At 34.9% G+C, this 54,817-nt stretch overlaps 4 protein-coding genes across 4 annotated transcripts; 3 read left to right on the top strand and 1 right to left on the bottom strand.

Annotated features, from left to right (window-relative positions):
- The first annotated feature begins 6,158 nt into the window (after nt 1-6,158).
- Nucleotides 6,159-10,207, top strand: LOC128995706 (uncharacterized). The gene is made up of 3 exons (XM_054420724.1): nt 6,159-6,259; nt 9,102-9,390; nt 9,854-10,207. Exons 2-3 carry the CDS (start codon nt 9,121-9,123, stop codon nt 10,205-10,207), a joined length of 624 nt encoding a protein of 207 aa, XP_054276699.1. The 5' UTR covers nt 6,159-6,259; nt 9,102-9,120.
- Nucleotides 10,208-10,903: 696 nt separating this feature from the next.
- LOC128995903 (uncharacterized) lies at nt 10,904-12,433 on the top strand. Its single transcript, XM_054420949.1, has 2 exons — nt 10,904-11,235; nt 11,659-12,433. Exons 1-2 carry the CDS (start codon nt 10,966-10,968, stop codon nt 12,010-12,012), a joined length of 624 nt encoding a protein of 207 aa, XP_054276924.1. The 5' UTR covers nt 10,904-10,965; the 3' UTR covers nt 12,013-12,433.
- A 466-nt stretch (nt 12,434-12,899) lies between these two features.
- Nucleotides 12,900-17,395, top strand: LOC128994680 (uncharacterized). Its single transcript, XM_054419395.1, has 4 exons — nt 12,900-13,391; nt 14,427-14,711; nt 15,332-15,409; nt 16,123-17,395. Exons 2-4 carry the CDS (start codon nt 14,427-14,429, stop codon nt 16,498-16,500), a joined length of 741 nt encoding a protein of 246 aa, XP_054275370.1. The 5' UTR covers nt 12,900-13,391; the 3' UTR covers nt 16,501-17,395.
- Nucleotides 17,396-30,784: 13,389 nt separating this feature from the next.
- On the bottom strand, nt 30,785-48,047 carry LOC128994835 (tRNA (guanine(6)-N2)-methyltransferase THUMP3-like). Its single transcript, XM_054419641.1, has 8 exons — nt 47,741-48,047; nt 46,295-46,378; nt 41,961-42,339; nt 40,566-40,744; nt 37,149-37,334; nt 35,511-35,648; nt 34,490-34,602; nt 30,785-31,069 (listed from the first exon to the last, which is right to left on the bottom strand). Exons 1-7 carry the CDS (start codon nt 47,942-47,944, stop codon nt 34,492-34,494), a joined length of 1,281 nt encoding a protein of 426 aa, XP_054275616.1. The 5' UTR covers nt 47,945-48,047; the 3' UTR covers nt 30,785-31,069; nt 34,490-34,491.
- Between the last annotated feature and the right edge of the window lie 6,770 nt (nt 48,048-54,817).

The raw sequence follows: 54,817 nt of genomic DNA, 5'->3' as shown, positions 1-54,817 counted from the left end.
GATCTTAAGCTAAACCGCAATGTTAGGCTCAAGATGTACAGTTTGATATACTTTGAGGGAAACGGGTATTACTATCATGGAGAGACTGAGCATAAAAAAATCATTTGGCCGATAATCCTAAATCATTTTAATTACTTACAGCAACGTTCTCTAAGAAATTTTCCTATATCAACAGAGTTATTCCTGCTCAATTTGTACAAGGGTAGGAAAAATAAAACTTAAACACTTCATACGCTAGTGGCATTTTATACCAATGGGACATCATCAATTTCAAACAAAAACTGTAAGCCCTTCAAATTTTACAAATCGTACAATTTGTCTTCAATTTTAAGTTTAAAAGGTACTGTATATAATACACCAGCCCAGCTATCTATGACAAATTATTAACGGTTATATCACCACTCGATTAAGTTCAAGTTAAACTCAATACGGTAAAGAGCCTCTTACCACAATAGTTTTTACACGATATAAGCTTAAACATTGATTTTTCAAGAAGACGTTTTTACATGTGTTGCAGCGGCTAGGTTAGGTTAGTTTGGTTCATCTTGACTTGGTTTAGATCATAATAATAACAAACGAGGTAAAGTTTATACAAACAAGAGTATTTTGTGTAATTTGTTGAATTTACAAGGACGTCAATTTTTTATTTGTATCCTTTTTTTCTTAAGTTTCATAAACTAAACCAACCTGATCTAAACGCTACAGCGCACTGTAAAAAAGCACTGGGTGATACTTTTATTGAAAAGCCCCTGATACAAGATGAATATTAAAATTCAATATTTATATCGATTGATATATTTTAATCGATAGTTATATCGAATCAACATTTCATCCGATAATATATCGTAGGTTCTCTGTGAAACCACCCACGTTAGCCTAGTTAACATTTCTTACACAATGATTACTCTGTTTCGATACCGAGTACTCACCAACATCTCCTCCAGTATATCCTGGACGCAGCCCTCCATGAAGGCTTACAGGCTCAAAGGGAGTCAATCACGCTAAGCGGGATGATCCTGGGTTAGGGCTTAAGTTGTGTATAAGGAGATGAAACTCAATGCTTTGAATCTCTGATAAAACCTCCTTTAAGAAGTTTCATCAGAGGAGAATCCACAAATCTCCACAAGTCGCCTGGGTTTCTACAGTAAAGATACTTCGTGGTAAACCTTTTCAGCACATATAATTTATATTTTTTTCCGTGTTACATTTCTATTTTTGATTGATGCACTTTTCGTTAAACACCCTAAAGGTTTGACAACAATGTAATTAATTTCTTTACTTCACATTTACTGAGGTAATATAAATTGCATTGTGATTCAATTGCTAGACTTGATGGCAGTAAAACTAAATTTTATGAATTATAAATTATCAATTACTTTTAACCAAAAAGTCAAAATTAATTTTAAAAATACTGGCAAGGTATTTCCATTCCAATATATAAATATTTTTTTTTAGAGGTTGGCGGCCTCTTTTAACCTTGCATTTGCCCGTCCACATAGACTAAGCACCCGTACGTGGATCGTTTACAGCAAAGCAAGGAGTGAGCCACTGTGGCTTGATAAATTTTAGTGGCAGTGACCAGGATCCGAACCCACGACATCGCTGCCTTTGTCCCGAAGTCCGCGACGCTACCGACTGAGCCACCGACTCACTAACCTTATACATTATAATTTATAACTTATATTCTTAGTAAGTTGATTTTATGTTACCTACTAACATATGTAGGCCTACCCTTCTTCGTATAATAAGAAAATGAGCAGTAAAATTGTAACAGTCAAAAATTTTTTTTAAATTAAAACGAGATTGTGGTAACAATTAAAACATGTGTTTTTAATATGATAACCTAAATAACATTTGGAACGCAGATAGGTAAATATTTTCTTATTTAGGGTACTATGACATACAGATTTTTAATAACCCGTAACCCATAGTAAAATCGTACCCAAGTCTATTTTATTTCACAGTTGATAAGATGAGAGCTACAATAATCGTAATCCTGCAGAGGGAAGAAACAATTGAAGGTGGCCGTCCAGGGACATTTGCATTGCTAATTCGCAACCCCTCGAGGCATCATCTTTGTTATCCCTTGTGAATTGCTTCCTCAGTTCTCTAATATCCGGAATAAAAATATTGCAACCCCTTTTCCCAGCGATTGCATGTAAATTAAAATAATCCAAAAAAGGGTCTCTTGCGTAGCTCTACTTGACTCATGAGCTAAAATTAATAATCGAAGAGGATTTTCAATGCTGAAGACACCTTACTTTTAAAATTATATGTTCAAAATCCATCGGAATTGAAAATGGATTTCATTTTATGAGGTTTTCCCCCCTCCGATTAATACTTTTACATAAAAGTATTAGAATTAGTTCGATTGTTATATATTTCTTTATTTTCTAATAAGTTGTTGTTCGTAGTAGCCTATGTTCTAATTTCTAATTAAAGGTTATCAGGCCAAGTGTTCTATTGGGGTTTCTCCATTGACTATATAACCACAACGTTTCTCTTATTAATTTGATAGATAGATACCATGGCTGAAAATTTAAAAATACTCCATTCGAAAAATACTCAGACTTCAAATTCTGTACAAACATTTCAAAGAAAATTCTGTAGAGATTTTTAGGTCTAATTGGCGGTATTATATGGTTGAAAATAAAATTCCAAAAAGTATTTACTTTAAGTAAGTGGAGAATCAAGCCGATCCCGAAATTATTAGAATCTCGTATTTTAACTTTTGTCATTAACAGTTTTCCTTTAACTCTTAAAACAACTTTTTAATCCTGTTTATATTTACTTGAGTATAATTACATTGCCTTCTACTAATGAAAAAGTTTTAAAAATTATAAATTATCTTGTTTTAAATCTATTGAGAAAATTTGTACTTTAGTTCCAAACTGATTTTACTTCAATGACCTTTTTCGTGTTTATTTAAAAAAAATTCCAATCGTCAACAGCTTCCCAATTACTTTTGCCAATCTGTTGAGTGAAATTCTCAAAATCCTTATAACAATAAAAACCAACGATATAAATATACCACACATTTTACCAAATCGTCCCCATAATATGGTGTATGACAGCAAGTTAGAAGGTTAACATTACGACAAGGGCACGATGTAGGGAGGGTCTGTCACAAAAGCACGTTTAAGGGTATTACAACTGAGAATGGGACCAAGCGGCCATCCGGCAAATTGAGTTGTGGACCCGGGTTAAACTCTCCCGTTCAAATGGTGAAATCCCCGCTGAATAAACTACACATCTCTCTTGGTTAAGAAATACGTCCTTTCTAAACAAACGCCACATATTTAATTGCATTGTGTAATACACCGGTGTTATACATCACTCATATGAAAATGTTTGATTTTAACAATTTTGTTCAAAGTTGGTAAAACTTGATTAAGTTTCCACAAATTTGATCAAGATATTTTTTTAATGAATTTTAAGCTAGTTGAAGATGGTTGAAACTGCCAGAATTTGACCTGTGACCTGTGACCTGTGTGTGTGTGTTGATCAATTATAGGCTACTATTTCTATCAATCAGTATTGATCAAGTGTCAAGTGTCACCCGCACCCCTGGGAATTTTAAATTATGGCGGGACGAACTTTGCTTCCAAATACAGTACGAGTACGATAAAATGTTACTACATATTTTCAATCTTGGCTGAAATCAATTTTAAAACATTCATATACTTTATCAATTGAAGAATAATAAAATTATACCTCATGGAAAACCCTAGTAGATGAATTATATTTAGCCTACTAGATGTATTATATCCTATTAACTTAGTGGATACAGATAAAGTCCTTCCAATGAAAAAAAAGGATTAGACTAGACGTATATTTCAAATAAAGAGGCTAAATTTTGCTTTTACAAGCAATGAAAATTTACTGAATGCTTTATATTTTAGCCCCCCTTCCTAGTGCTCCGAATGTGAAAAATACGTTTATTGAACACGTAAAAAAACACTCGGATAACCTTAATCGGAAAATCCTGCTAAATCAGTTAGTATAGTGACTTAGTTATACCTTTAAGTATTCGATTTTAGAGACAATAGGTTGAAATTAACCCAAAACTATAAACATTCAACTGGATGAGGTTTCAATACCACAACATGCATGAAACAAAAATAGTCTTATTGTTAATTTTATCTTGATATAGTTCACCAGGTATATGACATATTAAAGGGATAAGTGGTCTGTAAGCGGTTGTTGTTTACTGGATACAGAACATTATTAAGTCAGCCCAATCATCCCTCTCTCAAGCCACCCTAAGTGGAGGTATCAGGTAAGCCCAGTTAACTGACAACCACACCAGCCCCTCTATCACCCCCTAACAGCTTACAATACATCTAGCTTGGTGTGCATAACTAAATACAGTAATATACTAGATCAAACGTAAACTATTGTGTTTGTTAGTCTATGATAGTATGGTTTTAGTTTGATTTAAACATTTACATTTGTTATGTTGGCGTTCAAAGCATTAAAATTTTACTCCTTCACTCCTTGAACTCAATGGTCTGTTACTTTACTTTACCTCACTAGTGCTGTAAATTAAGTAAACAATCGGGTAAAGTTAATCTTTAAGATTCTAAAAATTAAGTTGGAAATGCTAGTTTAAAAAACAGTCGTAGGTAAAACAGATTAAGCACGATAGGAGTATCCCCACACTATATACAAGATATTCACATATTGTATAGAAAGAAACACTGATTTGTCAGTTGCTACCAGTTACATAATATAATAGATCAATAATGTAGTAATATGAATGGACAACTGGATATACTGTTGATGATTAGCATTAAGCTTAGCATTACTACAGAAAATATAAGCATTTGAATATTTTTTTAGAAATATTTTTAGAAAACACCTCTGAAAACACGTAGATAACGAAATTTGTACAATGTTTTAATCGTTCAATCAATGTCAGGTACAAAAGATTCCCTGCATCCCATACAACCCACCATATCTCCCCCCCCCCCCCCCCCCCAATTGATATACAGTCTGAGCCTTGCTAGAGGATCATCCTGCTTAGACAGGATTACTGAGATAGAGACGGTTTAAGTCTCAACATCTCGAGGTGACGTCGACAATCGTTTAATTAATAAACATTTTAATCTCTGTGATTAAGATGTCTAGTGTCTCTTATCATTTGGATCATGTAAATTCCACGTTTTCATTGTTCTTGGACCTAGTATTTACCTTAACTCTAACAATATTTGTGGTATTTGCCTTGAAATAAGCTTGCATTTACCTTGAATATTTATGCGTAGTAAGAGAAGCTGGTGTAGTGTAATATACATTGAATGATTGTTTCTGTAAATATGCTTAAATACAAACGAAAGCATGTGAGGTAAAATGTTAGACTTAACGAGTACTTGAGTTTGCTGATACAGAGAAGGGAAAAGAAAGATTTTTTGTTAAATATTTAATAATGTACCGTAGTATGGAATAAATAGGTATGTCAAACTTGGTCAAAATATATGAATAAACAATTAAACTACAACAGTTTACTTTTCCTCCACGACAATAATGTGGGAATTATTTTTATAACCTGATTTTTCTGGTTCAGCAACTCATTAAGGGCTAATTATTAATAATAGCTACTTTGATGAATCTCCGATTATGTTAAACAGGTACATGAATGGAACTTTCTACTGTACCGGCACAATCCAAAGTATTCATTATTTTCACATCGATATTTTCCTTCTTTTTGGTAGACCCTATTCATCATAATGTGTATCCATTCTGCGTGTGCGAGCATTAAAATGTTTTTTGTGCACTTTTCAACCGAACTTCTCGAATGTAAAGGTTGGAAGCCAAAATTGTGGGTTCTTAAAAGGAATTACGTCAAATGATAATGAAGAACTCATAATTTATTTTTCAGTTAGTGTTTCTTTGTGTGTGTGTCTATTGTTAGTGTCATTAGTGTTTACCTCCGTGTGTTTGTGCGTGTGTTTGTGAGTGTGTTTGTTTGTTTGTGCGAGTCACCGCTACCGGCCGTCCAAGGATAACCTGTACCACATCAACTATCGCCAGTCACCTGTTACCGTAGTGACATGCGTTACCTGTTCTGCTCTCTCACTAACACACTGGTTCTTGCATAACACACACACACTCGCACACTTTCTATCTTTCTCTCTGTCTCTCCCACTCTCATCGATGAGGATTAAACTTAATTACCTTGAAGTGGCTGTTGACATTTTGTGAATTATCTCTATAGCCTCATAGAATCAGCTGACTTGGATACTGCTAGTCTATTTCCAAGGTAAGTGAAACCACAAGATACCCAAGTCGTTTCAATGTTAGTTTTTTTTTTTTTTTCATAACTCTTACTTTTAGTTTGGTGTTCACGTTAAAATATCTTGTTTTTATTTCTAACCATAATTAACCATAACAATCATAATTAAATTTCAATAAAAGTTCTTGTCCTGATAAACAGTAGTGGAAAAGGGAAACAGTTTTGTCAGAAAACTAAACTAAACTACTATTCATCAAAGCGTATAATCTTTTACACCACTCTTAGACTCTGTCCAGTAAAGTGTAACTGAAGATTGCCAGTTCAAATTTGGAACTCCTTAGGAAAGTCATTTCAACATACAGTTTACTTGAACCTTGTTTAATAGTATCTAGCCGCCCGTAAAAAGTACATAACTGCAGTATATTGTACTTAAATTTTATCAATTTTAAAAGAGAACTTAATAACATGGCTCATTTAACCATTTCATTACACGTCATGTAGCAGTTAGAGGAAATGTAAACCATCCATAAATAATTAAATTATCTATGGTCCTACGACAGTTATAATTATATCCTCGTCGTAAATTCTGAGTCAGAAAGATTCTCACCAACAATACTCTAGAAACGAGGACAGTAGTTTGCTTTTGGACACTAATTTCCAGTGGTGCCGTTTATAAAAACAGCTTAAAAGTACTTACAAGTTCATCATAAAATAGTTGTGATCTATGATTGGCTGCCGCTCAAATTTGAGACAAACCTATGAACATCAGGCGTATTTGGGAGTACAAGTCAGACATGTTTATTTATTTTGCGAGACAAACAAACACGTTCACACAACTGCGAGTAAGTTCAAAGGGCAAGTGTTGCAATTTACAAACTAGTAAAACTTTTTCTCCTGCCGATATGTGCTACAAACAAGATGCTTTATTACCGGTACTGTGCTGTAATGGTTTATGCTTTGATATTGTGCTGGTATATGTTACAAACAAAAGGTTTTGATATTGTGCTGGTATGTTTGACAAACAAAATGCTTTATTATTGTGCTATAATGTTTTACAAACAAGAAGCTTTGATATCGTGCTGGTATGTGCTACAAACAAGAAGTTTTGATATTGTGCTGGTATGAGTTACAAACAAAATGCTTCATTATTGTGCTGTAATGTTTTAAAAACAAGATGCTTTGATATTGTGCTGGTATATGTTACAAACAAGAAGTTTTGATATTGTGCTGTTATGTGTTACAAACAAAATGCCTTATTATTGTGCTGTAATGTTTTAAAAACAAGATGCTTTGATATTGTGCTGGTATACATATGTTACAAACAGGAAGCTTTCATAGTCTGCTGGTATGTGTTACAAACAAGATGATTTAATATTGTGCTAGTATGAGTTACAAACAAAATGCTTCATTATTGTGCTGTAATGTTTTAAAAACAAGATGCTTTGACATTGTGCTGGTATATGTTACAAACAAGAAGTTTTGATATTGTGCTGGTATGTTTTACAAACAAAATGCCTTATTATTGTGCTGTAATGTTTTAAAAACAAGATGCTTTGATATTGTGCTGGTATATGCTACAAACAAGAAGTTTTGATATTGTGCTGTTATGTGTTACAAACAAAATGCCTTATTATTGTACTGTAATGTTTTAAAAACAAGATGCTTTGATATTGTGCTGGTATACATATGTTACAAACAGGAAGCTTTCATAGTCTGCTGGTATGTGTTACAAACAAGATGATTTAATATTGTGCTAGTATGAGTTACAAACTAGAAGCTTTGCTATTGTGTTGGTATGTGTTACAAACAAAATGCTTTATTATTGTGCTAGTATGTGTTACAATCAAGAACTTTTGATATTGTGCTGGTATGTGTCACAAACAAAATGCCTTATTATTGTACTGAATTTTTGTTAACAAGAAGTTTTGATATTGTGCTGGTATGTGTTACAAACAAAATGCTTTTTATTGTGCTGATATTTGTTAAAAATAAGAAGCTATGATATTGTGATGGTGTATGTTACCAATCAGACGTACGCGTAGCTTTCTAGAAGTGTTACATACACGGAGCGGTTACATTTGGCTTAAAGTGACTTGTATCCTCATAACAGCTGTTATGTTATGTGTTAGTTCTGTTACAAACAACCACGAAGCCCAAACAGCTGGAAGGTGTTACAGCTGATCTGTTGACGATGTGTATGTAAACAACGTCAGAATGTTTGGATTAAGACGGTAACCAGTGTTGTGGGACCGAGTGCATGTAGAACAGCGTAAGTCTTATCACTAAGTTAACTCTTTCTCCCATTTTTTTCGTTTTAAAATCTATTGCTTATATTTAGTGTTGTTCATTTCATTTCGTATTGATGAGTCGGTGGCTCAGTCGGTAGCGCCACGGATATCGAGCCCAAGGCGATGTCGTGGGTTCGGTACGGTACCTACTACAGTACTTCTTATCAGTAAGTTACAGTTTACCGGATTTTATCAGTCACCCTGGTACTGTACCGGCTCATCCCCTTGCTTTGCTGGATACGTTCCCTGCAAATGCCTCTGTAGCCCATGCGGGTGGTCAAATGTATAGTAAAAGAGACCAAATTCTTTAAAAATGTAAGACTCGACGATCGCTTATAAAATATTGTGATGGCTTCGTCAAACCTTCCACCTATAGTTAAGAATTATCACACCAGCCAAACGTGTTCAGCTTAGTATAATAAATCATTGGTACTATGTATTTGGTTCTATGTTTATACAAATTTGTACAGTATCAATATTTAAAAAAAATAACGCGACCTAATTCTCTTAAATAACTAACGATTTCCATCTTATCCTCAAAACTTGGTGGGAATTTGATAAACTGAGGTACTTGATTGCAGCTCCAGATTCCGACACAGGATGGAGTTCACCGTTCGCAGGATAGGACCTGAGAGTATAGCAGAGATTGACGACTGGGTCCAGCACAAGTTTCTTCCATCCATGCCGCTGATGTGTGCCTTCGGTGTAGATGTGTACGGAAAGACGGCCTCCCCGCACGGACCGACCCCTGGCAGTACCGTCGTCTACCTCCAGGCGGTGGACTCCCAGGGGACAGTCCTAGGCATTGCCATCCTGAAGGATTCCGTCAAGTTCGGTTCGAACGACAACAATTCTCCTGAGTGGAATAAGGTAATTGAGAACAGCTTTTCATGTGATTATTGCATTGTTTGGAATAATCTCAGTATATTAAGCATTTTAATCAACAAACTTCATATATTTTATACCTTTTATTCAATATTTCTTCAGTTGAGCATTTTAATTACCTTGTAGTTTTCCATGTTTTCTTCTATGCCATTACGACATATCTCTTGATAATTTATCTCAATTTGTTTGCATCAAATGGTGCAGCATTGTAGTTTTTAAACTTTGCGATAAATTCCGTCACTATAGTGAGACCTGCAGGTATACCTTGACATGTTATAAGATCGTTCCATAAATCCATAAAAACGAGTTTCTTACGACAACACTCAAATACGATGGCAAATGAGTCATCTACAGTTCTTTACAGTGATAGATCGTTTAATATGAGATCACACAGTATGTAAAAAATTACAAGCATAATCAGCTGTTTACGCTATAATACCACTTTCAGATAGTGGACTTCATGAACTTCGCCGAAGAAGACGCCAAACTCCACGATCTTCCAGGCAGAACCATAGAACTACTGGTGTTGTCAGTGGCCGAGGAGAGTCGGGGGAGAGGAGTGGCCAGAAGGCTCGTACTGGAGGCTGAGGACGTTGCTAAGGAGGCCAAGTTTGACTCTATCGTCGTCTGCTGCGCCAGCGAATTCGCGGCAAAAGCTGCTAGAAGCGCGGGGTGGCGGGAACACTACCGCCTGGCGTACAAAGACTATCCAAAACGGTCCGGGACAGGTGTCCAGCTAGTTCCTACCCCACCTCACAACCACTTCTACATTTATGTCAAGGATTTCAATCATAAAAGATAAATTTTCATAATTCTAAGTAAAATGATGAATAAAAAAGTCGAGAATTTATGGGTGAAGTTATTGAGCAACAGAAAAGTGTTTTCCAGAATATAGCTGTTCATCATGAGCGTGGACCAAAACTTTCTTTATAACAAACATGTGTAGACAAATTATGCAACTTAAGAAATTCCCGCATGTGTTAACGGCACTGTGTTCAACCTTCGATCAGCTGATTTATTTTTGTCATTTAAATATTTAGATCTTTTTTGTCATGTTAAGTCTTGCTTAGGGAAATCTAAACCGTGTATTTGAGTGTTGTTTTGTTATTGTTTCACAAAATGTATCATGGTTTCTATCTTAATTGTTGATTTGTTTCTCTTGTTATTGTTATTTATTCAGTCGTAGCCTTTATTTGTTGTTAATAATTTTAGTTTTATAGCTTACTTACTGACTGTACCTATTTACAAAATGGTGTTACCGTGGAAATAAATTGAATTGAACTGTATTGAACTTTCGCACCAACTAAAGATGGCCAGCTTAGAAGAATAAATCATCGGTACTATGTATTTGGTTCTATGTTTACATAAATTTGTACAGTATCAATATTTTTACAGATTGTCTTAAATAAGCAACGATTTCCATCTTATCCCCAAAACTTGGCAGAAATTTGATGAACTAAGGTACTTGATTGCATTTGTCTTTACTATATCATGTGAAACTGCACCTTGAGAGCCATATAACATAACTTTCCTGTCCTTAGCTCCACAATCCGACAAAGGATGGAGTTCACCGTTCGCAGGATAGGACCAGAGAGTATAGCTGAGATTGACGACTGGGTCCAGCACAAGTTTCTTCCATCCATGCCGCTGATGTGTGCCTTCGGTGTAGATGTGTACGGAAAAACGGCCTCCCCGCACGGACCGACCCCTGGCAGTACCATCGTCTACCTCCAGGCGGTTGACTCCCAGGGGACAGTCCTAGGTATTGCCATCCTGAAAGACTCCGTCACGTTCGATTTGAACGTCAACACTTCTCCTGAGTGGAATAAGGTAAGTGAGAGCAGTTTTTTTTTGTGATTAGTACAGTGTTTTTTTTATCTCAGTGCAATAAACACTAATTTTACAGCTATCATTTGTTTGTAGGCTTGTAGCTTTACCTGGTTTTCTTCTTTTATTTATTATTACGGCCATCAATATAGTGATCAGTTATATATTTTTGCAACAACAGGTACAGCATTGTAATTTTCAAACTTTGTGATAAATTCCGTTACCACAGTGAGAACTGTAGGTACAACACGTTATAGGTTCGACAACCATAAATCCATGAAAAACGAGTTTCTCGCGACAAAACTGAAATACTATAGCAAATGAGTCATCTACAGTTCTTTACAGTGATAAATCGTTTATGAGATCACACAGTATGTACAAAATTACTATCATAGTCAGCTGTTCACGCCATAATGACACTTTCAGATGGTGGACTTCTTGAACTTCGCCGAAGAAGACGCCAAACTCCACGATCTTCCAGGCAGAACCATAGAACTGCTGGTGTTGTCAGTGGCCAAGGAGTGCCGGGGGAAAGGAGTGTCAAAAAGGCTCGTACTGGAGGCTGAGGGCGTTGCTAAAGAGGCCAAGTTCAACAATATCGTCGTCTGCTGCTCCAGCGAGTTCGCGACAAAAGCTGCTAGAAGCGCGGGGTGGCGGGAGCACAACCACCTGGCGTACAAAGACTATCCAAAACGGTCCGGGACAGGTGTCCAGTTAGTTCCTATCCCACCTCACAACAATTTCTACATCTACGTCAAGGATTTAAATCATATTAGTTAATCTTTTCATGGTTCTAAGTAAAATTATAAAATCAAAAAGTTGAGAATTTATAGATGAAGTTATTGAGCAACAGAAAAGTGTTTTCCAGAATATAGCTGTTTAACATGAGGGTGGACTAAAACTTTCTTTATAACAAACATGTGTAGACAAATTATGCAACTTAAAAATTTATTGGGTTTCATTATCACATTTTATAATATTACTAGCTGACCCGGCGAACTTCGTATTGCCTAAGTTATAGGTTTCCCCTAAGACAGACCGATGGAAAGAAAGTACCGTTACGTTTAATTTTCAAGATGATCTCGTTCGCATCGCTCAATCACGTCCTGGTTGAAGTTCGTTCGCTACGCTCACTCACCTTTGGGTTGGAGCTCGTTCGCTACGCTCACTCACCTTTAGGTTGGAGCTCGTTCGCTGCGCTCACTTGCCTTCAGGTTAGCTCGTTCGCTACGCTCACTCGACTCCAGGTTGAAGTTCGTTCGCTACGCTCACTCACCTTTTGGTTGCAAATTAGCTGTTGTCATAAATGTAAAAGAAATAATAGTGCTGCACCCTGTTGGTAATCCTTGTAACTTTAATGCTATTTAACATCATAGAACAGAACCAACTTGTTTAATTGAAACAGCTGTTAAGATTCATTAATTCCATTTCTCATAAGGTTAACATAGGAAACTCCAGAGCCACTGGGGCGGAGCCCTTTTAAGAATTTCGAAACGGGAAATAGTTTACGTCCGATTCGCATACCTACAGAATTTACACACCAAATTTCATAATGATCGATGAAGTCGTTCCGGAGGAGTTTGCAGACAAACACTGTGAGTAAAGTATTAAGTAAAGTGACACGAGAATTTTATATATTAAGATAAACCAAATTTATCATTACGTTTTTCTCACACTGTGAGCTATTATGAATTTTGATATTGTGACTATATTATATTTTACAATAGGATGGATCCTCAGACTTGTTGGACTATCCTTATGAGTTTCTTTTTCTACTTCATAAGAACATTTTACGTCATCTGTAAGGGAACGCTACACACCCTAATGTTCTAACGTCGACTATTTGTCAGATAGGTCTTTTGTCAGATCATTATTTAATAGCCCACCAACCAATGGCGCCTAGGTTTGGATTATATCCCGTCCGGTGTTTTTCAAATTATTTAGTCACATGGCAAGATCACATGGCGGATTGACCAATCCCTCACATGACTAAGTCACTTTGATTGTGAACGTTTGTGATAAGGTGCAACACTCAAGGTCCAGTAGGAAGTGTTATCAGGCCAGTTCAGTGTTATATCAGTGACTGTGGCACTACTTTGGCTCAGTTCAATGTTGTGTTTACTCAAGAACGACGTACGAGTGGTGTTAAGGCGGCAGAAGTAAGTAAACATTGTTCATTCCAATAGTTATATTTCATAGCTTTCTTGTTATATTTTTATTTTATCTTGAAAAGTCGGATTATGATCATTGTTTGGAATACATTTTGTAGTGGTATAAAGTATGCATAATTTAGCATGCTATTCACATTAATTTGCAAAATCTTGCTAACTTACTCTCTTGAGCAGAACGGATACTGTACATTGAGTTGAGAGGAGATCACATTGGTCTAGTAATAACTTTATAATTGCATTTCATTTATCTTATCTGTACTAGGTAACTTACCTCAACATTTTGGTATTCATGCGACCATTCACTCAAGTTTTACGATTGAGGTGAAGCCGAAGTCTGAAGAGGGTTGAAAAGACACTTTTCGCCCGTTTGATGAACTTTATTTTCGTCATATTGCACCATTATTTGACCAAACTTTGTTACAACACTAAAATAGTTTTCATTTAAAGATAACCTCTCAAAACTACTTCTAGATTGTTTTCATTTTAATTTGCTAATGAATCAAGCAGCTGTTTAGTAAGTGATTCAATCGTTTCGATTGTGTTAGTGTACATTATACTATCGATATGTCGAACGATTTGCACTAAGGCAACAATTTACAGCAACCGATTAATTAATCGATACATACTTTCGATACTTAGAATTTTGTTTACAATTGAAATTTACAACTAAGTTGACAACAGCTGATGTTTTCTCCCTAGGGGCTAAAACTATTTTCCTTCCTTAGAGAGTAAAAATGCTACTTTAGGCCCGCAACGCATGCTTTAAAAACGGTATTTGCCGCAGTATGACGAAAAGGTTTTTATAGTCCACATATAGGCTATACGACTCTAGTAGTTTATAAATCACTTCTTACGTAAATAGTATGTCTCTTCTATACAGTACATTGAAAACTAAACCTTTGAATATTCCAATAGTCAATGATGAAACCCTTTAGGAACACCTTACGACTAATATCTTCTAGGATTGACCTTCATTACCATTCCCAGGTAAAGCAGTCTTTAACTATATGGTATGTTCTACAGATGGACTACAGCCTATTGAGGGCTACAACCCCCGAAGATAAGATGAGAGTGGACGAGTTTGTCCGGGAACACTTCCTCCCTGACATGCCACTGATCAGAGTGTTCGGCGTGGAGGATCTCCCGCCACCGCGCGAATCCACGCCCCCGCAGACAGAGACAGCCCAGCAGAAGGGAGACTTCTGTGTCATGGCTCAGAACAACCAGGGTGATATTGTTGGTGTCGCTATCAACAGAATCATCCCACCTTGTCGTCCATTGGCTTCGGACACCCTGGAAGATAAAAAGGTTAGTAAATTTACATTACAAGTGTACTAAGGGTGTTTTTACATCACGTAGGCGAATGTTGGGCGATGTTGTGCACCGAGCGGTAGCGAGTTGCATAATTCTCCTAAGTGATGTAAACAAGCTCTTGCGTAACATGTAACGTATACAAATAGCTATTAATTTACACCTTCAGAATGTGAAACAAATTTTTTACTCCACATCCCTCCCCCCCCCCTCCAAGAAGTTAAGAAAGTTATAGCCTAGTCTCCCCTCAGAGATTGAGAAAATCGGTAACCTCAAGACTAAACATGTAAAAACTGAGAGTAAGTAACATTGTAGTACGGTAACATCTTTACCTCTTTTCAGAACTGTTAGCTGTTTTTTGTGCATATTTGCATTACTAACTTTTTTAGAATGGCCCTTTTTGACATAAACTGTAGCAGAAGCGACATGATATTGCTTAAAACACAAGCAAATATCTGTTAAGACTGTAGGAGTAAGTAATAATAATACATCACTTAAACGATTATGGGCAAAAACTAGATAAAAGACTCCCAATTTAAATTTCTGACAACATATTCTATTTCATAATTATGTAACATAAATTATTATTTACTTATTTTTCCTAATTGTTGTTTTAGGACAAGTATAACTTTCGTCATAAACAGCAAAACAGTTTTGGCGGTCAAGTTCATTTGAAGAAATCAAAAATGCTGGAGGTAAGAGGTGTTTTAGAATTAAACCATAGACAAGCTTAGTTGTTTAACTTATATTTTTTAGTGTGACAAGAGATTTTAGAACATTTTTTCTCAAAACATAACAATATTATTTACGGTAGTTAATTTTTTTTTGTTCTTTCTGAGTTATTGACATTAATTTAAGTTTTGGAAAGAGAACAGTTAGTTTAAAGCCAAGTATCGCAACTTACGTCAAAGTTTATAACGTCAACCTTTTTATTTGTTAGTTGTGGAAATCAATTAACTAATCAATAAGAAAATGCCTCCAACTAAATCATTACAGTGAATCCAAGCTACATGTCGCTTTTCTATTGTCCAACTATAAAGCAGACAATGAATCTACTACAGGTATTCACTGATTTCTTTACTCTGAACTAAGTATGTATACACGTGATTGCCAATCGTGCAAGTGTTACAAACGTGGGATGTATTTTTGTGCCCTCACATCCTAAGATTATAGGTTCTAACCCGTTTTACACATTACTTCACGCTAGGCCTAGAGAGTCACAGAATTATCACTCGGATAAAATCAACTGGTGATTGGAGGGATTTAAAAACGAGACTTCGGTGACCCTAAGTCCATTGTTCAACTAAACCATCTACCATCATGATTTGTCATAATTTAGTCTAACAGAATATGTTGTTGAACTGGTTTGCCTGAAGTCTTATTGTTCTGTTTTCCCATGATTTTGCAGATGATAGAGTTCATGGACTGGGTGGAGGTGGAGGCGCGGCTAGACACGCTGCCACAGAAGACGATAGAGCTGCGAGTGTTGGCGGTCCACAGGGAGTGGCGACGACGAGGAGTCGCCCGCAGACTGGCGGAGGAGAGTGTCAGACAAGCCAGGGAGGCAGGTCACCAGGCGATCAGGACGTGTTGTACCAGCGAGTATACGGCGAGACTGGCTCGCTCTCTGGGTTGGAGACAGCATTACTGTCTGCGCTACCTGGACTACCCTGGTGATGTGCAGCTGACTCCTCACCAGACACATGAATATGTGTACTACTACGTCACCGAGCTGGACCAGGAGAAGGAATGGGAGATTGTGTTTATCGAGGATTACTATGCGTGAACGGTTGGCTTAGGCATTTTGTGAGTGTAACCATAGCCGCCTATTCCTAAACTGCAGCGTTGAAGTGTGGCAACGTCGCTCCGGCCGGCCTGTTGCTATGCCAATAACACTAATAACACACTTTCAGTAGGCCAGGGTTGCGGCGTTGCCACTTTTTTCTCCCCGCGGCCCTGTATTAGAGGAGGCAATGGGGTAACCCACAGAGGAAACCAAGTGTATACTAGTTCGATTCTGTGATGACAAAACATGGTCACTAACGAGAGAAAGGGAAATGAGTTGACCTGACGGAGCTTTTCTGATATGTATATTACTTAATTGATTAAGACCAACTGTTGTATCAGAGCTATAAAGTAACCTGTTACACAAATAGCTCTAAAGGAACTAAACTTTTTGGGTAAATTTTATTAGGGTACTACTTCTAGCAAGTACAAAACAAATTTGGTCGAAAATTCTTTATAACCGGTTCTATTTACTACTGGTACAGAGCAACTGTTCTATAGAGTCTAACTTTTATCTCTAGATATAATACAAGTACTAGCTCTAGAACAACGAGTTCAATGTACTGTTCTTTATTGAAATTACTAGCCACAAGCACTAGAGTAACAGGTACGAAGTACTGCATCTTTCAGTTAATGTTTTACCTACTACCATTGACTCTACTACTTTAAATAGTATTTTTATCGGCATACTATAGCTGTAAAGCAACTTGCAACTGTTTACATAATCACTAAAAATGTTTTTAATTGTAACTTTATTTTAAAGTAGTTATATTGTACATGGTCCTATTTTGTCTTTGTCGAGTGTAAATAATTGTAAATTTGTAAAGTTATGTAAATGTTTATATTTATTAACTGCCAAGTGTAAATAAGTATCAAATAAAATGTTTTATATTTCATCTACTGTATCTATCCATGTCATTTATTCCTAAAGATTTCCATATCAAAATATTTATTTTTTCACTGTCAAAAACACTGAATACCTACTGTGTTAAGTACTTACCCAATTAAATAAAGATATTTATAAATTTATTCCCATAGTTTAGGCTGTTAGTGTTGATGATACTGTAGTTTATTTGCAACCGTGAAATACTACAGTCTCCACAACTACTACCCAGGTGATGCATACATTTTATAACATTATTTTGATGAGAATATATTTTAAATGTTGACCACGAGATATTCAAATATTTTTTATTAGCTAATTAAATACGAGGAAAACGAAAACATCAAATTTTGCTAGAGATGTAAAAACATAATATGATCATATCAATGCTGTTTGGTTTCAATGTTTATTGTAATATCCGGATGAACCTATTTTTAGGATATTTTTTTCTAATAAAGACGCAAGAGATTAAAAATGGCCTCGGATATCTCTCAGCTCAGACATTGAACTGGTTTCGTACATTGTATTTTTCTGATTAATGTCTGGCATTATTTTCACGCCAAGATTGTAAAACGTATTATCAATGATGTTTTTGTTTGTTCTTAAGTTTTTTTGCCATAATTCCTTTTGCCGTATAGGCCTAATACATCAAATTTTACGATTTTATATTATTTTCTCGTGTATTACCATCACTAATCCGCGATTTGAATGAATGTTATCTGAAAAACCTGCATTACCCTGCATTTATATTTTTTATGATTATTCTATCTAGTCCAAACCATCGTCGAACAATATTCCAATCTTATTTCGGTGACAGCTTAGATAACGAAGGAAAATAAAAAATAAATAATAATATGTATAATTGTTATAGTGTTACAAGTTGAAAATCAATCCTTTTTACTTGGAAACTACGGATTTTCCTATAATTTGGGGGGTCTTATTGTTAGTTTTAATTGAACAAATCTTTATCCAATAAATACATAAAAATAGAATCAGCTTGTACATATTTTAGGCTAGTGCGAAATCTAATGAGTTTTTTTATGTCTAAAATATGTAAAAATATTAAATGTTAAAATGTGTTTTAAAATATCTTTGCTATCAGTAGACGAATAAATTAGCATTTTTATTTTGTAATTGTAAACAATTTAATATTAATGATATCTTTGTTTTTTTATTTAATTCAAACACGGGTAATTGCCAGAGATGAGAAATAGCCTAGGACTTAGGCCTTAACTAACCGCTATCGTTTTGACCTATTAACTGAAACCCAACTAAAAGGTTTACAAACTGGAGTTTTCTTTATTTTGCATAAACGTAGATTTTCCAAATGGTCTATGTATAATTTGGATGAACAAATCTATTGAATGGCAGCTAACCTTATTAATATGTTGGTTTAATTGACACGTCCTTATTATCTAATTATTTACATCCCATCTGAAATATTTATACTATTGTGGTGTATTAGAAAGAATTTTCGTAATTTGAATAATGTTATCCACAGCGTATCTAGTGCTTATGATTTAAATGTTGGACGGATTCCTCAGTGAGAGTGTGAGAGCTTGAGTGTTTATACACGAGTAATTTGTACCTTCCAATGTTTAATGATCACTTAACGCAGTCTCCACTCTACAACGGTAAACATTTAGTCAACACTCTGAGGTGGGATTCACTTAGCCGTAGAGAGTTTCAGGACTGTAGCTGTAATGGGATTTAGTGATTCAGAATAACTCGTTTAAGGATTAGAAAGCTTCTTATGGCACTTCAATTGTATATTTATTTGGAAAACAAATAAATAGCGAATTTATAATTTCACTTGGACATTATCATTACTTTTAGCCGAAATACCGATGTGATTTTGAGCTTAATATGAATGTAGGAGGAGTTTTAGGTAGAAGCACGATTACTAGAAAAATACCGGTATGGATCCGTAAACAAATGACGTTTTTGGCCCGAAAATAAACATTATTTAACATTGCTTAAATGGAACTGCCAAAACATATGTTCAATGCTATTAGTATTATTCAGTATTGGAATCGGGCCAACAACGTCATTTGTTTATGTTTATGATCCATACCGGTATTTTTCTAGTATTCGTGGGTAGAAAATCATCTGTGTGACTTCGTTGACGCCTTCATCATCCTGCCCAGCTGATTTCAACTGTTCCTTTTTCCAAGATCATTTGTTAAAAGTCCATTGGCCAAGAACATCTGGACTCGAAACCATCATAACGCTATTGGCCTTTTTCATGATTGACGTTGGGTAATAGTATATTTCATAACAAGAGTGGAAAATCAAAACCTATAGTATACATTACTTTTGCATACTAAACATACTTTTTGCGTAGTAAACAACTAGTGAATTCTCACAGGTGATAAATATATTACGGAAACAGGTTATTTCACAGTAGTGTAGGAAGTTTCTTTTTCTAAAAATTTTATGAAAATTATTTTTTGTAATATTTCCCAGGTGAATAATAATTGTGCGTTTATGAAAAAGTTTTGACAAACTCTGAACGCTTGGGATTGTAAAACAAAATTTATTCATATAAAATTACTTTTTATTCCATTATACAAAACTGTTACATGTGCCTGAAAATGTATCTATTACATTCCATCATCCCAGCAAAACAGGCATAAATGCATGGTGAAATAAAGTCCGTAGATTTTTTGTCCGTTTTTATTGTTTTTTATAAGCCTACGAAAGCTTGGTCACATGTTTCACTGTCACAAGTCAATGTAACGTAATATAAAGTTACTGTGCGGGGAGTTCAGTTGAGGCTCAACTTTTTCAATTAAATTAACCATCCCCCACTTTTTTTCGTTTCAGACTGTCAGATATAATATTAACAGAGCTATGATTATGCATGATGGTTCTCAATCATGAATACTCCATTGTGTACTACCGATACTTCTACAACAGAATCCTTTGTAGATGAATCGTACTTGGGCCTGAGTGTGTTTTGAAGTTTACTATTTCTTGTTAGTTTGTGAGTCATATTCAAGTAAAAATAAGCAGCATCGGTCCCCTTCGCAATGCAATAGTAGTGAAGACACAATACATTATAACATGCGATAAATATTATTAAAATACATTTTTATTTGTCTACAACCTACTTCAACGAAGCAATTTATGTAACCAATAATTTAACGTCTTCGAGTGCATCTAAACTCAATAGTTTCCAACTGCCTAAAACAATAAAGACTGTTTATATTTCAAGTTATTGTTCCAGATGTTGAGTTTACAAACTTTGAGGTTTCTGTTGTATTTAGAGTTGAGTTAGGATCGGTGTAGAATGCCCCTCATCGTTGTGGCTAACCCTTGCAGGGCTGGGGCTTATATCTTGCGGTGCTGCCATAATTTAATGTGCTTATAGCCTCTAGAGGGTAGTATAGGAAGGGAAGTTACTAACCATATCTACTATGTATGGCAACCAAACTATCTCTCGACTATAAGCTTTGTGTTCACTACTAGTAGTTATAGGTATAATTTTGTGTTAGTAACGTGTTGTTTATTCTATGTTTATTTGTGTTTTCTACGCCACTGTATTTTGTCAACGTCCATCGAGTATACAAACAATTTTCACAATCTATATATTAATTTGAAACTGTTTTTCTTTGTGACAGCTATTTTGAGAGAACGGCTGGGCGTGGAAACTCGGTAGAGGTGTCTAAAGAAAGGTCCTGGTCTGTAGATGAGCCATCAAAAGAGAAACATGAAGAATTCCCTCGGGGCTCTGCCCCAGTGGCCTTTAAATTCCCATCCCATGTTATTCTTATGGAGGAAAACGAGGTTTTTGTCACAGCTAATTTGAGAGAACGGCTGGGCGTAGAAACTTGGTAGGGGTGTCTAAAGAAAGGTATTGGTCTGTAGGTGAGCCCTCAAAAGAGAAACGAGGTAAATTCCCTTGGGGCTCTGCCCCAGAAGCCTTTAAAGTTGCCTCTTCAGATTTGTTTACATTACGACCATATGCATAATTACACTACTTTTTAATGAAACAGCTGTTAATATTTAAATTGTGATTTATTGAATTTGTCAAAATGAAGCACAGTATTTGCAATGGATTTTTCTGATTTTAAAATGGATTTTCTTCTGCATCGTGTCATGTTTTGCAATATAATGTTCTATTACCAAATCAGTGGAAAATCGTAATATCACAGTAACTCTTAAAATTATTTCTTTTGGAGTTAACTTATATCTATTGTATGGGTTGGTTTCTGCCTTTTTTACCACTTCTTTGGAGATTGTACGTAGGTGATATTCGTTGGCATATTGCATCTGTAGACGAAACTTGGGTCGGTGTAATTATTACAATGGAAAAGAGCGAGAAATCCTGGACAATTTGATTTTGGCTAAAAATAAAACTGAATTAACACTGTTCTACATTTCTTGAGCAATCATTGAAATAACCGATTTGCAAACAATGGAAACATAGAAAAAGTCATAGAACACAACCAAGTAGAAGAAATAGAAATAATGTTTTTTTTTTATTTATAATCGTTATCATAGACAGCCTAATGCGGCTATGAGAGGGAAAAATTTGTCTAAAACACTAAAAAAACAAGATTAGCTTTTTTTTTAAAGATAAGATATTTACAAAAGATTTTTATTATATCTAACTGTTGTGTAGATTGTGAGTACTGTATTTCCATAATCTTTGAGTCGCCTGTAATGCTTCGCAATTGCTCGAATTCGAGCAACAGGTACACTAGTGTTAATTAACTCTAAAATACATAAATTCACTTTAACTACACATTCAATTACAATACATTTTAAAATTTTGAGGCAAATTGTTTGACAAAACAATACGAAACAAAAATAACAACAAGGAAGAACAGATTGAATTTGATCTCCAGGGTCAAGTTTACTCATCCAAACGCTGATAATGATAATGATTTCCGAAACATCCGAAATTCAGTAAGCAATATTTAGTTTGAGCTATGGACTTGGAACAAAACATGTTTCACAATCAAGTCCTAATTAAAATTCAAATAAACTTAATTATGTTTGTAGATTGGGTTCAAATCCCGCCAAATCACCAATGGATTTTATCTAAGTGATACTGCAGCAACCCCTAGTGCTAGCCTGAAGTAATGTGAAAAACAATCCCAGGCTCGTGCCTAGCGTCCTAGGAAAAAAACCAAAAAACATTTTCAAAATTGCTCTTGCGAACACGTCTTTTGCTATGCAGAAATATATAACAAGAGAAAAAAAAATTTTATCCGTACTAGCTAGACATCTTATGATTTTTGCTTTCAAAACTCTTTCAAGGCCCATACAATACGGGTTAAAATTGCGAAATAAGTAACTTTAAATCTTCAATAAGAAACCAGGAGAAAAATATTTCTATTCCAAGATTCTGACCGTAGATATTAAATTTTTCTCGATTTGCTAATTCACCAGATGGGTGGAACAACTTCAATCCTGTGAAATCACTTTAAAAAATTCAGCAAAGTAAAAATTCCTCTCACAACAGATTCGCCTGAGGCTGGAGGTTTTTACAAAGCGGTTAAATGACATACCTTTCCAGACACCTGCTGCGGAATGTGGCAATAAACTGAGTACCTTTTTCTTTACTTCACGTATCACATTTTTCAACTGAGCTTATTTTAAAGTTCGGAATAAAAATTAGATTTTAATAAATGTTTTTCTCTGTTCAATACAGAATACATTTTCGGAGTATGTCTACTAATGCAGTCAAAGCTTAAATCGTGTATGGTGCATTAGCGTCGTATAATCAATCAACTAATCAATTAGGATCAATATAACTAATTATCTCACTAAAGCTGGCCGACCACTAGTTGCTGAATATTCCGTAGTCAAATAGATCTAAACATGACTTTTGTATACTCCATATTTTGTTTAGGTTCTATCAATAATCAAGATCTTATGTGAAATATGAGACGCTGTCTCATATCAGGGTAGTTCAAGTGCTTATGTCGGCTAAATATTTCTTCTCTACTTTTGCGCTGTACTCATTGGTTAGTACACCAAACAATATTCGTGAACATATCTATGTATTTAATAGTTTCCTAAATTTAGTGTTTAATAAAAAATATAAAATCTCAACGCACATATTGTATGTAGAATGTACTGGACAGAAATATACATCAACATTTAATTCAGTTTATCTATAAAAACTAGAGATCGTCCAGTGGCCGAAAACTCGACCAAAAATGTATAATGAAGACTTCTCTATTTTCACCTCTCGCTGTAATTAAAACATGTGCTTGGAATTTCTTCGATTTGTTTTGATTTTCTATTTATATTTCTTTGTTATTTCGTCACCAGCATGGCTACCCATAAGGCCCATTTTTTTCAAATTTCAAATTCATTTTTGTTCCTATTTTTGAGCCTATTTTAATTTATAAGGGGATTCTGCAAATCTTCAGGAAATAGTTTTCTAACAGTATGCATTGATTTTCTCTGCGATACACACAAGCTGAGAAAAAAAGCTTTTCTAGAAACATGGTTGCCTATTAGGGTAATACATTCATGAAGGGAAATGAATAGTACCTTTTTCGAGGTTTTAGCATTGACATTTACCTAAATCTATGTGTTCAAATCATAAATCACCCATGATCAACAGTTCGGATCCCATCTTGATCAATCACAATTAATTTTGTTAGCCATTTCTAAGCTAATTGTCAATCCGTCTATAAGGATAGACCACTTAACAAATCGGGATCCTCTCTATACCACAGAACTCCATCCAGTTTAAACTCATGCAATACACCGAAATCAAAATATCAATCATGAATCAAACAACAAATTAACCTAAATAAAAACTGTCAAACAACACGTAGCCAACCTTAATTTCCCCCCTTGGTAGTTGCAAAATCAAACAAAAGATTAACTAGATTACTAGCCACTTTTTCCTGAGACACATTGTTAAATATTAAAGTGATATGTTGCTCGACGCTCTACGTCACCTGATGCTCTTGGACTGGATAGAAACTTTATATTGTGTTAGGATGACGAATGGATGTTGGCCGGTAACAGGTGACTGCTGAAATTAGTTTAACCCCAAACTTCGTTGTCTCTGGAAATTCGTTTACCAAAGTGTTGGGAGGATCGTTTAGCCTGGTGAAAATAAGACTCTCTTCGTTTCCAGAAACTTTGGTGAATGCAAGACACATGTTTATTCAAGAACGAATGAGTTGACGAATGAGTTAACAAGAAAAATGGTATTTAAAATATAAATATTCTTCAGAATAGTACTTGTGTTTGGGAAAGAGTTGTTTTTACAACCTCTACGGTTATAACTTACAAAGATCTTCCTCTTGTGGCTAAATCAACGTTACGATATTATAACTGAATTTGCGAAAGGAAAAAATCCAATAAAACAAGTATTATCTTTAAAACAATTCAAACGTTGTAGACATTCTCCTTCGAAAAGTACTGTAACCACAAAATTTAAGTTCCGTGAGTGTTTTATGTCCTTAGAACTAAAATACAATTTCGGAAGACCTAGAAAATATTTTTTAGTTTGAAGATAAGCAATTTACATTTGTTTTTGGTTTTTAGGCCTACTAACAACGGCTATCAACTCATCAACGCCAATATAGAATATCAATTATTTATTAATATGTATGTAGTAAGTAACGAAATATCCATACAAAATTCAACTGCAATACTTTAAAAAACTATTTTCAGGAAACCTATGCATTTGTAAAGAAGAAGAAAAAGCACTGCATCACAAAAACATACAAATTTCGAGCTTTACACCAAGGGTTGTCAACAAGGTCTCAATTTGTTATACATAGCATAAACAGCTCAAATACGATGATAAACCGGAAGTGCTGCCATAGAGGAATGTAGAATGTAGATCTCTGTGCGGCGTGCGTCGACTGTCAAAGCTGGGAATGCGAGAAACGCGGGGAATCACAAATTATTATTGTAAAAGCGCGGGAGGCAATGCAGTGCCCGAACTTCGCTTTCAGCCTCAACTTCATACTTTACCTTTGCAAACATAGGAATATACTTGCAATTTTCATCGGTTTTCTCTTATGAGCTACTGACCTTTACATTGAATATTGGATCAATAGTCAAAGCTTCTACCATGGTGGCTAGGGGTTCGATTCTCGTCAATCACCATTGGTAATTTTTGAATTTGCTGTGATTTGTTTGTTTGGAGCCCATCTTAAGCTGTAGGTCTACAGTGTACAAAATATGTTTCTTAGGCAAGGACAACTGTCTTACTGGAGATATCACTCTACAAACTCCGTCCTCCGTAACTAAATATAATTTAATTTCAAAAATGAAAAATACCTAAGGTACTATTTATTAGTACCCACTTACAAATTTCATCGAAACTGGAATACAGGTGTAGTCTGGACTCTGGAGCTCTGTACACATCCACATACACATACTCACATGCAAAACCACTTTTTGTATATTATACCATCCAAACTTTTAATTCTAAAATGTTGACAAAATCAATACTTTCTCCATATATAGAATATACCTACTATGTATAAGGAGGGAAAGTAAAATTGCAGAATATAAAAAAATTGTATACTTTTATCAAATTGATATTACAAAAATATTAGTTTCCTTGAATAAATTAAATCACTTTTTTTGTATATTTTAGATGTGAAACCCGTGGAACGGATTTCTAAGGCATAAACGATCTTATACATGTTGGGTTGAACACAAGCAGTTACACGGGTATAACAGTTATATGTTATGGAGGAAGATACTGTCAATATAACGTTTGTTCTGCCACAAAACACACATTAACCTGGTTATATTGAACTTCAAGTGTCAAGATATAGCTTTCGGTTATCATTTTATGTCTTTAGCCACATAATATTTTTTATTTCTTTACATCATTATATTACAAGGCTTTATAACTTTTTCAATGTGATACAATAAACTAGATTACGGGGGTAGAAATAGTAATTTTACATAAAGTTTTCAACAAAGTCATGTAAAGCCATATATTGTCTAGGATTTTACAAACTTGATTTTCAAAGATTTGAATGCGTTGGAATATTAGTTTCTAGAGTTGATTTGAAATTAAATGTGAGAACTAATTTATTATATTAAATGATTTTATTGGTACCGACCAAGATGATTAAGTAGAAACATCAATAAAATAGTTCTCATAAGAATAACGTGGTAACGTTTAAAGCCCAAAAGGTTTTTAGAATCAGAACTAAGGTGAAGGTGGGCTCGGACATAATACACTTTTAACAGACGTTTAAATAGTTCCGTTTAAGGTAAAAAAAAAAACATACAATTGATTTTATTTTTCTAAAAGTAGGATTTATTTTGAAGACATTTTCAAAATAAATCTTATAGTATGCATTGGGGCTACAACCAACGCTAGTAAAATGAAAAGTTTGTTTTCTTTTACTGTTTCTCTGAATCGTAAGAAAGCCATCAAGTTGAGCTCTCTCGGCTACAAGGGGATTGGAAAGTTCTAATCAGTGAAATCTTTAGAAAGCAGGATAATCGTGAACACTGTGGTTAAAGAATATATGTGTGGGGTTTCATGAGCAAAGCTACCCTAGCATTGCCTGTCACTTCATTTATATTTTTTGCTAATTCAGAAACGAACTGGGCTTTGAAAAAATCCACCAGGATAAATACAGAAAGATGTTAGATGTAACAAGCTGATTTAAATTAAATAGGAATTAATATAAAAAACTTGACATCCAGTGGTTCAAATCCTTTCTTACTTAACAACATTATAAATTTTATATTAGAGTAATTATTTAAAGTTATAAACAAAAAACTATATAGTGAAAAAGTTTCTTAAAGTCAAAGATTTTTTTAATAAAACGTAGGATATGTAATAAAATGAACTGTTATGTGTATACAACAATGCAGATATAAATAACCCACACAAAATGTGGCTTCAAAAATTGTGATCTCTGAAAATAAGTTACAATAAAAATATATCAAAATCTATTTAAATCAGGGTGAGTGAGCTGAACTAGTGGTAGAGCATGGGTCTTCACTCCCTATGGTCCTGGGTTCAAATCTAGTCTAAGTGATAATTTCCCAAAAACTAATCAAGCCTCAAGTAATATGAAAAATCCCTGGCTAGAACTAATGAAAAATCTTCTAAGATTGAATCCACAAAACATACTGTTTTTCCTATAACAAATCTTTATGAGCTATGATAGCTCCGTTAAGAAATTCCTGAAAACAGTATGATATTGATCGCAGTTATATTTGCGGTGTCGTAATGCAAGATTCAAACGCAGCCTGTAGCTCTCCCCTCCAAGATACATTTAGCAATGCAAATGTGTTTGGTTTGTCGCCTTCAGTTCCTAATCCCTCCCTGGATAAACTTTATCCCCTCTTCTCCCCAAACACTCCATGGCATTTCAATACTTTTAAACTTGCATTAGCACCCCAGCACCCTTAACAACCGATTCTTACTACACTTATAGAACTTCTTAAATTGTCTTTTAATATTATATTTAAGGTTATATTTGTATTTAAATGTTGTGTAATTAGGATCAAAGCTGCAAATAATTTAAGGTTATAATATTTAAATGTTGTGTAATTAGTATATTTAAAACTATTGTAATTTGAAATAGAGTTGTGTTTTCATACAAATAGTCCATACTAATTTAAATAGTCCATACGATTTAAAACTTTAAACTACTCCCATAATGCAGGGAAAGAAATCTGCACTAGAGTAGAGGGATCTCGAATTCTTAACCCTTACACTAAACTACCTTCACAATATTTAGGCGGTTTGAGAGGAAGTTCCCCCACCACATTGTTCTGCTGAATGTATGTTGCAGCTGTTTAATACTTTAATACTTTTCAATGAAATGGCGACCATACAATGTAGGTATTTCAGGCCAAGTATGAATGGAGATGAGTGTAGGATGAGTGGCACGATCTTGTAGTCTTGTTAGTGACTAAGGCCGACATATTCCTTAGACACAGCTGTTAATTAATAGCCCATACAGCTAATGGCAACTAAGGGACCTACAGTTTATGGTGGAATCCGAACCACATTTTTGCCTTGGTATATACGAATTGGTCTAATTATCAGGATAGTACTGCGGATAGTCGTAGTACTCACTCGTGCGGACGTTAATCCACACAGGAGAGTATCGCATCCACAGTGCATGCCTATAAATATCCACAATTCGTGAGTAGCTGGATTACAGGACGACGCCACCCATCCCAGTTGGTGTATTTGATGTTTGGAAAAATCTCAGCTGTTGAGCTATGTTTTAATGGTAAGTTCAAGACGTGGAGGGATCAAGATTTCTTCCCTTAAAGCCGCCGAAATTTTATGAATGGAGTATAATACTATAATAAGTATACACGATGTTTTTACTCACACATAATCTATACTGTATGGGTATTACCACTGGGTTACACCCAGTTTGTAACCTCTCTTACTTTTGGCTCCCAGTGCTTTACAATTATTAACAAATCCAATATTGGTCGAAAGAGAACGCAAAGATCTCTTCTGCTCTACAGCTTCCAACGCTATCTTACCTCCTAGGGTTATTGATTGAGGTCCGGTCAACTAAAACTAACTATAAACTTCCCAGTTTGCAAAAGCCAACTTTTCTTCCCAAGATTAGTAACATTTTGGATCATTGTGGATCTTTGTTAAGGTAGTTTGAACAAGTTGTTGATCTCCAACACTGCAGACGTAGAACCACCTCCCCTAAAACTCCCATAGATGTAATTATTAGGAATTTACATAAGGAATGACCGAAAGTTGTTTTTGTGGTTGCAGACCAGTGTTGTACTTTGCATGAGATAACCAATGATTGTTGTTACCTATCTGGGGGATTGGTTGTTCTGCAATACAGAAGTAAGGCAGGACGTCAAAGACTTAGTGTCTTGGTTTCAATTCTTGATACTTTTACTGGAAAATTGATACTTTTACAACGATTTATTTAGTTATTTATGGTTTGATCTTAGGCTACCTGATGATACCCTGAGGTTACCCTTTAATTTATTAGTGCCTTACTTTAATTTAGTTTAGCACTGATTAAAAACCCCGTAGAGCAAATATGTATAACAAATAATATCAAGGAAGCCCATTTATAGGAAACATATCATGAGTCCAATACATATGGAAAATGACACAATTTCATTACCTAAATCAACAACAGAAAATCTTCCAAAACCATTTTAGTCAAACACAAGAACCTTTAGTGGATGAATAACTGAACCTTTGATTTCTTAGTTGAATACTAAAATTATCAAACATGTTAACATGCTGAAAAGTCAGATAAAAGAGTTGTGGGTGTTTTATTGAGATAATGACTTTGAGTCCAAGCAAGTTGCCCTAGACACTGACCCAATTCTGCTGTTGAGTAATAGAGAACTCTCTTGACCTCCATTGCTTCACTTATCACCTAATTACTTGCTTTTGCAGCTTTAAAATAAAAAACAAATTGTTTAGGTCAAAGTTAACTAAAAAAACAATAACCAATATTAATCAGCCATTATGGATATTGATAAAACAAAAAAACACTTTCAAATAATCAATTTCCATTTACCCTATTAATCCAGGTATACATCAATTGTAACGATTGCAGACTGAGACTCTCATGACCTCAAGAGTGAAAAAATGGTGATCAAAGAAATTATTTTATTTTTGTTGTTTGACTCAATAATTAATTTAGGTTAACTTTCTTAGGTTTACATTGGTGTAAAATAATATTTTACAACAATGTAATTATGATATCTCATAACATGTAATTATGAGAATAACAGCCTCTCTGAACTAAAATCCTGGTTTTTATAGTGATTTTCCCCAAGGTGGCTGCTATTACCCCAGACTCCCTTAATGTAACACAGGTAGCACGATGCTTGATTTGATTAACAGCCCACAAATAATCCACTCATTCTGTCAATTTTCACCCAAACTGTCTACTGTTTGTTTTGTTTTGTTTAAGTCTTCAAGATATGGTTCATAGAAATCTAGATCAAGATGATGTGAAGACTACATCAAAATACAAAGTAAATTGCTACAGTGTTTATAACATGTATTGAGGGTAAAAAATACAAAGGGAATATTTTTATGGTGCCATAGTAGTAACGCAACTGGCCATATTAATAGTAGTTGTGTTGTGACATCAACTTTGAATATTGAATTAGACAAACTATCTACGAGTGGTGCCATTTGCAGCTCTGTAGCTGATGTGTACACTTTACTAGAATCTGAGTGGAGAGCGGCGTTTTTGCGAAAATTGATCTGGACTTGGAACCATGAGTGGCGCTGGGTGGCACCGCTTACTGTCACTCACCGCTCTGAGCCACCCTTAACAAATTTACACACAACTAAATGGGACCCGATGTCAGAGCAGCGCTCTGTATTGTACCTGAGGCCATAGGAATCCGGAAAAGTGTGCTTAACTTATAAGTTTGGGTGTATAAAAAGTTGGCAATGAATGTAAAATTTACATAGACCACTCATTTACTTTTACTACAAACAAAATATTTGACATCCAAAACCAAGCCATTGATTATATTTGCTAGCAGTTGAGCAATTGGCATGGTAGTAGGATTTGTTTGTTCATTTTCTCTTCCTTCATCAGTTTCTTTTTAGTTTAAATACTGGTTCCATCCTTAGCATTTTCACAATCTTGTCCCCATTAACATTCATATTCCTTATGTATTCAGCCAAAGTGTCCGCCATATCACCTTCTTTCCTAGGAACATCTGGTTTCAGCTGATACTTCACCAGCACCTGAGAAACAAGTGATATTTGGTAAAATAAGGTAAAAAATCTCAATACCTATAACAATACAAACTAAATTACCATATCAAATCTTTTTAGTACAAATAACTTTTCTCTGAAACAACAGAACTGGCGATGAATCAGAGCCGGCTCAAGGACCGTGCGAGCCGTGTTCCAATACAGAGCACATTTTCACAAGTACCAAAATACTTATTTTTATATTTATATTTAGGTTAAATTTCTTAGGTTTACATGGTGTGCTTATCCTCGCTAATCCGACCTCTGATGGTCCGACTCCTCGCTTGGTCTGACCGTGATGATTTAAACAGTAATTGAGCTCCAGTTGTAAAAGGGCTTGCAATAAATACGACGTTGTAGAATTCAATAATACAAGTATACATTTTGAGCTAGAAGTCAAAATTTTGAGAATAAAAGTAAAAATTTTTATATTAAAAGTCAAAATATTGAGATTAAAAGTCAAAATGTTGAGATTAAAGGTCAACATTTTGAGAATAAAAGTCAAAATTTTGATATTAAGAGTAAAAATTTTGATATTAAAAGTCAAAATTTTGATATTAAAAGTCAAAATGTTGATATTAAAAGTCAAAATTTTGAGATTGAAAGTCAAAACTTTGAGATTGAAAGTCAAAATTTTGAGATTAAAAGTCATAATTTTAAGATTTAAAGTCAAAATTTTGAGATTAAAAGTCAAAATTTTGAGATTAAAAGTCAAAATTTTGAGATTAAAAGTCAAAATGTTGAGATTGAAAGTCAAAATTTTGAGAATAAAAAGTCAAAATTTTGAAATTAAAAGTCAAAATTTTGAGATTGAAAGTCAAAATTTTGAGATTAAAAGTCAAAATTTTGAGATTGAAAGTCAAAATTTTGAGATTAAAAGTCATAATTTTGAGATTAAAGTCAAAATTTTGAGATTAAAAGTCAAAACTTTGAGATTAAAAGTCAAAATTTTGAGATTGAAAGTCAAAATTTTGAAATTGAAAGTCAAAATTTTGAGAATAAAAGTCAAAATTTTGAGATTAAAAGTCAAAATTTTGAGATAAAAAGTCAAGATTTTGAGATTAAAAGTCAAAATTTTGAGATTAAAAGTCAAAATTTTGAGATTGAAAGTCAAAATTTTTAAATTGAAAGTCAAAATTTTGAGAATAAAAGTCAAAATTTTGAGATTAAAAGTCAAAATTTTGAGATAAAAAGTCAAGATTTTGAGATTAAAAGTCAAAATTTTGAGATTGAAAGTCAAAATTTTGAGATTAAAAGTCAAAATTTAGAGATTAAAAGTCAAAATTTTGAGATTGAAAGTCAAAATTTTGAAATTGAAAGTCAAAATTTTGAGAATAAAAGTCAAAATTTTGAGATAAAAAGTCAAGATTTTGAGAATAAAAGTCAAAATTTTGAGATTAAAAGTCAAAATTTTTTAATTAAAAGTCAAAATTTTTAGATTAAAAGTCAAAATTTTGAGATTAAAAGTCAAAATTATGAGATTGAAAGTCAAAATTTTGAGATTGAAAGTCAAAATTTTGAGATTAAAAGTCATAATTTTGTGATTAAAAGTCAAAATTTTAAGATTAAAAATCAAAACTTTGAGATAAAAAGTCAAAATTTTGAGATAAAAAGTCAAAATTTAGAGATAAAAAGTCAAAATTTTGAGATTGAAAGTCAAAATTTTGAGATTAAAAGTCAAAATTTTGAGATTGAAAGTCAAAATTTTGAGATTGAAAGTCAAAATTTTGAGATTAAAAGTCAAAATTTTGAGATAAAAAGTCATAATTTTGAGATTAAAAGTCAACATTTTAAGATTAAAAGTCGAAACTTTGAGATAAAAAGTCAAAATTTTGAGATTAAAAGTCAAAACTTTGAGATTAAAAGTCGAAATTTTGAGATTGAAAGTCAAAATTTTGAAATTGAAAGTCAAAATTTTGAGAATAAAAGTCAAAGTTTTGAGAATAAAAGTCAAAATTTTGAGATTAAGTCAAAATTTTGAGATTAAAAGTCAAAATTTTGAGATTAAAAGGCAAAATTTTTTGATTAAAAGGTAAAATGTTGAGATTGAATTCAAAATTTTGAGATTAAAAGTCAAAATTTTGAGATTAAAAGGCAAAATTTTTGATTAAAAGGTAAAATTTTGAGATTAAATTCAAAATTTTGAGATTAAAAGTCAAAATTTTTAGATTAAAAGTCAGAATTTTACAAAGAAAATATTACTCCATGGTCCTTCTACATTCTACGCCGTCGTAGTTATCTAATGTTTTTATCGACATTCTTCTGTCCTGAAACAGCGTAGCAGTAGCCTATGACTAGCAGTAGCTTATTAGACTTTTAATGTTCTGTTATTTATTTTTCTGTACAATGTTTGGCAATCTGTTTGTTTGAGTAAAAGCTTTGACTGTCAACAAAACAGTTTGAAAAAGCTGTGATTTTAAGCATTACAGGTTACAGTTTTTATTACTGAACCAAGGATAATGACATAACATAATTAATTTTGTATTTTTATGATGTAATATGCAAATTATTACATTAACGTCCATTTAGTTTATGAGTTGGAAATAACTGTTTTATCTCATGTTGGATTAACAGTGGTTATCAGTTATCCTTGGTCTGTTCAAAATACAGTTTTACTACGTTTTTATGTCAATAAACGCGTTCCTCTGTTAATCCGTCCTTTTTGCTGTTCCAACCATGCTCCCGGTCACGTAGGTGACGGATTAGCGAGGTTCTACTGTAGCCTAAATGGAAGAAACTAAACTATAGCAGGTGTTGTGCATTTGTAAAAAAATATTTTTGGTATATTTATTTTGTATTCATGCAGGTCACTGCACCCCAAATTCGCTCTATGTGCAGGGCTCGTAGCTGTAGTAATTACTTGTTCTGCAGTTATACTTAGGGCAAACTGATATAGGACGTTTCTAGAGTGAACATGTCTGTGAGCTCCGTGCAAAGTCCTTATAGCTGTAACACTATAACACTACAACTACGATATCGTTGATATCACCAAAGACTCTCAGTGAGCACTGGCCGATGGCAACAAGTCTAACAATGATCACACACATGACTTACTCTACCCCAGAATGTCTAACTACAGTCTCAGCCTGGAGGGTTTTACTTTGATGACCATATAGTTTTCATACTTAGAAAAATATATAAATAGGCACAATTAGTTGTAGCCTTAGCTTAGGCAAGTCAAAACAACCAGTCTGAATTCCCTTAGTATCAATATTATCAATATGAGTTTTGTACCAATGCAAGTTAAAGGTTTAGGAATTGTATGGCTTAGACTGACACACAATTTTGTAGGTTGAGTGATTTGAGGTTAAATAAAAGACAAGACAAAAAAGAGGAAAATAATTAGGACAAATCCATCATTCAACACATTTTAAATATTTTAACATTACTCTACATTAGTACTATGCTTACATTCAGAGAAGTTTACTGGTCCGTAGCAGTTGGAACACGCCAGCTTGTAAGCCTCCGAGGTTGACACCAAGTACTTTGGTCTGCTTCCACAAGCCTTGCGTCTGAGGCAGCACCTGTACATACGACCAGTTAGGACAAGAAGGTTCAAGATACTTTCAAGGTTCGCTCAAAACTCAATCTCAATTTGATTCCTCTAAAAAGCATGATTAAAATTTTTCTGGAATTGAGTTGCGATCACATTCAAAGGAAAGTACACACATGTGGCTGCCTGGTGTGATCATCTCTGGTACATTGTCTAGGTCTTACTTTTTGAGTAGTGAAAGTCTTGGTGTATAGCCTATTAGGATTCTAATTTTGTTACCAACTAAAAAATCGTCCTGCAGCCCATGCAATAACCTCACATTCTAGACAATCATACCATCTTTCACAGATCAGTAAAGTCCTTGAAACAAGCACTAGTAATTTGTTGAGATTTTCTTCCATAGATATGTTTGTCTATTGTCTATTTGATGTTAAATTGCACCAGCACCAAATTCTGAACAACCATCCCTAACAATAGTTTTTGCATCTATATAATCACTTTGTGCTACAGTTAAAGTTTGAATTTGATTGCACTTTTGTTAAATCAATCAGAATCAAAACAGTTCCAAACATTAAGGCCCTTATTAAACGAGGTAGCCTGATGATGTCGCCAGCTTTGGTACTGGCTGCTCAGTCTATCATGGAGCATTGATTCTAATAGATGTTATTACACAAAGGTAGCCACTAGCCAGCAACGTAGCCACAATTTGGCAACCGACTGGCTACCGAGCCCTGTCACCACAACTGTCGCTACTGGTTTTAAAACTAGAAACATTCTGGCTACTTGGTTTGATAGCCAGTGCGTCGCCAGGCTACCTCGTGTAATAAGGCTGTAAAAGAAACATGGTTAAAACTAAGCAGGACAAAGTGTACATCACATACCTGCAGTGTAAAACCAGGGCCTTCATAATTCAACTTAACACACTGTAGTACAACTCACCCGTACAAACGTCCGCCTGTCGTGAGTCAAGAGTACAGCTCGGCCAGTGTTGGGCCTTACGACTCTCCCGAGCTCCAACAACACATTCTTATACAGCAATCTGTTATCTGTCTTGTGCCCGCTCCTCTTACCAAAAGGCTAGAAACATGAAAACAATTCAGGAATATAGTTTACTAAACCAACCATACCTAACACTAAATAATTAAACAAATAGGCCTAGTTGAAACCAGTTTGGAAATTAGTTTTAAAAAATAATATTGATGAAGGGCCTAACCAATAACCAATATAGTAAACTTAAAATCGTTTAGCGTAGATCTTTTCAGAAGTTAACTCTCTGCTCCAGTAGGTGCTTGAGATGAAGTTTGGGTTTTGTTGCAAGCAACTGTTGTCAAGCTTCCTATTACACCCAACGTCACTGTACCTTCAAATCCATACAGGTGTAGTTGCTACGTATTAAGACACAAGGTTAGCATGTGATTGATCATTGTTATACTATTTATCAAGTGTCACTGTAATGTTTAAAGGTACTTAAAGGTCTAGGCAATATTTTATGTACCACACACGCCTTATCACCTCTGGTTTAGGAGAATAATCTAAGTACAATACAACACAATACATTTATTTACTGATTATTATTTATTATTTATTGATGGATGCATCTTCGGATTGAGATGATGTTAAGGAAAGTGGTAGTAATGGAGGTAGAACACATCTCTCATTCTAAGAATTTTGTGGACAATCAGAATGTGTAAATGGAAAACATGAAAGCAAATGAATGATAATGAACATGATGACAACATTAGTAATACACTTTAATTAAGTATTTCAGAGACACTATTGTAATCCAAAGACCATCCAACTACACTAGTTTCCGTTGAGATCAAGCAAGCTAATTCAAATCTGAGATCAGCACCATGTTCGTTACTTAATTTACTACAGTACTATTCTAACAAGACTCCACTAAAAAAACAGGCCATGCTGCAGAATCCATGACGTCACACTTGTGGATAGATTTACTGCCATATCCCATGTTTTAGGTAAATAAGCTGGCTGTAGCAACTTTAGTACATCTATCCACCACTGTGACATAGTGTTGCGCTTATGATTTTGTATGGAAGAACAAATTTCTTTCTGTGACACCAAGGCTATGATACCATAGATAAAACGTACTCCCTACGTATATTTCTCATCTTTATGGATCAGCTGAAGACGATTGTATTGTCTATCCTGTGCACTGTAGAGGTTGTGTTTTGTTTACAATTTGTTTCTCGTTATTACAATAATTTAAAACCTCGATTAACCAAACAAAACAATCTAATCATAAACAATAACTCGTCCCTTGGTTATATAACTAAACATTTAAGCACAAACCATAAAATTAACACTTATTAATAGAAACAAAATTTGACCAAAACTGGCGATCAGTGTCACCGGAAATGAACTCTAGACACGAAAAACGAGCTTCAAAATTACAATGGGATGAGGAGTCTACTTGTGTTGGTTAGCAAAAGACTTAAATGTACCTACACATTACATCTTGCTGTTTATTGCTTTTTATCTTTTCACTTAAATATTGGTCGATATATTAAATATTTTACACCAATTAAACTATTTTAAATCTAGTTTAATAAGACTTACCAAATCTGTGACGAAGACATCCACAGAGGAACTTCGCAGTGGCAATTTGGTGGCATTCCAATGTAAAACATCCACTGGTACAGTTTTCTTTGGTCCCAGAGAGTCAATGTTGTTTAGGCTTCGAACAACGGCTTTTTCATGAGCGTCTCCACAAATGTTGTATGTCAGTGGATATGCCAACGCACTCTGGACAGTAAATATTTGTTAACACACTAACCTAGGAAGAAATTCAACTTTTAAAGAGAGGATCAAGATTTAGAATGTCTGATGAAATGGCTACCAGTAGAAAAACAGCATTAGCTCTAATATTTGTAAATTTGGGGTAAGCTTAAGTGCATTTATTACCACTAAAAACCAGAATTGTTGCAAAATCATGTTCATCTCCCATGTCTGTGGGCAACATCATATTCATTGTTACTTGCGATCGCATCAAAATCCTGAATAACTCACACGGTTGCGGAAACAAACAAAAAACACAACAAAACAAAGCGAGAGAGCCTGGATAAAAATTGATATACTACAAAGAAAACTAAATTAACACTGTGCTGTATTTCCTAGGTTATTAGGTTGTCCATAATAACGATTATAAATTCTAAAAAAAAAAAAAATATGTCTATTACTTCTCCTTGGTGGTGTTCTATGAGTTTCCTGTGTTTTCATAGTTTGCAAATCGACTCTCTCAATGATTACTAGGAAATACAGCACAGTGTTAATTTAGTTTTCTTTTTAGTATATCAATTTTTATCCAGGCTCTCTCGCTTTTTGCCATTGTAATATTTACGACAAACACTGTTTACAATTAACATATGTTCTTCTTACTTTTAATTTCTGACAACAGCTGGAGTTTCATAACAATTTTTGTTTCCCATGTGAATCTTATGGAGAAATACGAAACTTTAAGGGGCTCCAGGGCCTCACTCTCTCATTATTTCCCTAAAAAAAAAGTTTCCTACACAACTTCAAGTTACGCTCTTTCCAATGACACCAAAAACATGACAATCGGTTCAGTAGTTTCGGAGGAGTAATTGTCACAAAAAATCTGCTTGCGTATTAAATAAGTACTAGGGTACATTTTGCTCGAAATCAAGCAATCACAAAGAAGTAAAGGAGTTATTTAAAACAAATAACTTATTTATAAACAAATATAAGTAATAAATTACTAAGAGTTTGAATAAAAGAGTCAACTCAAAGATTACTTAACTAATGGTAATCTCGTACTCACAATGTACTTAATAGTTCAATATAATCAACATTTCTTGTAAATATTTTATCATTTTTCAAAAGCTGATCTGGCTTTTAGTGTATTCTACAAATGTTTCCCACTTATAGCCGCAATATGTTATCCATGTTGGTCTTTGTCAATGATATAGTCTGCATGGTGTCACCCATTGTCGCCAGTACGTTTACAAATTTCAGTCTTTATTTTAATAGTACCAAATAACCATTAATTACCTGATTTTCTGCAAAACCTCTCTGTCACGATTTTATAATTAACATAATGCTCTTCTTCTCACTTTTAATTTTTGACAGCAGCTGGAGTTTCATAACAATGTTTGTTTTCCATGTTAATCTTATGGAGGAATACGAAACTTAAAAGGGCCCCAGGGCCTCACTCTCTACTTATTTCCCTAAAAAGGAAGGGAAACTCTCTCTTCCTTAGTTGAAAATGCTGTCAGTGACAGTGAAATATTCTAATGTTTTGTGTATATAGTGTAAAGTTTTGTTTTGTGTTTCCTGTGCCAGTTTGGACTCTTTCCCATTCAGGTAAAACTGCTATCCTCTCAAAAAATCCTAAAAAATATTTCCCTAAAAAGAAAGTTTCCTGCACAACTTCACGTTACGCTCTTTCTAATGACACCAAAAACATGCCAATCGGTTCAGTAGTTTCGGAGGAGTAATTGTCACAAAAAACCTGCTTGCGTATTATTAAATAAGTAATAGATGTTGTTACTTAGCATGTATGAAGACAAGACTTATAATTTGATTACCAAGTGCGAACTGTTCATTGATAAGGATTTGCATTTCCTGGGGGCAAGTCCCAATGGTTTGGTTGGCTCAGACGGTTTGGTGGAAGTAAAATGTCTTCATTCTGTCACTAACCAAACCCTAATTCACACTGCCAACGACAATCAAAACAAATTGTGCTTGAATATTTAAGATGGGTGCTTGCGACTAAAACGTAATCACAATTATTTTTATCAAGTGCAGGGACAAATTGACATAACTCAAAGGCAATGGTGTGATTTTGTTGTCAATTCAAAGAAAGAAAGGTTAGCTATTTATAGAACAAATCGTCATTACGAAGGTTACCAGTATTAAATGAACCGGTAATTTTGTAGCAAAATTGTTTGAAATACAAATTAAAAATCTAAATAGTAAAAATTTTACTCGCTTTAACTTTTTTTTCTTTTATACAGCTTAATAAAATTAAATATTTCTACGTTAGTATATTGTCAAACATCCTTAGGTTGATTATAGCCAACTGAAGTAGACCATCAGTGGTAGAATGAGACAAGACAGCAGTGGCTAGGCAGGCAAGGACTAGGGAGGTGGGTCGGTACGGCAACTCAAAGTGATGGCATGCTAAGCTGAGTCAGAGTGCGAGAGAGAGAGAGGGAATGCAGCGCACTCCAAGCGGCGACACCACCGCGCTGCCTAGCGGATTTAGTTTGCTACAGCGGTAGACCCTCAGCCTTAAGCAATCACCAGTGCCTGATACTATATATTTCCAATTTCATCATATTTTCATTTATATGGTTTCAAATGCGCTATCTGTCAGTCACTAGATTGTAATAATAGGTTTCCTTATACAGTATCTACAATCTGTGCTCTCCAAACTAATATTAATATGATGTTGTGGTCGTTAAGTTCGATCATAGTTAATAGTTTAAGTATTAAAGTTTGTGATTAAAGTAAAAGAGAATATTGAAAATGGTTATTTTAATGCTGAGGTGGAATGTGATTCTTATGCTTGCATTTTAGTTTTTATATAAAATTATACTTTTGTAATATGGGTAAAAAAAACATGTTACATTTTTGTATCACCACTCACAACTTTATCAAGCACAAGAACTTTGTTTTTTATCTAAAAATCACCTACGTTCCTTCCAGATTAAAGAGGGGGGGGGGGTGTAGGAAGTTCCTTTTGACTGTAGAGAGCTAAGGTAAGGATAAGAACCCATGGAACCATGATGAAGAGCAGGGACCTGACTCAGACAGCTAATAGGCAATATGAAATATGCAAGAAGAATCTAAGCAGCAGAAGAAGAATCTATCTATATGCAGTTCATAGGTACCTGAAGGTAAACGCAAAAGGCCTACAATTTGGCCTACTGTTCCACCTACTGGATACTGGATACTCTTGCTCGTCCAACCTACCGTTCTAAAAATACAATATTTTATCACACCAGTACACACCTCAATAGGTATGGATCCTCCGCCACACAGAGGATCAATAACTATGTCTCCAGGCTGAGGCGAGGCGAGCCGCAGCAGTCCGTAGCACACTGTGGCTCGTAGAGTTGTCGGGCCAAAGTGTGTAATGTTGCGTCGATGTTTGGACAACCGAGTCAATCCGAGGCCCACATACGCTTTGTCTGTAACATGTAGGTACCACCAAATCTGTTCAATATCGTGTACCAGTGATGAGTATCAAAGGTAGGCCTACTCATTAAATTAAAAAATAATAGGTAGCCTACTCATAACTTTGAAATAAAGCTGTTGCTTTATACTTAAAATAGTTTACAATACCTGCATATAGTAATCCTTTGTTGCTGATTTTGGCAACTAGTTTCGGTTCTTCTGAACCACCTTCAGGCCTCAAGGTGTCAAGTTATCACTTCAAGACAAGGCGAGTGCTGTACATATGATATTAGCCTATGATATGTACTTATGCCCTTTGTCTTGCAAGTGTTGATATCTATGAATGATAAGTGTAAAATGGAGTGAAATCCTACACTAAATAGAACTGGTGGGTCAAGATAATGTTTTAAATAGGCCAGCTGGTATTAATCAACCACCAGTTCTATTAGAGTTGACTATACAAAGTTGTGGGACCACACCACCTGTTATTTGGCCAGGATCAGTTGTTAAAAGCTCAAGATCAAGGACAGCTTGCCTAGTTTCAATCCATCAAAAGGCTGCTGACTTTTCTCAGGTTAGAAACAGAATTATTTTAGCTACAACATGAGCGCTACTTTTTAAGCACTGTAGCACTCTGGTTAAAATATTGACTAGTTAGTTGTCAATTATTACTAGCTTATTGCATTTCGCAACCTACAATGTAACAACATTCAGAAATCCAAAAGGCTAGGTTTATTAAATTAAATTTTTTGGGTGTATTTTGCTAACCTAGTGGTTAGCGTCTCGGACTTTGGTGCGGGAGGGGCGGATTCAATTCCCGGCACATCTAAAAAATTTTAATGAGTTTGGACCGCTTTCCCTTAAAAGCGTTTAATCTAACATTGACTTAAATTAAAATGCCACTGGCGTAGAGAAAAGAGTTTACAAATATTAGTCTAAAAGCAGAATCATTGATATATTATTATATTACCTAAATAAAAAATCCTTCTAAACTAAAAAAACAACACTATTAACAATCACCGAGTTCCTAACTATCCCTCCTACAATATCTTCAAAATACAACGATAGATACCGGTATATTTAAATCTTGGTATTTGTCTTTGGGAGCCTAGAACGTAGAAGGTAGGCTTCAACGGTTAAAAAAGGCTGTCATCTCCAACCTGATCTACCGTTAAAGCCTAACTTTTAGTTTATAATATACAACTTGACAATTTGGTCTTAAATACTTACTGTTACAGATGTTCAATACTACATCAATATTGTAGGTAGTCAAATCAATGACCCAATTGAATAAATCGTGAAGTCTCCCACCAAAATCTTTTGCTGCGTCCATCGAACCAAAAGAATGTGTTCCAACTCTATTACAGGTAACTCGGTATCTCAAAAACGGAGAAAACGAGTTGAGACTTTCCGTTATGGCAATACGGTCAGTTACACCTAGTGACTTTAAAATTTCCAACTGTGCAATCTTTGTTCTGTTTCCTTCTTCTTGTTCTTCTTTTGACGGATACAAGACACCATTGAAACCTACACAGTCTTTCCATATTTTTAAAGAGTCCTTCCACTCAAGTTTGTCCGGTAGTGTTTTGATTTCTTCGAGATCAGCTTCCTGAAAACAAGAAAATACTGTATATTATTTTAATGAGGTAAGTTTAAGAATGTTGATGCAACTGTACAAATCAAATCATTCACATAGAATTTTAGAAATCATAACTGAATAGCCCTCATCCATTTGTTGGTATTACAGATTTTTTTATTGTTGATAATTTTCCATTGATTGTCAAGTTTGTCTAATGACCAGTTAACATTGGTATAATGGTTTGTTAACTGCTTTTTTGTCCTAGGATGCTATGCACGAGCCCGGAATCATTTTCCACATTACTTCAGGCTAGACCTAGGGGTTACGGCATTATCACTTGAATAAAATCCATTGGTGATTTGGCGGGATTTGAACCCGGGACCCCAGGAACCGGAGTCCCGCGCTCTAACCACTAGACCAGCTAGCTCCCCCTTTGTTAACTGCTTAAAACCTTTTTCAATAATATAGTTTGTTTCGTTCTACTTAACGGGCTTTGCACACAAGGTCACCACACCAGTGCCCCTATTTAAATGCCACTGCTGTGTGCCATCAATTGTGGCACTATATACGGTATATATTTTTACAAAAAACAAAATGCATTTTAAATAATATTTATCAAAACAAAATGCATGCTACTTGCCTATCAAAATAGGTACTATTGCTTTAAACAGCAACCAGGTATAGTTTCACGTTATGATGGGTGATGGTTAGAAGAGTCCTGATGGTCCAGAATCCTGATAATCCAAGTAAATTGGAACCGGCATCTGTTTTGATTACCAAATCGTTCTGACAAGCAAGAAATTCATTAAAATTGTATCAAAATAATATTTAAATGTATTTTCATGACAGTAAATGGCCACATATTATTGCTCCCACCATCATGTCTACACCTTAATCGTGTCCTGCGATCAAGGATACCTCCTTCTCAGTTCATACCTCTCAAATAGGAGGCAAGTGGTCTGTGTGGAGGGTGAGCGATCTGCTACACTGGGGGTGGTATGTGAGGTCCCCCAAGGGTCCATTTTGGGACCATTTCTTTTTTTAGTGACCATTAATGATCTGCCCAGTAATGTCCTTTGTAGTACCTACTTATATGCAGATGATTCAACCTTTTTGTCGTGTGGACCTGATATAGAACAGCTTTCTGATGATGTTGACGTGGCAGAGAGTAATTTTACTGACTGGTTTGCTGCTAATTCATTACTTTTAAATAATGAAAAGACAAAAAATGTAATATTTAGTCTTAGAAGTGTACCTGATAGATTAGTTTCGAATGAGTATGTTAAGTTCTTAGGAGTCATAGTTGATAAGCAATTATCTTGGTCCCCACATATTGAAAATCTGTTAAGTCGTCTTTCAAGGGTTATATTTCTGTTCAGTAGATTAATTCATTATGTACCTTTTGATTATATTAAGTCAGCCTATTTTGCACTATTTCAATCATTAGCAAGCTATGGTCTGATGTTCTATGGTAGTTCGAGTAAAATTCAGGAAGTATTGTTATTACAAAAAAAGGTTATTAGAATGGTTATGAAGGCTGATAGATTAGCACACTGTAAACCGCTATTTAAAGAATTTGGTGTCATGACAACAGTTAATTTGTATATTTTCCAACTTTTATTGTTTACCCACAAAAATAGGGACAATTATGATTGCAGAAATGATATACATAGTTTTAGCACTAGAAACTGTAGAAAAATAAATGTACCACAAGTTCGTTTAGAAAAAAATAGGTCCGGTCACATTGTTATGGGCATTAGGCTTTATAACCGATTACCAACGGCTGTGATTTGTTTAGATGACAAGATTTTCAAGAGAAAAGTGCATGCATTTTTAATAAGTAACCCACTCTATAATGTAAAAGAATACTTTGATCTGCCTCATAATTTATTTAATGAAATTGCATAGAGCATTATATATAGACATATTTTCTAATTTTCTAATTTTTTGCAATCTCTCGCCATGTACACTGTATTATTGTATTTTTATATTTTATTGAACCTCAGATTATGTCTTATATTTTTAAGGTATTCATTGAATATGTGACGCATACAATTGTATGAAAACAACTTGACTTGTCCATGCATGTAAAAATGTAAAAATGACAAATAAACGTCTTAAGGAGATACTGTAATCATTTGCCCCAATCACAACCGTTATGTTTATCTATTTTAAGAAGCGTTTGATATCAAATCTAGGAACAGTAGTCATGTTTGTGACTGGTAGTCACCACTAAATTGTGAGTGTGTAGTGTTTCATATGACTCTGAGCATACCAATTGGCAGCGCAGCCACCACATATGGCCTATAGAAATCAAACATAGGAACATTATCTTATTTATTATTAATCTTATACTATACGCCGATGATCGTTCTATGCGATCAAGGCAACATCCGTGAACATATCTTGCAGTCTTGGTGATACCGTGATAGTACCTCCAATGATTATGGAAACTCTCGTAAGGATAGTTTTGTTTGGTTATACAGCTTTATTTGCCCCAGGTAAACAATATTTAAATATAACAACAACAAAATTAGCAAGAAGGTTTCAAAAACAATGGTTTGATTAGAAAACGTTTGTGGGTTTATGGGGGAGGGGGGGTATTCAGTGCACTATAACATTGCTGGCCCACCTTTCTTCCCAAAATTTACAATGTGGCCCTTGAGTAAAAGAGGTCGGTGACTCCTGAAGTGTTCAGCAGGGCCGATTTACCGAATAGGCATGGTAGGCACGTGCATAGGGTGCAGAGCAATTGACTTTTTTGGGGGGCGCCAAAAATTTTGAAAATAAAAAATTTGGCGGTTGTATTTGCATGATCACAGTAAACTTCTGATAATTTCTCTCGGCCATGTAGACATTATTATTGCCTTCCATGATCGCGGCAATATATGAACATATCCCGCGGTCGTGAGGAGATTATCATCGTCTTGCGCTATGGCGATAAAATACTGAATACCCCTCGCGGCCCTGAAGACATCATTATATCCTCCCCCGCAGTCGTTTGTACATAGTAATCGCCTCCTGCAATTGCGGCAAAATGGTTATCATCTCCCACTCCCTCGGCCATGTATTGTATAGATCATCGTCTTCCGCGAATGAGGCAAAGTTCTGATCTTTTCCCGCGGTCATGTGGGCATTATAATTGTCTTGCGCGATCGCGGCATAATTCTTATCATCCCTCCCGGCCGTGTAGAAATCATTATTGTATCTCCCGTGGTCCTGTAGATATCGTAAGTAATCATCTCCTACGGTCGTGAAGACATCGTGCGGTAATTATTGTTTCCCGCGATTGCGGCAAAATGTTAATCATATCCCGCAGTCGTGTGGCGATCATCATCGTCTTCTGTGATCGCGGCAAAATTCTTACTATTTCCTGCCTTTGTGTGGCCATTATCATCGCCTTCCATGATCGCGGCAATATTCTGATCATCCCTCGCGGCTCTGTAGATATCACCATCGTCATCTGCGATCGCGGAAAATTTTGATAATCGCGGCCGATTGTAGACATATTGTTGTCTCCCACGGTCACGGAAATGTCACTGTTGTCACGTGGCAGCAAATTGAAAATTCCAGGTGGATATACAAAATTCACGCATAATTCCCGGTTCAAAAAAACTCAAGCATAATTCACGGATTAACGTTTTCCTGGTCAGTGGACAACCTGTATATATATTGCAAAGGGGTGCTACTATTAGTTGTGCCTAGGGCGCTGACAGGGTCAAAAACGGGCCTGGTGTGCAGTAGTCCCTATGTGACAGTTAATAGTAGTTTTACAAATTATTACAACTATTATTTATTTTAATAACCTCACTTTTTTAGTGTAGGTCTATCATAAGAGCCCTGGTTGACCCTACACAATACTAAGTACGGTACCTACATGCTTAAATGAGAGGAAATTAAAATTTTTACTTACTAGGTAAAGTTAGGTTATTAGGCTAGGTAAAGTTTGTGACCACAAAAAAATGTAAAATACAAATTAATTTACCTTTTCATTTGATGTGGAGGAAAGAAGATTTGAGATAACCGCACCAATCAAAAACAGGTTATCAACAGCCCTCAAACAATGTACCTAAAAAGTGTCAAGATTAAAAACAACATTCATGTAATAAAGTGACTTTATGCTATAGGAAAAATGGAGGATTATTTTTATAGCCTACCTCATAAATAGGTGGGAAAATGTACAGCCTAGGCTAACTAATAATTTTTAGGAAAACCGTACAAGACTGAAACAGGTAACTTAGTGACGGTAAGTTCAGTCACCCATATTTGTCATCTGCTGACACTTATTGTTACTGTAACCAAAGAATAGGTCCCTTGGGCTTGTCACACACTGCGTCCGGTCCTGTAAAATCGGATCAGGCATGCCATAACGGGTAAATTCGGAAACCATTTGAAAATCATGAATTCAAATGGAAGTCCCCAGACTGCATCAGGTGCAGTACGGTAAAATTATTTCGAATGAGAAGCGATCGGAGAGCTCCCGCATGCGCAGATGACTTCTACTCACCCTATGACAGTGACAGTAGCAGCAGACGTGGTTTTGTGGTGCTTGTTTACGCTGTACGTTTTGTTACACAATTTTGTTAGAAGAGAAACTGATTGTGCTGGTACAGGAGTACCCTTGCTATACGATCTGGGCCACAAGGACAAGAGCTGCTGCAGCTACGAAGATCTCTTCTTTAATGTCACTTTCAGTCATTGCTTTAGGGCAATTATAGGGCAAAACTACCTTTATTTGTTGTTGGTTAAACACTTCATCAACTCACAGTACCGCTGTCCTATGGAGGAACTGGAACGCCTGATGCACGTGTGGAAATTTGACGGATCCGGCAGAAAACATTGGATTGGAATGTACCGGACCGGACGCAGTGTGTGTCAAAACTTAGTTGCAAGTTGCTCTATGGGCTATTAAACTTAATTAACACTCCTGTCTAAGGAACATTCAGACAGTTTTGACAATGGTGTAAACTTAACTAGGCCTAATATTACCAGATGCTTAAGACCACTGACCAAACATAATTTTTAATCAAGTGAGGGATAGGCTATTCACAATCCTGCACCATCCTTTAAGTTATACTTGCTCTGCATTTACATCAAGCTTTAAGAACCCTCAAGCACGCTACAGTCTTAACTAATGATTAACATGTCTTCTAAGCCTATTGAGTCTGTATAGGCTAGTGTTCGCCTACCATCTGAAGGTGGCTGGTTTCATTCCAAGTGAGATATTTTTTTGGACCCAGACGCATTTGTCTTAGAGCTATCAATTGATGCTAGGCTATCTGACAAAAATTCGCCCCATTAGATAGGCCTAGGCTAGTCAACAAGATTAGGTCCATTGTAAGATTTAGGTCCGATGTAAGATGTAAGATGGTCCAAACGCTTCACTTTGAAAACACGTCAAGGGTTTAAAAATATTTAAAACCTAAAATACCTTATAATATTCATGTTGAGGAATCACAAAAAATATTCGTCCTCTTGTTTTAAAAGAAGGGGTCTCAGCCCCAAACATTTCCTTACACTCATCAAGAGCTACCCCTTCAAAACCAGTATCCACAGTTGCTTCCAATGTAATTAGTCCGTTATAATCATTTTTGAATATCGAATCTAATTCAGCGATGTAATTATTGTCATGCATACTTTTAATCGATGATAAAATTACTGATTTAGTCACAATATAATAAAAGGTAACTATGTTAGCGTAAAACTGAGGATGCAGTGCTTGTCGCTTGTCATTTTAGGTTAAGTCATTGTTTTGTTTTGTTTTGGTTTTTTTGATACATTACATTTTATTTACATTTCCTTATTATTCCTTATTACCATGTAGCTAACATTGAAGTGTGCTATGTAACTGTTAAAATTATGAGCATAAATTTGGCAACTAACGCAATATGTCATTATTGTTTTTACACTTATTGCTAAATGTTCAAAATATGTATATTTCACCCAATTTATCGCAGTTAGATGAATTAACGTAAGCCTTGAAAGTAACCGTCGATTTCGACGGGTTTCACCTATTTTTTTTATAATTCGTGCTATAACCATGGATTAAATTACTCCTTTTATATTATGTCTTGAAACTTTAATAGTATTGCATGCATGTCTTTATCAAGATTAAAATAAACCTTGTTACTTTACCAACAGAAGAGCATAACTGTTTGTGTAAATGACATTAAATTTACTTTAGCAGCACAATTAATTACAAAAGCACCGTTGATCAAAAATCTCAGTTTCACCCCTTAGTTTTATAAAACTCTCACATTTCAACCCACAGGGCTATGTTGACTAGGGAAAAATTTTACTAATTGATCATGTTTTTTTTAACAATTCAAGTGTAATATTGTGTGAGTCCACACGCAGAAAGAATCTGATTAAATTATTACTAGATATGTAACTAAGGAGGGTGATTTGTAATGTTTCTATTTGTTCTTTCTGTAGTTAAATAAGTCCTCCTATAGATAAAACATACTCCTTGAGGAGTATGTTTATATCTATGGTCCTTCTAAAACTATATGGGCTATTAATTAACAGCTGTATCTAAGGAACATGTCGTTCTTAGTCACTTATAACAAGACTTACAAGATCGCAGCACTCATCCTACACTAATCCCAATCCCATCCTTCACTCATATTTTGGTTAAAATACGCACCTAGTGGCGTCCCCATATTAAATAATTGATAACATAATTGAATGATACAAGTCACCTCTGGTTAAAAATACGATAGCTTTGAAAACAAATTGACTTGCTAGATTGCTGATTAATTAAAAACCTCTTATATGAGTTATTTGTTTTAATTAATTAATTATAAATTAATTAATTTGTTTAAAATCAATCCATAGGTTGACATAAAGACGTTAAGCTGTTAGTTAGTCCTGGGGTTTGATTACCAAAACAGTCGTTATGTCACTGTCACTAATACCTTATACCTACCACGATTACTAGAAAAATACATACCTACCATAGATCAGCAGACATAATTCCTAATAATGAAGCCTACCTTATTTATGTTGTTAATTATATATGTATTATAATCATCAACAAAGTACAGGGTTTTCAAAAATGAATGGTGCAGTTTCGAATGCTCATACAAAAATTACCTAGATGAGGTAGGAAAATGAGGTTGGTACAGTATCTCGGAATTCTTCGGCTTTAATTGTGTTGTTACTGTCCTGGAAAACAGCCTTTCATTGTTGTCGTTGAAGTTTGCGTTTGCACTTACTCAAAGTATTGAAATTTAATCTAAAACATGTTTTATGATTAAGAGAAACAAAACTATATATTGCTAAATAAATTATAGTCAACTGTTTTAGTGAAAAGGACTTTTAAAAGGCTGTTTAACAAAGCTAATTCTCATGAAAATTACATCAGACGTTGGATTTAACAGTTCTTAGAAACGGGGTCAGTAGGGTACAAAACCAATAGATTTCTGGAAGACCACCTGCATCGGAGGTAAAAATTGAAAATGTAAATCGTTTTTGCCTTAGAAGTCCAGATTAAAGTCCATGTGTTTTTTTTTCTTATACGTCAAAAAACATCGCGTACTCTAGACTCGTGATGTTGCTCATAAGAAAGAATTGATGAATCAGTAGCATTGGTAACAAGAGCCATTGCCCAGCGTATGGGAACTGGGAGAGATTGGCCATCAATTAGATATGCAGCGCACTCAATGATGGATAAATAGGGACGTATTAAATGTATCACTAAGAAACCTTATTTAATGGACCCCCTGTATGACTGCTAATTAGAGGGGGTTACTCCGCTTCACATAGTAACTATAACTGGCCTAGTATTGCGACACATTTTTTGGCTATTCGGACAAAATTATGAAGGCCACCATTTAAAATCCAAAAATTGTTGTACATAAATACATTAGTAAGTTTAGCATCATTCACTACTTTAGCGAGCAATTGGTAGTGGTGGCCGGTGGCCGGTGGCCTGTCTCGTCCAATGGGAACTGTTTTCCACGTAAAGGCATTTTATCGATTCTTTGAGACTACGCAAACTCGGGTGCTATTTTAAGCTGAACATGAATGCAAGGTGAGTGTATAATTGAGTTTGATGATAAAGAATGTCCATGTCATATGGAAAAATACGTACTTTTAACAGTTAATAGTCTTGAGCTATAATTTAACAATTGGGAGATTTAAGTTTCCCTCCCCTTTTGTTGTTGTGGTGTTTCCGGACCAGCTGTGAAAAATAAAATTATAAATTACCTGCTGTCACCTTGCGGTATTAAGTTTTGTCCTTACGAATTAATTATAAGCATTTTGTATATCCAACCATCGTCAGATTGTCGTAATAGAACTTATCTTGCCTGAAGATGTGTGTAAAAAGTTCAGAACAAACACACAAAAGCACGTAGTACGCTACTTAAAACACTTAAAACAGCATAATTTTAATAGACCTTTATCTCACTCTCTCGATGCATGCACGGCCGACAGTGTAAAGGCGCGCCAGACGTGTGTTGAGCAGTTTCACCGTGATCGTGGGAGAAAACGACGATGTCTCTGCAAATGGGGAAGATCTTCACGATTATGCTACGATCACGGGAGACATAATGATGTATCTGCAATCGCACAAGATGTTATAAGTGTATTTCCGTAAAAGAAGGAGGCGTGCACAATTCCCCCGCGAACATGGAAGAAGTCCACGATTTCGTCACGGCCGTGGGAGACTAAAATGATAATGTCTCGCAAAAGGTGGTGACGTAGATACGTAAAGGCTGTCTCTGTGATCACAAATAACCACGATTTCACCGCGTCCGCTGAGGACGCGCACGATTTCGTTGTGACCGAGGATGATTTTCGTGTATTTTAAATTTCTTTTGTTGTCACAATTTCGGCGCAACGCAAAATAGTTTAAACCGACAAGCTACACTTGACTTTTCAAAATGTATACAGTTACATCAAAATCAATTAATCGATTGTATTCAACACTATCGTTAGATTCTTTTGTATCTAATAGCTTCAATTTCTTTAAAGTTCTTAAAATAGTATACTTTTAAGAAAGCTTAGGTTTTCAAACCAAACCATATGTTACAGTATTTTCATGCGTATACAGGGAATGGGCACACGGAAGGGACTAAGGCTAAAGGTGTAGTGACGTCATATCTCTAGTGGCTAATGTCTTCTCTTGAGGCAACACGATTACCGTAACGAAACGATGTGATATCAGCGGCGTTCGTGGCATAGTTGGTAGCGTTACGGATTGATGTTCAAGAGGTCCCGGGTTCGAATCCCGCTGGCAGCACTAACTTTTTGTCAACAAATTTTTCATATCAGCAAGTTTGGTTGGTTAGGTTAGGTTATGACAGTTTAATTTTATAATACTAATTTTAAAATTAATTTTATAATTAATTAAAAATTAGAAGTAATCATTAATTAGATTTTTATCTTATACAGTTTTTATATTATCAGCAAGTCTGGTTGGTTAGGTTATGTTATGACAGTTTTATTTTAAAAATTAAAAATTTATTTTATAATTTTAAAACAATATTTTATAATCAAAAAGTTAATTTTATAACTAAAAGTAAAAAAATCAACTTAGCGGTTCTAGCGGCGAACGCTGACACTACAAGATATGTTAGCCTTAGTCCCTCCCGTGTGCCCCACCGGCGTATACAGTGTCTCTTTTAAATCGTACCATTGACTAAAGACCGTACCAAGTTGCCAAAAAGACATTAAAACCCTTTACCCGATTTAAAAGAAACGAATTTGGACAAATTAAGTGTTAAGATTAATTTTTGTTAAAAAAAATTAACACAATTTGCAAAACTGGGTATTCCATCTTAGGATTTAAAGAAACAGTATATCATTCTCTTTTTCATCCTTTTCCCGTTGCAAGGCACGGGTATAGCCACTCTCATATATATATTTTCAATCACCATTTCAAAGCGTTATACGTCCTAATGGTAGGCGATACCTGTTTTATATTTTCCGAGATGGTGAAGAGCATACTAGAAAATTTACGATTACACCAATTTAGTCATCAATGAACACATAAAATTTTACTTCTAGTTAATCACAATAAAGCTTGATGAAACTAGTACACACTTATACGCCTGACATTACAAACTAGGTAAACCAATAATGGCTTATTACAAAATTAAAACATCAAACAAAATGTAAGTACGACTAGTAAAAGTCTAGTAAAAGTCCCACAACTCTAAAATTTTTGTTAAAGACCTATACAAAAAATACGATATACTGATTGCTAAAAATATATAATAAATTTTAAAACTATTAAATCAATAATTACTAGATAAGACGGTGCAGAACTTTAGATTGTGTAGTATAAATTAGCCCACTTTTCCATAGATATTATTCGTTTTAATCATTAGTTTTTAATAATCAATCCCTAATTAGTTTCCCTTTCGATATATTGTATGATGGAAACCCAATCACAACAATACAAGATACGCTATCGAAATCACCAAAGTTGCATTAACTTTCGCAACAATATTATCACGTGACCAGGTCAAGATAGCAAACTTGTAGGTCATTTGTTGGGCCTTGAACCCACCGCTTCCTCAGAGACTGATGATCATCCGGTAGCATGTCTCGGGTGTAACACGCCCGGCAGTGATAGACTGCTGCTGGGCCTTTTCGCGCCGCGCAGGTTTGGGTACGCCGCACATCCACCGGCGCGAACCACGTGATTGTTCGTTTCTGCGCATGTCGTTCGTTTTGTTCTTGGGATGTCTAGGCTTAGGCTAGTGGCTAGAACTCGAATTAAGTTCTGAAGTCATTGATACAGACCTATAAGTTTTCTGAAACCTAACTAAGAAATTATAACACCATTGATTATGTATACAACGCTTATCATCCTGTTATATGAGTCGTGTTTTGATGAGTGATTCCTATTCCGCTTATGGTTGACTGTGCTAATGTTGACTAAATTAATGTATTATCCTCATACTTTAGAGTCTTATGTTAAATTTGCATTTTCCTCTGTGGTTATAGGATACTACAGGATTTTACAGGAAATTCTACAGAATAAACTAATAGCTTATGCATAAAATTAGAAACACGTATTTAAAATGTTCTATACCTGATTAAAAATTGAGGAAAATGTGTGTACTGTACATTATGAAGGATGTAAAAATTTTATATTTAATCCATTATAGTGAATATCGGAAAATTGTATGTTTGCTACTTAGACTACGATCTACCATTGTATTGTTTAGATTTTCTACTGATCCAGAGATGAAGTTGTTTCCTCTGTGCCTAATAGAGGTAAAATATGTATTACCTTCGTCAACGACTCGCTTAGAACGAAATTCAAAAATAATCCATCAGTCTTTTATAAACACAGAGACTAAAATAACATCTTTATCCAAAATAAAGGTGGGCTAATGATAAATTATAGGACACAGGATCTCAAAGAAGCCTATTGGAACCCTAAGCTATACACGTTTCATATTAGAGTGATTTCGTAGTGATCCGATGTCCCCGATATCACAGTTTTCTAAAATTTCTTAGAAAACTGTGACACCGTTGAAAATAAAGTTTTAGAATCACTAGTAATTTCGTATTCAGCCAATATTAATTAATAATTGAATTATTAATTGAATCAATACAATGTAAACTCGGGATGGTGTTAAAAGAAGTTATTTTTATACAGTGTTTATAATGACCCTCTGGCTACTGTCTTTCCTACTTTCACCTTAATGTATAACAATTGGATTTTGAATAAATGTTAAATAGCGTGATAACTTTCCTCATTACTATTTTACCTTACTTTTCCAATAACTATTATCCAAAATAAACTTATCACACACTTAAAAAAAAGAGAAAAAAGTTCTATATTTCGGCATTAATGGTGTTAATTTAAAAGGTCTACTTTTAGACACAATAGTTTTTATTTTCAAAATTGAGTTACACTCACATTATTTTTTGTTGGAATGCGCCATAACTCATGAGTTTGAATGAAAATTAATAAATTACTATCACGATGAAGATAAACTATGATAACCACTACTGCTTCGTCTGTGGGTTAGACATAGCTCAGCTAAATTGGCTAGTGTTATACAAGAAAATTAATCGTTGGATGGGAATTTTTATGTTTACACAATATATGTTGGCACACCTTGTACCGTAATCGATACAGTCACGCCAACGCTTCCTGTCACTCTAGTTTTGACAGGCAATGAAAATAACCATTATTATTTGATGAATGGAGTTAAGGTCACTGTAAATCCACCAAAAGGGGGTGTAAGCTAATTTCCCAATAACCGTATGAGGCACGGAAAGACCCGGGACGGATTTACTTTTTCATTTTGTTCCCAGAGGCCAACACGATTCGTTCAAATTTTTATACATACATTTTTAATATGTATTTTATATATGATGCATCGTATTACGACTAAAGGTTACGGCAAAGTAAAAATACCCCCGCCGCAGCAAACCTGCCGACTAAGCGAATTTCCATTTGTCTGAATTGATTTTCAGTTAAATATCTTAATAACATTAGGTGTAACGAGTACCTAGGTTTGCACAAGGAAACTAATAA

This window comes from Macrosteles quadrilineatus, unplaced genomic scaffold, assembly GCF_028750875.1.
Source record: "Macrosteles quadrilineatus isolate MER2022 unplaced genomic scaffold, UCM_ALF_1.0 Scaffold_5__1_contigs__length_97177068, whole genome shotgun sequence".
Classification (NCBI taxonomy): domain Eukaryota; kingdom Metazoa; phylum Arthropoda; class Insecta; order Hemiptera; family Cicadellidae; genus Macrosteles; species Macrosteles quadrilineatus.
Note: the sequence above shows the minus strand (reverse complement) of the source record. Positions and strands in the feature narration are given on the sequence as shown.

Excerpts from the sequence above, each read along its gene's own strand:
- LOC128994835 (XM_054419641.1), bottom strand. The coding sequence starts at position 47,944 with ATGCATGACAATAATTACATCGCTGAATTAGATTCGATATTCAAAAAT. Across the intron at positions 42,340-46,294 it reads CCTCCACATCAAATGAAAAG|GAAGCTGATCTCGAAGAAAT; the intron begins GTAAATTAATTT and ends TCTTGTTTTCAG. Across the intron at positions 34,603-35,510 it reads ACAGGCGGACGTTTGTACGG|GTGCTGCCTCAGACGCAAGG; the intron begins GTGAGTTGTACT and ends TCGTATGTACAG.
- LOC128994680 (XM_054419395.1), top strand. The coding sequence starts at position 14,427 with ATGGACTACAGCCTATTGAGGGCTACAACCCCCGAAGATAAGATGAGA. Across the intron at positions 14,712-15,331 it reads ACACCCTGGAAGATAAAAAG|GACAAGTATAACTTTCGTCA; the intron begins GTTAGTAAATTT and ends TTGTTGTTTTAG. Across the intron at positions 15,410-16,122 it reads AGAAATCAAAAATGCTGGAG|ATGATAGAGTTCATGGACTG; the intron begins GTAAGAGGTGTT and ends ATGATTTTGCAG.
- LOC128995903 (XM_054420949.1), top strand. The coding sequence starts at position 10,966 with ATGGAGTTCACCGTTCGCAGGATAGGACCAGAGAGTATAGCTGAGATT. Across the intron at positions 11,236-11,658 it reads CTTCTCCTGAGTGGAATAAG|ATGGTGGACTTCTTGAACTT; the intron begins GTAAGTGAGAGC and ends TGACACTTTCAG.
- LOC128995706 (XM_054420724.1), top strand. The coding sequence starts at position 9,121 with ATGGAGTTCACCGTTCGCAGGATAGGACCTGAGAGTATAGCAGAGATT. Across the intron at positions 9,391-9,853 it reads ATTCTCCTGAGTGGAATAAG|ATAGTGGACTTCATGAACTT; the intron begins GTAATTGAGAAC and ends TACCACTTTCAG.